The following is a 66,177-nucleotide window of genomic DNA, read 5'->3' on the forward strand; positions in this document are numbered from 1 at the left end:
TCTGAGTCAGAGAGGAGTTCTGGAGAAACCATGCGCATCCCCCTCAAGATGAACTCCAGTCAAGATCGGTCAGGTGCAGTGGCTTATGCCTGCCTGTAATCCCAGCTGAGGCAGGAGAATCGCTTGAGCCCAGGAGTTTGAGACCAGCCTAGGTAACACATTGAGACCTCGTCTCCACAAATAAAATAAAAATAAAAATAAATAAAAATTAGCAGGGTATGGTGGCATACACCTGTAGTCCCAGCTACTTGGGAGGCTGAGGTGGGAGGGTCGCTTGAAACCCAAGAGTTCAAGTCAGCAGTGAACTATGGATCGTATGGATCGTGCCACTACACTCCAGCCTGGGTGACAGAGCGAGACCCTGCCTCCAAAAAAAAAAGAAAAACAAAAACAAAAAAAGCTTCTCTGTATTTCCATTCCCAAACTTACCCCATTCCCATTGCAAACCCAACTGTCTCCCCTATCCTCGGGCTTTCTCCAACTTTCCAACCTACCTCCTACCTCTTCTCCCTTTAGATCCCCATCCCTCAAGCCAACCCCACCCCAAACCCTCATATCTTCAAGCCCACCTCCTACCACCCTCCCCATCTGTATTCCCCACCCTTAGCCTGATCCCCAACGTCTTCCTCATTTCAAAGCCCCCCAACCCCAATCCTGTGTGTATCCCCATCCCCAATACCAGCCTCTTCTCCATCAACAAGCCCCATCCTGTCTGTAAGCCTCCCCCATCCAAATGCCCTTTCCCCACCTGCAGCGATCAGGCTGAGCACCACCATCAGTTTCTTCATGGCTGCTCCTGGGAGAGGAAGCCACATGGTCCATCAGTCACTACCTCGACCCTCCCCACATCCCTCCGTCTGCGCCCTCCGCATCCTCTCCTTCCTCCCTGGCCTGCTACGCTCTCCTGCCTTGACCTCTGTCCTTCCCATCTAGCCTGCTGATTTCTTCTTCCCCAGCCCATGTCTTCCATCAGAGGAGCCCATGAAAACAGTGCCAAAGAGAATTCAGAACTCCGTCCACCTGTCCAGTGACTCATGGGGAGATTCTAATTACATCTTTCTACTTTCTTGCGCGTTGATTTGCCTTCCTGTAGACAGGACAGGGTTACCCTAGGGGGCCCTAGCGTTCTTCTTCTGTATAGGAGTTTTCCTCTGAGCCTGGCTCTGTGCTCAGCGGTCACCCACCCCGCCCACCCGGCAGGTTCTGTGATGCCTGTGATCTTACCTGCTGCAGGCCTCCAGGCCTCTGGGGATTCTTGAGTGCGGGGAAGGAACAGCTTTGAGATGAGGAGGCAGAAAGAGTTAGAAACGCGGGGAGCTGCGGGGAGAGAAGACATTCAGATGCAGTGGCACAGCTAAGCGGAGGATGCAGGGGCCGAGGAGCCCAGAGCTGCAGGGGCTGCCAGACACACACCCCCAGCTCCCAGGCCTCCCTGGAAGAGGCTGGTTCTGTCCCCAGATGCTTCTGGAACGTCCTTTTAACCCCTGTCTCTCAGGTCCCTGAGCCGGGAGACTGGCTACACCCTTTTCCTCCTTACCCAGCCCTCCCACACACATTCCTCCCGCCCCCATGCTCTGCTCCTGGTGACCCCTGACCAGGCCTCCAGGGAGGGGAGCACTGGTCTCTGAGTGCAGTGAGGGCCTGGACTCCTGGGTCTCAGGGAGAAGGGGCTGGGGGCCTGGACCCTTAGGTCTCAGGGAGGAGGAGCTGGGAGCCTGGACTCCTGGGTCTGAGGGGCTGAGGACTGGACTCCTGGGTCTGATGGAGGAGAGGCTGGGGGCCTGGACTCCTGGGTCTGAGGGAGGAGGCGGGAACTTGGACTCCTGGGTCTGAGGGAGGAGGGGCTGGGGGCCTAGACTCCTGGGCCTGTGGGGTTTGAGGGAGAAGGGGCTGGGGGCCTGGAATCCTGGGTCTAAGGGGCTGAGGCCTGGACTCCTGGGTCTGAGGGAGGAGGGGCTGGGACCTAAACTCCTGGGTCTGAGGGAGGAGGGGCTGGGGCCTGAATCTGAGGCAGAGAAAGTTCTAGTCGGCTCAGTCCTTAGACCTCCAGGTCTTGGAGAAAGCAAGTGTCTGAAGACAAATTCCAGCCTCTGGGGCAAGCAGATGGTACCCCAGGCCTCCCTGCACCCCCAGCACTCTGTGCCACCCGGGGACCTGCAGGCCCTCACTCCGGGCTCCAGAGCCCTCGGGCACTGGGAACCAGCTTGCCCAGGTTCAGTGGGGTTGGGGTGACTCACACACCTGCCCGTAGGTCCCTGTGTGTGCTGCCTGCCGACCTCCGTGTCCCCAGGAGAGAGCGAGCCAGCCCGGCAGGGAGACAGCATGTGTCACCACACTGGCCCCCGCCCCTGCCCCGGGCTGGGGAGCAGGCCAAGGCGCTATGGGGAAAGGGCCCAGGAACAATTGGGCTTTGTCCGCCCCCAGCACCCCAGTGCCATGCTCCCAGCAGCTCCGCGCCTCAACCTCTCTTCCGGCGGGCAGGCGGGAGGGCGGTTACATCAATGGCTTCCTTTTGTCCCTGTCTGACAGTCCTCCTTTGCAGTCTCTGACTGCCCACCCGGCCCTGACTGGAGATTTCGGCACTCTGCATCCTCCTGGTCCTGCTTCTCCAAGCCTGCCCACCCCTGAGGTCTCTCGCTCCATCTGTCTTGCTCGCCGTGGAGGGGAGGGGGCTTCCATCTCTCTCTCTCTGTCCCATCTCAGTCTCTGTATTTGTGTCTCTCTACTTTTTTTCTCCACTTTATTTTGTCCCTGTCTCTCTCTCTCTCTTTTTTTCTCTCCCTTCATCTCTCTTTCCTTCCTTCCTTCCTTTTTTTTTGATGGAGTCTTGCTCTGTTGCCCAGGCTGGAGTGCAGTGGTGTGATCTCGGCTCACTGCAGTCTCCACCTCCTGAGTTCAAGCAATTCTTCTGCCTCAGCCTCCCGATAGCTGGGATTACAGGCACCCACCACCATGCCTGGCTAAACGTTTTTTGTATTTTTAGTAGAGAAGAGGCTTTGCCATATTGGCCAGGCTGGTCTCAAACTCCTGACCTCAGGTGATCCACCCACCTTGGCCTCCCAAAGTGCTGGATTACAGGTGTGAGCCACTGTGCTTGGCCTCTCTCCCTTTCTTTCTCCTTGATTCTCTGACTCTCCATGTTTATCTTCTCCTGGGTCTCTTCTTAGATTTTCCCCTGGGGAAGCACTGTGTGTGCCCAGAAGGGAGTCAGGTTCCCCAGGAACTAGGGGGTATGATTCCCGAGCGATGAGGAAGCTAGCAGGATGCAGGAGGACTTGAGGACTTATTGATGAGATACAGACACACAGTGAGGAGCATGGAGCTTAGCGGAAATCGGAGAGCACTTGGGAACGACGTGGGGCTGTGATGAGATGGTGCCGCCGGGCAGTGGCAGAGGAATCTGGGAAGACTTAGGGAGGTGCCTTTGAACTTGGGCCTAGAAAGCTGAGCCAGGCGTAGGTCAGGAGGAGAGGCTGTGAAAATGCTGGCCTGGGTGCACATGGGAAAGCTCAGGCAGTGGTTGGGGTGGTTGGTATGGGCTGGAGGGTGAGGGCGTGTATGTGGCAGAGTGGAGGGAAATGAGGAGGGGGACGTCACTGGGTAATAAGGACAATGATAGGAATGAAGTCTGGCTCAGCATCTGCTTGGCCTGGGCATTACAGGTCACTTTTTTAAAAATTCTTTTTTCTTTTGAGACAAGGTCTTGTTCTGTTGCCCAGGCTGGAGTGCAGTGGCACGATCCTTGCTCGTGGCAGCCTCAACCCTCCTGGGCTCAAGCGACTCTCCCACCTCAGTCTCCCCAAGGGCTGGGACCACAGGCATGAGCCCCTGCTCCCAGCCAACCCTTCTATTTCTCTTGCATTGAATCTAATTGTCATCTTGCATTGCCCAGCCCCCATCACTCCAGGGAAGAAGACTACTTTGGTGTTCAGTATCCTCTCTGGGTGCTCCCTCTCACACTTGGTCCCCACTGACCTCAGCATCTTCTTCTCAGGACCTGCCATCCTCACAGACAGCAGGTCTGCTGTTGCACAGCCCAGTGGCCAGGCCCTATCCCTCTGCCTCCTCTCTCTGGGGCATCCCTTCCTCTCTGTCCCCACACCCCCAACCCCAACTCAGAGCTGCACCCTCTCCCTCCTGGACCAGGATCCCTCTGTTCTCTATATCCCTCGCCTGACCCCAGACAGGCCTTCCTGTGCCTTGTGCTGACCTTCCCCCTCCTCTCACAGCCCTGCCCTGGGTCCCCACCTTTCTTGGGACCAAGTCCCAGTCCCCCAGCCTGGCATTTGAGGACCTTTAGCATCCAGAGAAGCCTTGGCCGATGAAATGTGATGCCAAGCACGCATGCACATTTATGTTTTCTGATCACCACACTTTTTTTTTAAGTCAGAAGATTTTTTAAGTGTCCTTACCACAAAAACTAAGGGTATAAAATAATGCATATGTTAAATAGCTTGGTTTAGCCATTCCGCAATGTATACATACATATATCAAACATGATGTTATACACCAGAAATATATACAATTTTTACTTGTCGATTAAAAAATAAATTTAAGGCCAAGCATGGTGGCTCATGTCTGTAATCCCAGCACTTTAAGAGGCCAAGGTGGGTAGATAGCTTGAGTCCAGGAGTTCATGACCAGCCTGGGCAACATAGTGAGAAACCATCTCTGCAAAAAGCAAAAAAATTAGCCAGATGTGGTGGTGCACACTTGTAATCCCAGCTACTCAGGAGGCTGAGGTGGGAGAATTGTTGAACCTAGGAGGTCGAGGCTACAGTGAGCTGTGACTGTGCCACTGTGCCCCAGCCTGGGCAACAGAGCGAGACCCCTAACTCAATAATAATAATAGATAAATTTAAAAGAAAGTAAAAATTAAAAAGAAACAGGAGCAGCTAATTCTAATAGTTCGTGGAATTCAATATATCCAAAATATTATCATATTAAATAAAAATAAGAAAATTAGTAAAGGGATTATTTGCCCTTCTTCCTTTTTGGCACCCTGAGTGTTTGGAATCTGTTGTGTCATATATGTTTACAGATGTCTCAGTCGGAGCTCATTTTAAGCCATCAAGAGCCCTGGACACGGCTGGACAAGGTGGCTCATACCTGTAATCCAAGCACTTTGGGAAGCAGAGGTGGGAAGATCACTTGAGCCTAGGAGTTCAAGACCAGCCCGGGCATTATAGTGAGACCCTATCTCTCTAAAATAAATAAATAAATTACCTAGGTGGCACACATCTGTGGTACCAGCCATACAGGAGGCTGATGTGGGATAGTTCCTTGAGCCTAGAGGCCCAGGTTGCAGTAAGTCATAATCACGCCACTACACTCCAGTGTGACAGAGTCAAACCCTGTCAAAAAATTTTTTTGTATTTTTTTTTTTTAGTAGAGACGGCGTTTCACCGTGTTCGCCAGGATGGTCTCGATCTCTTGACCTTGTGATCCGCCCATCTCGGCCTCCCAAAGTGCTGGGATTACAGGCTTGAGCCACCGCGCCCGGCCCAAAAAATTTTTAAAAAGAGTCCTGAGTGGTGAGTGGCCCTCACACTGCATGACACAGCTATGCCTACATCTCCGTGTGGCTCCAGCTTTCTAGAACACATCAAGCTTCCCTGACCCGTGCCATGCCCTCTGGCTTCTGGCCCTTCACTGAATGCTATTCCCTCTTCTTCTTGAGATGGAGTCTCATTCTGTCGCCTAGGCTGGAGTGAAGTGGCATGATCTCTACTCACTGCAACCTTTGCCTCCTGGGTTCAGGCAATTCTCCTGCCTCAGCCTCCCAACCAGCTGGGATTACAGGCACATGCCACCATACCTATATTTTTAGTAGAGATGGGATTTCACCATGTTGGCCAGGCTGGTCATGAACTCCTGACCTCAAGTGATCTGCCCACCTCGGTCTCCCAAAGTGTTGAGATTACGGGCATGAGCCACTGCATCCGGCCTATTCTCTCTTCTTGGCATGTTTTTCCCACCTTTTCCTGGCAATAACCTGTCCTTCAAGTCTTTGCTTGGACATTACTTCCTCCAGGAAAACTTCCCTGAACACCACCCAACCTCCACCTACTCATTCTCTCACGTAGGTTCCCACAGCAGGTGTCTCCCTCAACTCACCCTGGACGGGGGCCACCTGGATTGACATTCGTCGTCTCTTCCACTGGACCATGAGCTCCTTGAGGGCATGTACGGGACTGACTCATCCCTGTGTCCCAAGCAACCACACAGGACCTGGCCCAGAATCAGCCTTAGGAAAGACTGATCAAATGACTAAATGACTTTATCACACCCACTCCCATTTTACAGATAAGAAAACTGAGGCTCAGAACAGGAAGTTCATTGCTCAACATCAAACATCCAGGAAATGGTGGAGCCTGAATGGGAACTCAACTTCCGACACGGCAGTGGATGTGGCCCATCCCTCGGTGGCCTGGCTGGGTCTATCTTATGACAGTACGAGGTGAGTGAACTTGGGAGGAATTGTTAAGAGCTGGGTGGGGAAAGAAGGGAGGTGTTAGGCTGTGGGGAGTGGAGGGACTTTGAAGAGAAAGAAATTCCTAACTTTACCACTTCTCTGGTGACCTTCATGGTTTGCCATCTCTGCATACTTTGAGTGCTTATTTACTGGATATTTTGCTCCAGATTGACTTGCTCTGCAAAAATCTTCAATACATAAATTCTTTTGTCTGGGTGCAGTGGTTCACACCTGTAATCCCAGCACTTTGGATGGCTGAAGTGGGAGGATTACTTGAGCTTAGGAATTAGAGACCAGCCTGGACAACATAGTGAGACCCCATCTCTACTAAAAAAAAAAAAAAATCAGCCAGGCGTGGTCCTAGCTACTCAAAAGGCTGAGGCAAAAGGATTGTTTGAGCCCAGGAGATTGAGGCTGCAGTGAGCTATGATCATGCCATCACACTCTAGCCTGGATGATACAGCAAGACCCTATATGAAAAAAAGAAAAATGTATAAGGAAACTTCATGAGACTGTAAGCAGAAAAAAGTGCCAGAAATCATAAACAATAAAAATCAATGCCTAGGCCAGGCGCGGTGGCTCACGCCTGTCATCCCAGCACTTCGGGAGGTCGAGGAGGGTGGATCACCTGAGGTCAGGAGTTTGAGACCAGTCTGACCAACACCGTGAAACCCCATCTCTACTAAAAATACAAAAATTAGCCGGGCATGATGGCAGTCGCCTGTAATACCAGCTACTTGGGAGGCTGAGGCAGGAGAATCACTTGAACCTGGGAGGCGGAGGTTGCAGTGAGCTGAGATCGCGCCATTGCACTCCAGCCTGGATAACAAGAGCAAGACTTTGTCTCAAAAACAAAACAAAACAAACAAAATGTCCAATGTCCAATGAAGGCTTACCCTGTGCCATAAAATGTTTGAGCGCTTTCTATATATTAACTTATTGAATCTCTGTAATAACCCTAGAAATAGGTGCTTTTTCTCCCACTTCAAGGATGAAGGAACAGGGACGGGGGAACTAATGAGCTTAAAGGAAAATAGCTTGTAGGGGCTAGAACTGGGATTCGAACCTAAGAAGCCAGGATTCGGAGCTAATCCCTTAACTACCACACTATACTCCTTACCCAAAGAAAAATGAATTACTTAAAAAAAAAAAATCAACATTAGTACCATCTCAATCATTGCAAACCAATCTACCTGTACCTTGCATATAGGAGAGCAGAGGGCCAGGGCCGGGGATCTCCGGGCTGACTTAGTGCAAATGCAATGTTTTGTTACTTTTAAAAATTCTAGATTGAATATTGGAGTGGTTTGCAGAAGAGAGAGAAAATGTTGATAAAACTTCAGGGGAATGAGTAGTTGAAAAATTTTGGCCGGGCGCGGTGGCTCAAGCCTGTAATCCCAGCACTTTGGGAGGCCGAGATGGGTGGATCACGAGGTCAGGAGATCGAGACCATCCTGGCAAACACGGTGAAACTCCGTGTCTACTAAAAAATACAAAAAACTAGCCGGGCGACGTGGCGGGCGCCTGTAGTCCCAGCTACTTGGGAGGCTGAGGCAGGAGAATGGCGTGAACCCGGGAGGTGAGCTTGCGGTGAGCTGAGATCCGGCCACTGCACTCCAGCCTGGGTGATAGCGAGACTCCGTCTCAAAAAAAAAAAAAAGAAAAGAAAAATTTTGACATTCTTTAAACTTGACAGGCCCTGAAACAGAAGGGGTTGGGGCCCTGGACTCCTGGGTCTGAGGGAGGAGAGGCTGGGGTCTGAACTCCTGGTCTGAGGGAGGAGGGGCTGGGGGATCTGGACTCCTGGGACCGAGGGAGGAGGGGCTGAAAGGGGACCTGGACCCCTGGGTCTGAGGGAGGAGGGGCTGGGGAGGAGGTCTGGACTCCTGGATCTGAGGGAGGAGGGGCTGAGAGGGGTCTGGACTCCTGGGTCTGAGGGAGGAGGGGCTGAGAGGGGACCTGGACTCGTGGGTCTGAGGGAGGAGGGGCTGGGGAGGAGGTTTGAACTCCTGGGTCTGAGGGAGGAGGGGCTGGGGGGCCTGGACTTCTGGGACTGAGGAGGAGGGACTGGGAAGGAGGTCTGGACTCCTGGGTCTGAGGAGGAGGGGCTGGGGAGGGGGTCTGGACTCCTGGATCTGAGGGAGGAGGGGCTGAGAGGGGCCTGGACTCCTGGGTCTGAGGGAGGAGGGGCTGAGAGGGGCCTGGACTCCTGGGTCTGAGGGAGGAGGGGCTGAGAGGGGACCTGGACTCCTGGGTCTGAGGGAGGAGGGGCTGTGGGGAGGAGGTTTGAACTCCTGGGTCTGAGGGAGGAGGGGCTGGGGGGCCTGGACTTCTGGGTCTGAGGGAGGAGGGGCTGAGAGGAGACTCAGACTCCTGGGTCTGAGGGAAGAGGGGCTGGTGGGAGTGTCTGGACTCCTGGGTCTGAGGGAGGAGGGGCTGGGATCCTGGACTCCTGTGTTTTGTGTGTTAGCCTCTTATATGGGAGAATCAGAATTAGTGACTGCAGAATTTCTGCAATATGACAGGGCTGGGGTGCCTGGGTTAGGAGAGACTCAGAGGAAGATGAGATAAGGAGAGGAAAGATCTGGAGGATGTTGGTGGGGACAGAATTCTGGGAGAGAAACAGGAAGAACAGGTAGGAGGGGCACGTCCTGGGCTAGAGTGGCTCCTCGGTCAGCAGTGTCTGAGGTGTGACCACACAGAGGATCTTTGATGTTAGAAGGCTGGAGGTGTGGCCAGGCTCTGAGTCACAGAGGACTCCTCCCTCATCCTACCCCCTTCCTGAGGTTCCTTTCCCTCCCTTCTTGGGGAGCAGGTGCCACTGTCTTCCTCCAGCACTGTTTGCTCACTTCTGGCAGACCCCTGTGGGACCCCTGTGTCCTGTCTACCACCATCCCAATCCCAGTGAAAACCGCCTGGCTCCCTCCTCACTCGTCACTCGTGAGATATTCAGAAACAATTTCAGACCCCTTCCCACACTGATGAAGTCCGCCTGTTCTCTCCTCCCTCTTCCCCTCCTTCTTCCTCTCTCCATCCTTTCTTCTCTCTCCCATTTTACAGGAAGGAAAAACTGAGATCTGAGAAACGGAACTATACCCTGGAACAGGGCGGGCAGGACCAGGACTCAAAACCAGTCACATTTTTCTTTCTAGACTCCCTTCCTGAAAGGTCTCCTCTCTCCAACCGCAGATCTTCAGACTTTTTTTCCCGCCTTTATTTTTCATGTTATAAGAGTGCACATTCAAGGAAAAGTACACAGAAGGAAGGAGACACCTCATGATGACCCCAGTATGCAGTCTGCGACATGTGTGTTCAGATTTGATTCTGTGAATATTTTATTTTTTATGGTTAAGTTCACATACGTATATATTTTTGTCTCTTCCTTTTGTCATTTAGCATCATATAGCCTAAACATTCTTGCATAATACTAACAATTCTGTCTAAGAATCATTTTTAATAGGTTTATAATATCATTGTGAGCTGGGCATGGTGGCTCACGCCTGTAATCCCAGCACTTTGGGAGGTCAAGGTGGGTGGGTCATCTGAGGTCAGGTGTTTGAGACCACGCTGACCAACATGGTGAAACCCTGTCTCTGGTAAAAATACACAAAAAAATTAGCCTGGTGTGGTGGTGCACACCTGTAGTCCCAGGTACTTGGGAGGCTGAGGCATGAGAATCACTTGAATCCAGGAGGCAGAGGTTGCAGTGAGTCAAGATTGCATCACTGCACTGCAGCCCGGGCAACAGAGTGAGACTCTGTCTCAAAGAAAAAAAAATCATTGTGCCAAGCCAGACTGTTATATAAGCCATCCAATACTTTTGGAACATGTTTGATGTTTTCACTTTATTTCTGTGATAAATAATATTATGATAAATTCAAGTCTTGTTCAACATTTTGGACTTTTTTTTTTTTTTTTTTAGTAGGTTCTTCCTAAGACTAGCGTTACTGGATCAAAGGTGGTGAATAAGGGTCTCGGTGTACGTTGACGAACTGTCTTCCATAAAGATTGTAGAACGTCCACTTCCAGTGTTTGGGAGTGCCCGTCTCACTGAGTCTTCTCCAGCACTGAGGGGTTTGTTTCCTTATTTGTTTTGGTTTTAGGTCTTTACCAATTTGATTGGTTTACAAACAGGGCCTGAGGTTTAAATATATCTCTGAGGAAAGGTAAAGTCAAATATGACTTTACAAGTCACCAGCGTCCTTACTTCTGTGCATTTTCTGTTCGAAGCACACAGTTATTTAACTCTTGGTGGGGTGTTAGCGATGCTTTTTCATGGTGTCATTTATCCACTTGGTGAACTTGCAGACTTGAGTGTAGACTCCTGGGTCGTTGGGTTGGCCACAAGGGAAAGTTCCCCAGGACACCAGACCTTGCAGGGTACCTCTGCACACCAATGGTCCCCCCGAGTCACCCTAGAGGGAATACAGCCGGAGATTAACTTTGGACTCAGATGAAAACCCAACTCATGGCCGGGCGCGGTGGCTCAAGCCTGTAATCCCAGCACTTTGGGAGGCCGAGACGGGTGGATCATGAGGTCAGGAGATCGAGACCATCCTGGTCTACACAGTGAAACCCCGTCTCTACTAAAAAATACAAAAAACTAGCCGGGCGAGATGGCGGGCGCCTGTAGTCCCAGCTACTCGGGAGGCTGAGGCAGGAGAATGGCGTAAACCTGGGAGGCGGAGCTTGCAGTGAGCCGAGATCGCACCACTGCACTCCAGCCTGGGCGACAGAGCGAGACTCCGTCTCAAAAAAAAAAAAAAAAAAAGAAAACCCAACTCATTATCATACATTCCTCAGTTATCGGTCTTTGTCTTGCAGATTATGGACTTCCACCACAGCCAATGAGAAGAGACTCATTGTCTCTGGGGACCAATGGGAGAGCTAGTACTAGGAACACACTAGGTCCTTTGAGGACACTGGTTTGACCCTTGGCCAATGAGATCAATTGCAGAGAAGGGGTGGGGCTTCCGGATCAGAGCACTCTTTATTTTCCAATGTTAAGGACCCTGCTCCAAGCCAGTGGGAGAAGAAACATCATCTCCAAAGGGTGGATGCATGCCGTCTTGCACAGGAAAGGGGGACACGATGGTCTTGGAGACCAGGGTCAAGACCAATTACATAATTTACAGGGCTTGGTGCAAAATGAAAACGCAGGGCTCTTTGTTCAAAAATTATTAAGAATTTCAAGACAACAACAGGAATGCATTAGACTAAGTTTGAGACCCTTCTGAGTGTGGGGCTCTGTGTCAGTGCAGAGCTTGCACATTCATGGAACTGGCCCTTACCAGGGGAGAAGGACCCTGTTCTCTAGGACAGTCATCTCTCTCCCATCACCTCTATCCCTAACACTCACCATCCCACATCCCCTGAGAGCTGAAGGTGCAGATGTGAGCAAGGAGGATGGGTGTGGAAAGACAGAGAGAGTTGGAGGTGGAGAAGGAAGAGGGAAAAGAGAGAGAGACAAAGAGAGATGGGGAAGAGGGAAAGGGTGTGGGGAGAGAGAGAGACAGACAGATGGGGGTGGAGAAGAAAGAGGGAGAAGAGAGAGACAGAGAAGGGGGAGGGGAGAAAGTATAGGGAGAGAGATGGGGTTGGGGTGGGGAGAGGAGAGACAGACTGGAAGAGAGGAGGAGAATAAAGAGAGAGAAAGAAAGACAGATGGGGGAGCAGGTGGGGAGGGGAGAGATAGAAGAGAGAGAGAGACGGAGTAGAAAGGAGGGGGCAAGGAGAGAAGAGGGAGAGAGATGAAGAGAGACAGAGAAGTGGGGGGGAGAGAGAGAGGAGAGGGCCAGAGAGGAGACAGAGAGACAGAAAAGAGAGGAGGGGGGCAGGGAGAGGAGAGAGAGGGAAGGGAGGGGAGAGAGAGAAGCGAGAGAAAGAGGGAGAAGAGAGAGAGCAGAGAGGAGTGCGTAGAGAGACAGCAAGGGAGAGAGAGCAAGCTAGCTCAACACAGAGAAAGAACAAAGAGGAAAAGGATGAAATGAAATTATGTCACAAAGAGAGATGCGGGAAGACTGTTCAGAAACAGAGAGGGGATGACAAAAGGCCAGGAAGAGGGAACAGGAAGGAGGTGGAGGGAAAGCGTGTTTTCCCGGGACCAGGGCCAGGGTCAGTCCAGTGAGTCATCAGCTTCAGGCACAAAATCTCAGTAACTGTAACACATAATACTTCAATGCAATATTTACCAAAATCAAATGTAATACATAAAACTGAATGATGGACATCATATCCACATTTGAAATGAAGACAGCGCCAGTACAGCGCTGTGCTGAGCCACGCTGGCCCCTACGGCGAGGGAAAATTCAGTAAGATTCACCTGCTCTTTATTTAAAATGGAAACATTTTATCCATCGTGGACTTCTGCGTTAATTTTATTTTTTATTTTTAAATATTGCATTATGATTTATCTCAATCACTGAGGTTTTCAGTGTCCCCTTAAGGTTTGGGCCTGGGACCAGCACCTCAATCTCCTTCCCTGGTCCCGCCCCCACTTTCTCACCTGTATTAGACTCTCTGTCCCATCCCCAGGGCCACATCAGCCCCTAAGTAAGCTCCCACCCCTGACCTAGGCAGAGAATGAGGTGAAAAAAGCTGAGGAGGCCAGGCCTCGGGGGAGGGCAAGGCCAGGCTTGGTGCCCAGTCACTTGGGTCAAGCTCTGCCCCTGGGACATGCAGACAGAGTACGCAGGACTGGGGAGGAATTGAGGGGGAGAGTCTCACATTGCAGGCGTTTTTCTTGGAGTTGGGGATGCCAGCGCACAGCATGGAATTTCCCAGCATGTCCTTATAAACCTTCGTGCAGTCCTGGGAGGAGATGAGCTTGACATCCACACACATGAGGTCAGAGGGAAAGGTCACTGCAGGGAGGGAAAGGTCACTGCAGAGGGCAGGGGGAGCTGTCAGTCAGAGAGGATGGGGGGTGATGATCCACGCACATGAGATCAGAGGGAAAGGTCACTGCAGGGGGCAGGGGGAGCTGTCAGTCAGAGAGGATGGGGTGAGGGCCAGAAAGGCTGTGGCCCAGGCTCCTGGGTCTGAGGGAGGAGGGGCTGGGGTCCTGGACTCCTGAGTCTGAGGGAGGAGGGGCTGGGGTCCTGGACTCCTGAGTCTGAGGGAGGAGGGGCTGGGGTCTGGACTCCTGGGTCTGAGGGAGGAGGGGCTGGGGTCTGGACTCCTGAGTCTGAGGGAGGAGGGGCTGGGGTCTGGACTCCTGGGTCTGAGGGAGGAGGGGCTGGGGTCTGGACTCCTGGGTCTGAGGGAGAGGGGCTGGGGGCCCAGGACTCCTGGGTCTGAGGGAGGAGGGGCTGGGGTCAGGACTCTTGGGTCTGAGGGAGGAGGGGACTGGGGTCAGGACTCCTGGGTCTGAGGGAGGAGGGGCTGGGGTCTGGACTCCTGGGTCACTGAGGCCACCTACCATCTGGGCTCGTGGTAGTGCCCCAGCCAGAGACAGTACAGGTGGTTCCAGGGGGTTCGCAGCGGGAGGGCAGCCTGACTTTCTTCACCGTGGATGACAGCCTGGCCCGGCTATTGAGCTTCACGAGCATGAGGTCATTAACATGGGTCTGTGTGGAGTAGCCAGGGTGGCGGAATGACCTCGAAGCCTTGATCCTCTGAGCTTTCCTGTCGCCCAGCGTATCGCTGCCCAGGTGCACGGTGTACTCACTGGGAGGAGAGAGTGACATTCAGAGATCCAGAAGAGACACTGTGACAGAGAGGGTGTGCAAAGACCCGGGGGTGGGGGGACAGAGACCCGGAGAGAGGAGGGGGGACAGAGACCAGAGAGAGGAGGGGGGACAGAGATCCAGAGAGGGGAGGGGGGACAGAGACCAGAGAGGGGAGGGGGGACAGAGACCCAGAGAGGGGAGGGGGGACAGAGACCAGAGAGGGGAGGGGGGACAGAGACCCAGAGAGGGGAGAGGGGACAGAGACCCAGAGAGGGGAGAGGGGACAGAGACCCAGAGAGGGGAGGGGGAACAGAGATCCAGAGAGAGGGGGATGGAGACCCAGAGAGAGAGAGGGACAGAGACCCAGAAAGATAGGGAGACAGAGACTCAGAGAGAGAGAGGGACAGAGACCCAGAGAGAGAGGGGGACAGGGACTCAGAGAGAGAGGGAGACAGAGACTCAGAGAGAGAGAGGGACAGAGACCCAGAAAGATAGGGAGACAGAGACTCAGAGAGAGAGAGGGACAGAGACCCAGAGAGAGAGGGGGACAGAGACTCAGAGAGAGATGGGGACAGAGACTCAGAGAGAGGGAGACAGAGCCAGGGAGAGAGGAGGACAGAGATCCAGGGATAGGGGGACAGAGACCCAGAGAGAGGAGGATAGAGCCGTAGGCACAGAAAGACAGCTGCCCCCGCCACCTCTCCATAGGGAGTTGGAGATGCTGGCGCACCTCCAGCAGAGCCTTGGGCGGCACCTACTTCATCTTGCAGTGGGCGGCAGTCAGCACCCAGCGCTCATTGACCAGGACGCCTCCGCAGTGCAGCTGATTGCCACTGAGCAGGGCCACCTGCCATGGGTGGGAGCCTCTTGCACATGGGGCACCATCAATAATCTTGTCACCCTGGGCTGGATGGAGACATGGAGGAGCATGTGGGTAGCCAGCCTCAGGGGAAGGCTGCAGCTGCACCTCCGGGATTCCCGGAGTCAGAGATGGAGAGAGACAGACGGAAACGCGTGGAGAAATACAGAGAAAGCAAGAGACAGGGATAGAGACAGACAGAAGGAGCCCACTCAGAAACCCAGGAGGTGCATCTCATTGGGGGAACCACAGAGAGACGCTGAGCGCAGGAGGCAGGGCCTGGAGGGGACAGAGACCCCTGAGGCAGCAGAAGCAGGAAGAGCGGGGGCTTCAGCCAGCCGACAGTCTGGTCCTCCCAGGATGGAAGCTGTTTGAGGAGGGAGGGGTTCTGACTCAGGGACTCCTTGGAGAGGGTCAGTGGGGGCCCCGAGGTGAGGTCAGGCTTCCCAGTCCAGCTTTCACCTTCTTCTCCGGCAGTTCCCAGGGCTAATGATAGCAGTAGGATCTGCAGGGGCAGGAGAAGGGATCCTGCCATGGTGCCCTGCTGAGCCGCTCAGGGGCTGCAAGGCCAGGAAGGGCCTCTCCTGCTGGAGCTGAGAAGGAGAAGGCATTCAGGCCCAGCCCCTCCTCCCTCAGACCCAGGGGTCCAGGCCCTAGCCCCTCCTCCCTCAGACTCAGGGGTCCAGGCCCTAGCCCCTCCTCCCTCAGACCCAGAAATTTCTCTGGCCTCTCCTTCCTTACACTCAGAAGTCCAGACCCTTAACCTCCTCCTCCCTCATACCCAGGAGTCCAGACTCTTGCACCCTCCTCCCTCAGACCCAGGGGTCCAGACGCTCATTGCCCTCCTCCCTCAGACCCAGGAGTCCAGGCCCCCAGCCCCTCCTCCCTCAGACCCAAAAGTCCTGTTCTTCAGACTCCTAGAGAGCCAGGAATCTAGGCTCCGATCTTGCCCCTCCCTATGGAACCCAAACTTCTGAGTCCCTAGTTCCTTTTTCCCTAAAAGGCCCCAAATTGCAGACTTCCAGGCCCCCACTGCTCAGGACCAGGAGTCCAGGCTGCAGGCCCTGCCTCTTGGGAGCAGAGTCAGGCTGGGAGCCAGCATCGCTCCCTCCCCTACAGGTACACCCTTGATGAAGCCTCTTCTCACCTCCAGAGGATCTGATGTGATCCAAGTTCGGACTTGAGCTGGCACACAGCTGGGCTCCAAGATCCCCAGCCCTCTGCTGGGCAGTCCTCTTATACCACCCTCCGCCCCACGCCCGGCCCCAGTGCCCTGGGGTGCAGGCAGAGCTGACTCTGGGACGCCCCCGACTGCTTTTGCAGTTCTGGCTATCTGGAACCCCTGACGCAGCCAGAGCAATTGGCACCACTGCAGTGTCTCCACCCTCCCTCCGAAGGACGGGCGGTGCCCAGCTCCTGCGCCCCCGCACTTTCCGGTCCCACAGTCCCTCCTGGTTGCTCTCAGGGGAGGGACCCGGTGCGCTGGGTCTGAGGGGCAGGGGCGGGATTCAAGAAGGGCTGAGCTCAGGGAATAGGCTCTGGCTGGGTCCTTCTTTGGGGCCTCTCCTGTCTAAGCGTCCCGAGTGATTGGATTCTCTCTTTCTCTCTTTCTCTCTCTTTCTCTCTTCTCTCTTTCTTTCTTTCTTTCTTTCTTTCTTTCTTTCTTTCTTTCTTTCTTCTTCTTTCTTTCTTTCTTTCTTTCCTTTCTTTCTTTCTTTCTTCTCTCTCTCTCTCTTCCTTCCTTCCTTCCTTCCTCCTTCCTTCCTCTTTCTTTCTCTCTCTCTCTTTCTTCCCTCCCTCCCTCCCTCCCTCCCTCCCTCCCTCCCTTCCTTCCTTCCTTCCTTCCTTCCTTCCTTCCTTCTCTTTCATTTTTTTGGACGGAGTCTCTATCGCCAGGCTGGAGTGCTGTGGTATGATTTCGGCAACCTCTGTCTCCTGGGTTCAAGTGATTCTTCTGCCTCAGCCTCCCGAGTAGCTGGGATTACAGGCATGCACCACTACTCTCAGATTTTTTGTATTTTTAGTAGAGACAGGGTTTCACCATGTTGGCCAGGATGGTCTCGATCTCCCGACCTCATGATCCGCCCACCTCGGCCCCCCAAAGTGCTGGGATTACAGGTGTGAGCCACCGTGCCCGGCTTCTGGGGTTGTTTTCTTGCCCTCACCCCCTCTCAGGGGTGGCCTAGACCCTGCATCCTAATTCTGACCCGCCTGTGGGAACTTGTCCAAGCTGATCCCAATCGTGCCTGTAAGCCTGAACCCATACCCAACTCTAATAGAGAGGTGTAAGTTAAAAACAACGCTTTCCCTAACTCCACCCCACTAATATTTGCCCTCTTTAGGATCTATGTTCTCATGGTCATTTTAATCATGTTATACATAGATTTCTTTGTATATTATTTATTTATAACATAAATGTCTGTACTAAACTTTGTCTAATAGAACCTTTTTTTAGGGCTTCATTTATGAATTTATTAAGCAAATATTTCTTTTTCTTTTTTTTAACTTTTCTTTTAAGTTCGGGGGTACGTGGGCAGGATGTGCCGGTTTGTTGCCTAGGTAAACATGCATCATGGGGTTTTGTTATACAAATTATTTAATCACCCAGGTATTAAGCCTAGTACCCATTAGTTATTTTTTTCTGATCCTCTCCTTCCTCCCACCCTCCACCCTCTCATAGGCCCCAGTGTGTGTACCTAAAGGAGTATAAATCATCCTGTTTAAAAACACATGCACACGTATGTTCATTGTAGCACTATTCACAATAGCAAAGACATGGAATCAACCTAAATGTTCATCAGTAATAAACTGGATTAAGAAAATGTGGTACATAGACACCATGGAATACTATGTAGCCATAAAAAAGAACAAGATCATGTCCTTTGCAGGGACATGGATGGAGCTGGAGGCCATTACCCTTACAAACCAATGCAGGAACAGAAAACCAAATATGGCAACTTGCTGCTTACAAGTGGGAGCTAAATGATGAGACTACATGGACACATACATAGAGGAGAAGAACCTTTCTTCTTTTTTTTTTAAGATGGAGTATGGCTCTGTCACCCAGGCTGGAGTGCAATGGCATGATCTTGGCTCACTGCAACCTCTGCTTCCCGGGTTCAAGGGATTCTCCTGCCTCAGTGTCCCGAGTAGCTGGGATTACAGGTGTGCACCACCATGCCCAACTAATTTTTATATTTTTAGTAGAGATGGAATTTCACCATGTTGGTCAGGCTGCTCTCCAACTCCTAACCTCAGGTGATCCACCGGCCTCGGCCTCCCAAAGTGCTGGGATTACAGGCCTGAGCCACCGTGCCCAGCCGAGGATTTTTGCTAAATGAGTAGATTATAGCTGCTCTTGCCACAGGGGAAGAAAATGGGTAACTATGTGAGATGATGGATATGTTAATTTGTTCAGTTATAGTAATCATTGTACTATGTATATACATCACATTCAATCATATTGTACACTTTATATATACACAATAACATTTATTTTTTAAAAAGAGGAAAACTTTTCCCTCTTAGTACATTTAGATTACTTTTCCTTCCTTTATAATGGTTGTGTAATATTCCATACTATGCTTGTATCGTGGTGCATGTCATCTGCCTCAAATTGAAATACACTTGGATAGTTTTAATTATAATAATGCCAAGATGAACTTCTTTGTACATTCATCTTTGTTCATTGTATTCATTCAAACAACATCCACTGAGCATCTACTCTGTGCCAGAAACTATTCAGGCTCTCGGAGACACAGCAGTGATAAAACAGATAAGAAAATTCCTGTTTTCATAGAGGCTCTTGTTTTGTACTGTCAGGTCAGTACAAAAATAAGCATATAAAATGTAGAGTTTGTTAGGTGGTTGTAAGTGCTACGAGGGAAAATCCAAGAGAGGAAGAGGGTTGGGGAGTTACTGATTCCCTCTACCCTCAAGGATCCCTGAGGTTCTAATATCAGGAAGGTTGGTTGGAAAGACCCCATGTGAAGGTGGTATTGAACAAAATCTTGAAGGAGATGGTGGAGGGATCCAGGTGGCTGCTTGAAGATAGTGAGTTCCAGGCAAAGCGAGCAGGCCAGTGTGTTAGCCAGGGAGCATATCTGAAGTGCTCCAGCAGACAAACCACTGTGACCAGAACAGAGTGACCAAAGGAGATAGGGGCAGGTGATGAGGCCAGAAATAGAACAGGACTCTGATGACATGGGGTCTGAAAGGTCTTTGGCTTTTGTTTTGAGTAAGACAGGAACGATTGTTGGACACACTCCTAAAGTTAGAATTGACCTCAACCTCTAAATTAGATCCCTAAAATGGGATTTTATTTCTCTACCCTGGACCTAAACCTTATCTCAATGATGACCCCTAACTCAAATCTTTCTTTTTTTTCTTTTGAGATGGAGTTTTGGTCTTATTGCCCAGGCTGGAGTGCAATGGCGCGATCTCGGCTTACTGCAACCTCTGCCTCCCAGGTTCAAGCAATTCTCCTGACTCAGCCTCCCGAGTAGCTAGAATTACAGGCATGTACCACCACACTCGGCTAATTTTTTTTTTCTTTTAGTAGAGATGGAGTTTCTCCATGTTGGTCAGGCTGGTCTGGAACTCCTGACCTCAGGTGATCCGCCCACCTCGGCCTCCCAAAGTGCTGGGATTATAGGTGTGAACCACCGCGCCTGGCACTCCAACTCAATTCTACATTTGATCCATAATAGTAGACATTTTTGTTGTGTACCCAAGCATTCACTCCTTCTGTCTTTCTATCAGAGGCTCCATTTTGTTTGGATAATACTTTATCTTCATCAGGACTATAAGCCTCAATGAACCAAGCATCAAAGCCATATTTTGTTTGCTTGATTGGTTTGAAAATGGACATGTGCTGCTCTTCTGGCCCATGAGGAGGAGGGGAAGACCACTGGGGCACTTCTAGGAAAGACTTTCTCATTTTTTAAAAGAGGCACTGAAAGGGGTCTTTTTTCTTCTGCTAGATGGTGTCTTTTCTGGATGCAAATTCTGGAACTGTGCCAGCACTCCAGGGACCACAGAGGGAAGTGACCAGAGGACCAAGTCAAAACACTGCAGGTAGCCCACCAGAGAGGTAAGGATTAGCTGGGTCTTTGATGAAGTCACTGAGCTGGTGAATTAACCAACGATGGAGACTCTTCATGTCAAAACTTTTTCAGATTCCCTTTCTTGGTTAGAGTTGCTCAGTCCTTGTAGCCAAAATCATCTTTATAAAACCTCAATGTTGAAACAGATTCTTGACTCAGATCCCAAATCTGATTCCAAGCCATAAATCCAAATCCAATTCTAACTTGATTCCATATCTTGAAGTCACATAAATCAACAAACTCAACCATGCCTCCAGTCTTACCTCTCTTCCCAGCCCTCATCCCCGTATCCCATTTCAGCCCATATCCCATCTTGGCCATTGTTAATGTGAAGATGGCCAATTTAATTTTTAGATTAATAGTCTTTTAAAAAAATAGTAATTTTGATCATATACCTGACTACCTCTCATCTAAATTTACTTTTTTCTTAGTTTTTCTTCTATACTGTGCATTTCTTGTTTTTTTAATGAAAAGTTGTTAATTGTTTATGCAATATTTTAACACCAATCCTTTATATATTTAACAAATATGTATTGGGTGGTAGCAATGAGGATATAATGGTGTACAAATCTAGATAGGGTCTCTTCCCTCAAGGAGCTGATAGTCTCATATAAAAGAAAGACAGTCAAATAATTAATAAACAAGTATAAAATTACAACAACAAGGCATGCTCTGAAAGAAAGGTGCAAGGTATTATTAAGGCACTTCCGGAGGGTTTTGACCCAGGAATTGACTATGAGCTGCGATTTGAAAGAACAGTAAACTAGAAGAAATCTTCTAGTAACTAGAAGTAGACTAGAATAAATTTTCTAGTAACTAGAAATAGTAAACTAGAAGAAAATTTCTTCTGGTAACTAGAAGAAAATTTCTTCCGGTAACTAGAAGAAAATGGGAGGAGAATGGGGAGTGTGTTGTGTAGAGAAAACAGCACGTGCAAAGGCCCAAGATAGAAGGCATTATGGCTGGAGCTCAGAGGCCAGAAGTTAACTGGGATCACATAATGACAAGCTCTGCATGTCATTCTGAGTCTTGCTTTATCCTATGGAAAATGAAGAACCATTTGAACCTTAGTCAGGGAAATAACATAACAAGATTTGTATTTTCAAAACATCAACCTGGCAGCTGTGTGAAAGCTGGCTTTGGGTGGGATGTGAAGATACTGGGCAACCATAGGGGGAAGTCATTGTTGTTGTCTAGATGAGGGAAGATAGTGACTTGGATACAGGTGGTTGAAAGGTGGAGACGATGTTAAGTACCTGGATTCAAAATGCACTTAGGAGAGAGAACCAACAGGCCTTGGTGATAGACAGAATGAAGGTTGTGTTGAGGTAGTGGGAGATGTTAAGATTTCAAAGTCTCTTGCTGGATGGACAGTGACGCCATTCATTGAGAAGACATGGGAGATATGGTCAAATGGTTCTGATATGGCAAGAATAGACCTCAGACCCTGACTTCAAGCAGAACTCTAACTCCAACCTTTACTTTGACACAACTCTGAACATGTATTTTGACATAAGCCCCAGTCTTTTTGTTTGTTTCAGTAGCTTTTGGGGTGTGAGTGGCTTTTAGTTACATGGATGTATTGTATAGTGGTGAAGTCTGAAATTTTAGTGCACCCGTCACCCAAGTAGTATACATTGTACCCAATGTTTATAGTGTTTTATCCCTTATTCTCTTCATACCCTCCCCCTTCTGAGTCTCCAATGTCCATTATACCACCTGGTATGCTTTTGTGTACCCACTGCTTAGCTCCCACTTATACGTGAGAACGTAAGGCATTTGGTTTTCCATTCCTGAGTTACTTCACTTAGAATAATGGCCTCCAACTCCATCCAAGTTGCTTCAAAAGACATTATTTGATAATTTTTATGGTTGAGTAGTATTCCATGGTGCATATACATCACATTTTCTTTATCCACTCATCAGTTGATGGGCACTTAATTTAGTTTAGTTCCATATCTTTGCAATTGTGAATTGTGCTGCAATAAACATATGTGTGTATGTGTCTTTTTGATATAGTGACTTCTTTTCCTTTGGGTAGATACCCAGTAGTGGGATTTCTGGATTGAATTGTAGATCTACTTGTAGTTCTTTGAGAAATAGCCATACTGTTTTCCATAGAGGTTGTGCTACTTTACATTCCCGCCAGCAGTGTAGAAGTGTTCCCTTTTCATCACATCCATGCCAACATCTATTGTTTTTTTGACTTTTTAGTAAGCTCCAGTCTTAACCCCAAACCTTAATCTGTACCCAATCCTGAACCTCAAATTCTGCCTTATCCTTGATCAACCCCAATTTGTATCTCAACCAATAACCTAAACCTTGACTGAGTTCTTGACTGCAAATATCAACTCAGGCTAGGATCCAGACCTCAACCAACCTTAACCCTCCTGACCTGAATCCTGAACCTTTTAGCCATAAGCCAAATTCAACCTTGACCTGAGCAGTGAATGTCGCCATAGCCTGAGCATCAAACCTGCCCCAGGATAATTCAGACACTAGTCTCCATTCCCATCATATTCTAGGAAGCCCACATCCATATCCTCCCCCATGAACCCATCCCCTCACATCCAACACCAGTTCTAACACTCTCACCCCAGTCCCACCCCTATTCTCATCCTCAACCCAATTGCTACCTAACATCCCATTCTCATTTCCATCCCCAATTCTTTTCACAATTCTGTTTTTATTTCTCCAGCTCCCCACACAACTTTGACCCTTCATTTTGCAAACACTCTAAAATAAAGTCTGCCAACGAATACCTTGCTAACATTGATGCTATAATACCCAACTCAAGCCGAGTCCCAAAATCTTCTGAGACATTTACTCTCATCAAATCCAAAATTAGATCCCAGAACTTGGACATCTAGCCCTGTCCATTCCACAGTAGGACTCTGATCGTGAAGGGTGTCAACATTCCTGACCTGGGCTCCCAAATCAAGGAGAAGCAGACTCCAGCCCAGTTGGCCTCACAGCTCCATGACTCAGCAATCTGTATCTTTCCTTCCCAGCTTCTCAAAGAGAGAAATGGTAGCAAGACTTCTAGTGTATTATCTACTGCCTGCATCTTCATCCTTAGATTCTCTACTCCCTCAGTCCTCTGCCTCCTCAGCACCTGTTAGGAAGAGGAAGGAGCTGGGCTACTCTAGAGCCCTGCTATTCACTCCTAAGTCACCAAAACGTCTATCCTCTGCTTTTCATCATCTATCATTCTGTAAATTATATTCCTAATTATTTAACCAGATTTTGTTGCCAAACACTGGTCATCACAAGCAGAGGAAATATGTGTGGGGTTCTTTTTTTTTTTTTTTTCCCAGCACCCCGCCCTGACCGGAGAACACAGGAGGTACTTAAATAAATACTAGTCTGCAAACCTCTGGCATCTATCTACAGGTCCACAGGCCTTAGATTCAGTCCCGCCTTGATCCCTGAGCCATTCCACCATGTGGTGTGACAGAAAGAACTAGAAAGAACTTGGACCTTCAACCCAAATTTGAATCCTGGTTGCCCACCCTGTGACTTCAGGTAAGTGACTTCATTTTTCTGAGTCTGACTTTGCCCCTCTCCAAAATGGAAGAGAGCAAAACCTATTTATCGAGGCAAATGGGAGGATTAAATAAAATTATGAATGGAAAATTGATGGGCACGCAACAGGTACTGAATTAACAAGAGTTCCCTCGGCCCATCACCCACAGAATGAAGCAATAGCTCCCATTTTTATTTTCCCCCTATATTTAGTGTGGTGTGTCAGGTGCTTCACAGACCTCATCTGTTTTCCTCACATCGGTCCAGGTGAGGATTGTTATCTCCATTTCACTTTTATTTTTTGCCCCTTGCCCCATCACCCCCATTTTATAGATGAGAAAATGGAGATTTTAAAAAAGGCTAGATCACTTGAGCAAAGTCACAGAGCTAAGGAGTCAGAAGTGTCAGAATTCAGCCGGGCGCGGTGGCTCAAGCCTGTAATGCCAACACTTTGGAAGGCCGAGGTGGGTGGATCACTTGAGGTCAGGAGTTCGAGACCAGCCTAGCCAACATGGTGAAATCCCATCTCTAGTAAAAATACAAAAAATTAGCCAGATGTGGTGACATGTGCCTATACTCCCAGCTACTCAGGAGGCTGAGACAGGAGAATCACTTGAGCCCAGGAAGCAGAGGTTACAGTAAGCCAAGATTGCACCACTGCTCTCCAGCCTGGGTGACAGGGCAAGACTCCATCTCAGAAAAAAAAAGAAAAAAAAAAAAAAAAAAGAGAAAACTCAGAATTTGAACATTGGGATTCAAAGGCCCATGGTATCACTGCTGCACAAATCCATACTCTGAGAAGGAAATTTCCCTGTTACATCCACATGTACCCTCTGAGTCTCATTTGGTTCAAAACAGACTTGGATCACCCTTGGTCTATTAATGATGCATATCCCCACGTCAGAGAGAGGCCCAAATCCAGGCCCCCTGTGCCCTTTGCATTTAGTCCCAGCACCTGTTGCTAAGTCTCACCCAGACACCCAGCCCCATATCTCCCTCGCCCTCAGACCTATGTCCTGAGCCTTTGTTAAATGACTCATCTTCCAGCTCATGATCACACCTGAGAACTGGCATCTGCCAATCTTGCCAGCTGTGCCCTTCCCTGAGGGATTCTGAACACTGTGACCCTCGTGCCTCCTGACTCAGCCCATTGGGTTCTGATGGCCCATTGTTTCATACTTCGCGGATTCTCTTCCTCCTTTTATCTTTTCTTTCTTTCTTTCTTTCTTTTTTTTTGAGACAGTCTCACTCTGTCACCCAGGCTGGAGTGCAGTGGTGCGACCTCGGCTCACTGCAACCTCCGCCTCCCGGCAGAACCCCATTTCTTTTGGGAGAAATGCTGCCTTATTTCTTATAGTCGCGGTGAAACTGTCAATCATAGTTCTCCAACTCCACCCACCCACTGAGGTGGAGAAATGACCCAGGCCAAGCCAACAAGATTAGTGTTTTCTCTCTGGCAACAATGACAGATTCAAGGGGTTGGCCCAGTTCAAATTGGACCAATTAGAGTTCCTCCCTGGGATTAATATCAAGATGCCAAGAGAAAGGAGATTTTTGTTTCTGTTAGTAGCTGCTATGTTCCCTCCATGCCCCTCCTTGGTACCTAAGATTGAATAAATCAGTCACCAAGTATTTTCAGGCTTATATTCCATTGGAGACATTAAAGTTCTCCTCGACCAGCCTGGGCAACATGGTAGAGTCCTAGCTCTACCGAAAAAAAGAAAAAAAACAAACAACAATAGCTGGGCGTGGTGGCACATGCCTGTGGTCTCAGCTACTCAGGAGGCTGAGGTGGGAGGATGGCTGAAACCCAGGAGGTAGAAACTGCCTTAGGCATTGTTTGTGCAATGCTCACTGTACTCTAACCTGCGCAACAGAGTAAGACCTTGTCTCAAAATAGAAAAAAAATCTCCTGATACTAAGAAAGTATCAACTGTGTAAGGTATGATAATGTAAGTTGGTTATGTTTAAAACGAGTCTCTTTTGGAACAAGGATTGGCAAATTTTTAAAATAAAGGGCCAGACACTGAATACTTTAGCCTATGTGGACTAAGACAGAAAAATGGAAGCTATTATGTAGATATTTAATAGCAAGAGAGAAAAAAATTCACAATTTTTAATTGATGAAATTCAAAATGTAGTAATGATAATTTAATACAAATTTTTTTATTACTATTCCTTATCAAGCTCATGCCTGTAATCCCAGCACTTTGGGATGCCGAGGTGGCTGGATCACCTGAGGTCGGGAGTTCAAGACCAGCCTGACCAGCTAGAGAAACCCTGTCTCTACTAAAAATACAAAAAATTTTAGCTGGGCATGATGGTGCATGCTTGTAATCCCAGCTACTCAGGAGGTTGAGGCAGGAGAATTGCTTGAGTCCAGGAGGCAGAGGTTGAGGTGAGCTGAGATCATGCCATTGCACTCTAGCCTGGGCAACGAGAGCGAAACTCCATCTCAAAAAATAAAAAAAGTATGTTTAGATTGGGGAATTGGTCCAACAGCTGTAATTTGCCATCCCCTGTGTTAAAAATGCATACTAAAATATTTAAGAATGAGATGATGTGATGACTGAGATTTGCTTCAAAATATTCTGGCATTAGGGAAGTGTGTGGTGGGAGTATAGGTGAAACAAGAATTGGTTTTGCATTAACTCTTTTTTTTTTTTTTTTTTGAGACAGGGTCTCACTCCATTACCCAAGCTGGAGTGCAGTGGCACAATCATAGCTCATTGCAGTCTCAACCTCTCAGGCTCAAGTGATCCTCCCACCTCAGCCTCCTGAGTAGCTGGGACCACAGATGCATGCCACCATGCACGGCTAATTTTTTAATCTTTTGTAGAGACCAGAGTCTCCCTATGTTGCCCAGGCTGGTCTTGAACTCCTGGGCTCAAGTAATCCTGGTGGCTCGGCCTTTCAAAGTGCTGGGATTGCAGGCATGAGCCACTGCACCAGACCTTGCATTCATTATCGAAGCTGGATGGTGGTATATGAAGACACATTATGTTATTCTATTTTGCGTATGTTTGAAATTTTCCAGAATAAAAATTATAAAACAATTCTTTGAGTTGAGATGTCCGCCCAGAAATGCATCCCTGGCATCAGAAGTTTAATGCCATGCTTGAAAGACTTCCTCAGAATTTCTGCTATGGGGGAACTGTCATAAAGCATCAGGGAGATTGATGAATGCAAGGTATCTCACACACCCAGGCCCCTTGTGGGACACTGCCTTCCCATAGCACTAAGTGGCCATGTTTCATATCACATGACTCCAAGTGGCCACTGATTGGCTAACATTTGGTCACCTGACTGGGATGCGATCAAATGATTGGCCATTCAGTGACCAATGATATGGCTGAAGAAGAAAAGGTGAGCTAGACGGATCAGATTCTCTTTCATGAGACTATTATCTGAGAGATCCTAGTGAAATGGAGGCAGGGTTTGACTCTGGACTAGATTGAAGACTGCTGGAACAGGGAAAAGGCACCAAAAGCACCTCTCCAGAAGATGTGCCCACCAGCACCATAACAGTTTACCATTGCCATGACAACACCCAGAATTTACCAGCCCTTTTCTAGAAATTTCTGAATAATCCACCCCTTAAATTGCATGTAATTGAAAATGGGACTAAATGTGACTACAGAACTGGCCCTGAGCTGCTACTTTGTGCTCAATGCCTATGTGGTAGCCCTGCTCTGCAAGGAGCAGTGCCTCTGCTACTGTGCAGTACTGTTTCAAGAAAAGTCACTAACATCACTGGGTTGCCCTTGAATTATTTCCTGGGCAAAGCCAGGAACCCTCCCTGGCTGAGCTCCAGTTTTGGGCTCACCTGACCTGCACCACTAGGAGAGTGACTATTTATATCCTTGTAATAACTACTTCCTCCACACTCATCGTTCCCTAAAACAAGTTATGTTAAGCCTTTGCTTTAATGAAAACTTCCCAAAATGCCCTTTCAATTTGCACAAACCACTCATTTCCTTCTACCACAGCAGACACCACCAGATGGCTCTAGGCTATGAGAAAGAGTTCTGTCTGGACTTTTAGGAGCTCTCAAGATTTTTGACCCGAGTGGTGGTTTCATGGTTGTTCATTTGTGAATATTTAAGCTCTTCATATATTTTCTGCACTCTTTTCTATGCATATCTCACAATTTTTTCTCTTTCCTTTTTTGTTGTTATTATTTTTTAAATAAAATAGAGGTGAGGACTTATATTGTTGCCCGGGCTGGTCTTGAACTCCTGGGCTCAAGTGATCCTCCCACCTCAGCCTGTGAAAGTACTGGGATTACAAGCATGAGCCACCATAGCTGGCACTATTATTATTAATATTATTATTAGTATTATTATTATTATTTTGAGACCGAGTCTCGCTCTTGTCACCCAGTCTGGGGTACAGTGGCGCAATCCCCAGCCCACTGCAACCTATGCCTCCTGGGTTCAAGCGATTCTTCTGCCTCAGCCTCCTGAATTAGCTGGGTTTACAGACGCCCACCACCAAACCTGGCTAATTTTTGTATTTTTAGTAGAGATGGGGTTTCGCCATGTTGGCCAGGCTGGTCTCGATCTCCTAACCTCAGGTGATCCACCCGCCTTGGCCTCCCAAAGTGTTGGAATTACAGACTTGAGCCACCGCGCCTGGCCAATTATTTTTTAAAACGTGGAAAATTTTACCTCCAAAGCTTGTGAACACTTTGCTCAGGAAAACGAAACACAAACTCTTTCAAAACGGTCTTTCACATACCAACCCACTGAACGTTTGAAAACCTGTGTGTTTTCTCCCGTGAAATAAAGCTCTTACCCAAGTTCTTCCAGGAAAATAAGGGATCACTTTAGGCAGTGGTGATGGCCAAAGTGACCATGAGAACTTGGTCTCTGCAGATCCCCACCTAGCCTGCCAGCAGGAACAACCCCAGATCCCCATCCAGCCCTCCCGGCAGGGCCAAAACACAGATAGGCGAGGAACCAGAGATGGCTGCGAGTTTATTAAGGGAGATCTAGTGCTTATCCTAGAATCAACCCTTGCTGCCTATGGTCTTCTTGATCCAATCCAGGTAGCGGCAGATGTTGGTATAGACACCAGGTCTGTCGGACCTCCCACAGGGGTCTGAGCCCCAGGATGTGATGCCCTGGAGTGCACCATTACACACCAGGGGGCCTCCAGAATCGCCCTAGACAGGGAGAATGAGAACAGGGTTGCATCTGAGATGTCCACAATGTCCCTTTTCCTGCTGTGCCAGCGTTTTACCAGTTCTTTAGCATGACTGGTCCCCTGTAGCCAATGGGGGTAAAAGCATTGTCCCCTGAGACCAGTCAGGACAGGGCTTGGGGCTTCCATGTACAGACAGACATGGTGTCTAAGGGTAGTGGTCAAAACACTGACAGAAGAGGGGAAAGAATGAAATCCCAACCAGGCTTGGTGGCTCACGCTTGCAATCCCAGCATTTTGGGAGGCCGAGGCAGGCTGATCACTTGAAATCAAGAGTTCCAGACCAGCCTGGCCAACATGGTGAAACCCTGTCTCTACTAAAAATACAAAAATTAGCTGGGCATGGTGGTGCACGCCTGTAATCACAGCTACTCGGGAGGCTGAGGTGGGAGAATTGCTTGAACCCGGGAGGCAGAGGCTGCAGTAAGCCAAGATTGTGCCACTGCACTCCAGCTTGGGGGGACAGAGCGAGACACTGTCTCAAAAAAAAAAAAGGTCTCGAGGGTCCAATCCAGGGAGAAGACAGTAGGGATTACATGTAGAGGACTGAGCTTAAGTTTCCTCCATTCCTGGTCAATAGTGAAGGCATCATTGATTGCAGTTGCCAAACACAGGAGAAAGGATCGAGATTCTTGTGAACACACACACACACACACACACACACACACACACACACCCCATATCCCCAAGGGACAATGGCTGAAATCTTTGTGGAAGAGACCACTGTCTCTATAGAAAAATCCAGAGAGACTGGCTGTCATGGCAGTATCGCTGATGGAAATGACTCCATTCTTGGCCAATGGGGAAGAAAGCATTGTTTTTAGGGACCAATCATTGGCAAAGGCGGTGGGGCTTCCAGGAAGGGGACAAAGCCGGCGTAAGTGCTAGGAACAACAAAGCTGCAGTTAGAAGAGAGAGTTATATCTATAATCAATCCCAAGAGAAAGGGATGGGAGCTCATTGAGGAGGCACTGAAATCAATGGCACCATTTCCCCCAGCCAACTGGGAAGACACCATTGTCTCCCAAGGAACCAATCACAGAAGGGAACCAGCCTTGGGATTCTAGCCCGGTCTCAAAGAAAAGTGGCTGATCACCTGGCCAGTGGTAAAGTCGACACAAATTCCATGATGTAATGCTGGGAACAATAGCAGGGAACTCGCCTAACCTCTAGCCTCAGACTCTTTCCTTCCTGGACATCTACCCCACCCTCTATAGCCCCCAACTCTGCACCCTGTCCTGTAGGTAAGGGTTTGAAAGAAAACAGTAGTAATTAAATGCTCCTAACCCCTACGCGGTGTGACTTTCAGAGAAAGTTTGGCCTTCTCCGAACCTGGCTCCCACTCCGTAGAGATAGGGGCGACCACTCCGGGTGCTAAGTCTTTGGGGTCACTCCCCTTACCACCCCCACCCCCATCCAAGCCTTAAACCTCTAGAGGGCAATGAGGGATGAGTGAGGAGGAGGATCTCAGAAATCGCTCACCTGGCACGTGTCTGCCCCTTTGCTGCTGCCTGCACAGACCATGCCGTCTGTAATCTGCCCTGGGTAGGCATCCTCACACTTCTTCTGGGGAAAGATTTTTACTTCTGCACAGTTGAGAGTGTCAGGAAAATTCTCTGAGGGGGAAGAGGTTGTAAGATTCCCTGAGAGAGCAGCCATTTGCCTTCATCCCTGACTGAATCTAACCCCTTTCTTTCCAGGATGTAATGGGGGAGTTTTCCAGCTGCATGGGGGCATTTTCTGACACTCTGCACAAGGGACACCACTTCTTACCACATTAAACAAAGCTGTACTCGCTGCTATTGGGCTTTCTCCATCTAGAGAGGAGCCCCCGGATCTCACATGTTTTTTCTTGCCCTGAGCCAATTTCAAATCAAGGGGCAGGGGGGTTACTTGGAGGTGCCCTTTATGATACCTCTGAGCCTCTCTTGCCAGTCTTCCTGCCGTCAGACAGCCAGGTCCTCAATCTGTGCTAAATTCTGCTCCTTCCAAATGTCACCTCCTCCTGGAAGCCTTCCCTGATCACTCGGATTAAAAAATACCATCCCTGCATTACTCCCTATCCTTTTACGCTCCACAATATTTCCTTACAGCACTTAACTCTACCTAATATTTTATGTGTATTTGTTTATTGTCTGTTTCTCCTACCTAGCTTGCAACTCTATAACTACAAGAACTTTGTACAGTTTGCTCATGGCTGTATATCCAGTGCTTGCAACAGCCCCTGGGGCATAATAGGTGCTCAATAAACAAGAGTTGAATTAATGATTGAAAGTGGAATTGATCTTTTTTATTAACCTCTTTTGAGGAATAGACTTCTTCAAAGCCTCTCTGAGGGGGAAAAACTTCCATCTGGCATCTCTACATGCCAAAAGCAATATGCTCATAATCTCATTTAGTCCTCCCAACAGCGCTTTGAAGGAGGGATGCATTCATTCATTTCATTATTTATTGATCCAGCCATTCATTCCACAAATATTTATTGAGCATCTACCATGTAGCAGGCACCATTCTGAGCACTAGAATACAATGAAGAAAACTGATGGAACCTGAACCCTCACGTAGCTAAAAAAATCTATTGGTTAGTGAGTCCCATTTTGCCGATGAGGAAAGTGAGGCTCAGAGATGGAAAGGAATTTGCCCAGGGAGAAGGGGCAGAGCCATGGTTTGCACTGATTTACTTGATTTGCAAGCATGTGTGTTTCTACAGCAGCAAACTGTCTCATCCAAAGCATTCAGAGCTGGAGCGAGGCAGGCAGGGACCTGAATGCCGATCTTGCCACTTCCTGGAGAAGCTCCTTGACTCTCTGAGCTGAGTCCTAAAGTTTTCACTGTGAAGGAAGATGAGGGGCTGTCTGGATTCTGGAGTCCCAAAGGGACAGCTTCATTGGAGGTCCAGACTCCGGGGTCCAGATTCAAGAGGGAGCTAGGACTGCTAGATCCTGGGAGGAGAAGGGCCTAGACTCCCGGTTCTGAGGGAAGAGGGGACCAGGGACCAGGTTTCCTGGGTTCAAGAAGGAGAAAAAGGCCAGGGGCAGTGGCTCATGCTTGTAATCCCAGCACTTTGGGAGGCTGAGGCAGACGGATCACTTGAGGTCAGGAGTTTGAGACCAACCTGGCCAACATGGTGAAACCCTGTCTCTATAGCAAATACAAAAATTAGCTGGGCTTGGTGGCGAGTGCCTGTAATCCCAGCTACTCGGGAGGCTGAGGCACGAGAATCACTTGAACCTGGGAGGCAGAGATTGTAGTGAGCTGAGATCATGCCACTGCACTCCAGCCTGGGCAATTGAGTGAAACTGTCTCCCCCAGCAAAAAAAAAAAAAAAAAAAAAAGGAGGGAGGTGGGGGGGAAGGTGCTTAGGAGCCTGTTTTCCTGGGCCTCTGAGAAGTCCAAATATCCCAACTGTGTTAAGATTATATAAAATCCTATACAACCAAAGGTTCCCTTTCTCTCACCACTCTTAGTAGTCTGGTCTTCGAGGCTTCTAATATGACTCCCGCTTGTGAATCTCAACATCATGATCACTTTCCCTTCTTTGTCTCCCTCTGGGGGACCAAGCTTTGCCAATAGCTTGGGGTCCACTGAGCCAACCAGATCCTCCTCTCCCTCCCATTAGTGGACAAGCCCACTACCTCGGGGACTGGTGACAGTGCCCCAGCCCGAGATGATGCACGTCTGGCCAGGCTGGGTGCAATGATCTGCCAGGTTGATGGGCTTCACTTTGGGCCCCAGGGATGCCTGGTCACGCAGCTGAAGAAGCATCAGGTCATGGTTATGGTCTTCCACATCGCTGCTGTTGTAGCAGGGGTGTGGGATGGACTGAACCACAGGTATTTCTTGCTCTGGGCCATCTTTATTGTGTAGGCTGTGTTCTCCCAGGCGTACTGTGTATTTCCTGTAATGGTGGGAATAGTTTGGGACCCAGGCAGTGGTATTGAACCCGGCCCCCTCCTCCTTCAGACCCAGGAGTACAGTCCTCAGCTCTCTTCTTCCTGAGTCGAAACCCCAACCCCCTCTTTCCTTTTAGCCCCAGCTGACCTCAGGCCCCGTCATCCACTCACGGTTTTTTACAGTGGGCAGCCGTAAGGATCCAGTTGCCACCTATAAGGACACCGCCACAGAGTAGTTGCTTGCCCTGGAACAAGGCTGCCTGCCAAGGCTGCGAATGGGGTCGGCACTCCTGACCCCCCAGCACCTTGTCCTCCTGTGCCCTGGAGTGTCCTGCAGCAGGAGGGAGAGGGTTGGATCGCCACCCTCTGGGGCAGTGCCAGGGCTGGGAAGGCCACTGTAGGTTCAAATGGACACACGGCAAGTTCTCCGTGTACAACTTAGTGAGGGAGGTCCAGGCGCCCACACGCTGCCACACGGGCACACTCATTTCAGCCCGTGTGTCATCATACAAGAGTCACACACCCCAGAATGCCCCCACATGCTTCCACTTGAGTCTACATGCCCCCAAGCAAGCAGCCCCCTACAGGCTGTAGGTATTCAGACAATTTACAGCATCACCCAACCTCCTCCTACCTGCTGCTACCTGTTTCTTGCCTCTATCCACCCTGAAGAAAGCCCACAGAGGGTCCTGCATCATATCACACTCTTCACATTCGTGCACACGCACCCACATAACCACCGCGGCATTCCCATAGACTCCCCAGCACCGCTGCTGCCTTCAGACCCCTGCCCTCCGGAGGCCTCCGCAACCCTCCTCACCTGCCCAGGCTTCCCCCAGCAAGAGCAGGAACATCCACGTCTTGACTGCACGAGGTCGGAGGCGTCCCATGGTGAGGTCTGGTAAATGGAGAGGGCGGGGCCGGTAGACAGGAAGGAGGAGCCTGAAATCCCAGTTCTGGATTTGGGGACAGGGGAGGGAGCCGAGAATATCTGGGGCTGTTCTGGGCTTCTCTGGAGGAAGGGGGAGGCTGGGGGACTGGATTCCCACATTCCAAGGGAGGAGGGAGTCCTGGATGTCTGGGTCTGAGGGGACAGGGAGCTGGGAGCAGGGACTCCTAAATTTGGGAGAGGAGGAAGCCGGGGTCCAGACTGCTGGGTCTCCAGAGAGAAGGGCCTCTGAGGCTGGGGTCCTGGAATCTGGAGAAGGAGGGTCCGGGGCCTGATGTCTGTGTCTGAGCACCTCTCTCTGCACCTCACCTTCCAGAATCCAGGGGCGGGGTCACCTACTGATTCGGACCCAGTGGAGAGGCCCCAGTACTTCAGTTCTTGCTGCCTGGTACACGATTCTGGAGGCTTTTAGCTCGATTTTGGAGACTTTTAACTGGGAATCTCCGCCTCCTGCTCCTCCTCCTCCTGCACTAGAGCCTGGGGAGCTTCTGGGAACTGGAACACTGGGTGTGAGTGAGAAGGGGCGGAGGGGGCTGAATGTGAAATCTTGAGGGAGGAGGGGCTGGAATCTCAGACTTCTGAGGCCAGAGAGAGGAAGGACTCGGTGCTGAGACTCTAGGATCTGAAACGTAAAGGGCTGGGGGCCAAGACTTTAGTTCTGAGAGGGGAGGAGGCTGGGGACCTGGATTCCTGGGTCTGAGGGAGGAGAGGCTGGGGACCTGGACTCCTAAATCTAAGGGAGGAGGGGCTGGGACCTGGGCTTTTAGGTCTAAGCGAGGAGGGGCTGGAGGCCCAGACTCCTGGGTCTGAGGGGGGAGGGGGCTGCTAGGGGCCAGGACTCCTGGGTCTGAGGGAGGAGGGGCTGGGGGCCTGGATTCCTGGGTGTGAGGGAGGAGGAAGCTGGGGGCTAAATTCTAAGTACTTTTAAAAGGAGCAGCTTGGAGCTTGATCTTTTGTGGGAGGAGGGGCTGCTGCCAGTAACCCGGAACCGAAGAAAGGCAGGTTTTCCTGGGTCGGAAACCAGAGGGTGGATCAGGCCCCGCCCGCTGCCCCCTGAGAGGTCCGGGATCTGGGAGGGCAGGTTTGGGAGGCACTGTGACCTGGTTTCCCCTTCCCCTGGAGGCGGCAAGACCAACCCAAGCAGAACCCAGGAGTTTTGCTGCAATAGGGCTGATGGAGAGAGGCTTTAGGCAGGACTTACTAGGGGTTTAAGGAGGAGTTGCAAGGCGCTACCGGTGCCCTCATCTGCCCTTCATCGCCCACCCGTTTGCCCTCCACGCGTCTCACAGCTCAGGCAGAAAGAAGGTGCGGTTTCCCGCGTTTACTGTAAAATCATCCATTGGCTGTAAAGGTATCCAGACCCTTCCTCAATTTCCCCCCAAGTCCCCGCCAGGATTCAAACCCAGGACACGCCCAGGACGGGGCCACGAGGGGCTGAGCTCAACACTGCCCGAGCTCCACGTGGGCGGAGCTACTGCGCCCCTGACATCACGAAGGAGAGCTCTGGTGAAGGAGGCGGGGCCACAAGGGGTGGAGTCCCGAGGGGAAGTCCCATTGGGCAAAGTTCCGAAGGGCGGAGCTATTCTGTGTAAGTGGTTCCTTGGGGCGGAGCCACCGGCTGCGCTGTTCCAAGAGGGAGGTGATGGCTGTCGGTGACGTCATAGAGACGGGCTCTGAAGGGCGTGTCCCTGCTCCGTTCCGAGGGGGCGCGACTGTGTCTTGCTTGACCTCGTGACGGGGCGGAGCCTCAGTGGCGGAGTCTCAGCGTCCAGAGGGGAGTCTCAGGGCAGCTGGCGGTCAACGGCGGGAACCATTGAGGCTGGAACCCTGCGGGAACCCCCTACCCCGTGCCCTTCGGCCTCTCTTGGTTTTCCAAGGTGCCCCTGTGGCTCGCAGGCTCAGTTCTCCATGATTTCTTGGATCCAGTCAAGGTAGTGGCATACGCTGGTGTAGACTGCTGGGCGCCGGGGTCTGGAGCAGGGCTCAGCACCCCCGGACACCACACCTGCCAAGGTTCCATTGCAAACCAGGGGGCCCCCAGAGTCACCCTGTACGCGAGAGAAGGGCAGAGGAACTGTTAGGCCACCCTGCTCATGACAATTACACAGGCCACTTCCTCCTTCCCAGAAAGGCCCCAGCCCTTCTTCCTCCAACATCCGAGAGTCCCCCATCTCCAGCCTCTCCTCCCTCAGACCCAGGAGTAAAAGCTCAGAGCCCCCACCTGCCCGCAGGACCTAACCTCCTCCTCCCCCAGGACTCAGACTCTGGACGCCCAGCCCACTCCTGTAGATCCAGAAGTCTGGACCTCCAGACCTCTTCTCTTTTACACTAAGGAGTCCAGGCCCTGGTCCCCTCCTCTCCCAGGAACCAGGTATCCCAGTCTCCTTCTCATTTTGACCCAGGAAGGCTGGGGGCCAACCCCTCTGCTCCCCTAAATCCTAGAAAGCTTGGCAGGACAGCCTCATTTCCCCCAGAATAAGGTCTCACCTGGCAGGAACCTCGGCCCCCCTCCCACAGGCCCGCACAGAGCATGCTGTCCGAGATGTGGCCGGGGTATGCCCAGTGACAGAGTTTGTTCTCCAGGATGCTGATGTTGGCACACTGCAGTGTGACTGGAAACAGCGCTGTCAGGGAAGAGAACTGTCAAGAATCCGCAACTGTCTCCAACACACTGAGCACCCCACTGCCCTGAGTCCTCCCTGCAGCTTTTCCAAAGGACCCATGGAGCCACATTTAGGACTCTCAAAGATAGAGACAAGAGACGGTGACAAAGAGACAGTCATAGCATGCAAGAGAAACAAATGGAGACAAGGAGGAAGAGGGCCAAGAAGAGAGAGCGGCTGGCCGGGCACCGTGGTTCACACCTGTAATCCCAACATTTTGGAGGCCAAGGCCAGCAGATTGCTTGAGGTCAGGAGTTTGGGACCAGCCCAGCCAACATAGTGAAACCCTGTCTCTACTAAATATACAAAAATTAGCCTGGCATGATGGCAGGTGCCTGTAATCCCAGCTACTTGGGAGGCTGAGGCACGAGAATCACTTGAACCTGGAAGGTGGAGGTTGCAGTGAGCCGAGACTGGTCACTGCACTCCAGCCTGGGAGACAGAGCGAGACTCCATCTCAAAAAAAAAAAGAAAAAAAAAGAAGAAGAAAGGAGGAGAAACAGAAAGATGCATGCAGAGAGCCAAGAGACAAGAGGAGATGCATATATAACTCCCCAGCACTTTGGAAGGCTGAGGCGGGTGGATCACAAGGTCAAGAGATTGAGACCATCCTGGCCAACATGGTGAAACCCCATCTCTACTAAAAATACAAAAAATTAGCTGGGCGTGCTGTTGCACACCTGTAGTCCCAGCTACCCTGGAGGCTGAGGTAGGAGGATTGCTTAAAACCCAGGAGGTGGAGGTTGCAGTGAGCTGAGATCACACCACTGCACTCCAGCCTGGGCAACAAGAGTGAGACTCCGTCTCTTAAAAAAAAAAAGAAAAAAAAAAAGAGGAAGAAATAGAGAAAGACCCAGAGACCTCAAGGGGTGGAAGGAAGGCAGTGAGATAAAGGTAAAGAGATTCACAGGAAGATGGTCACTGATGGAGACAGAGACTTAGACAGAAATACCAGATACAGTGTAGTCAGTATAGATGTGGATATGGATATATAATACATATGTGCATCTATATAAGACATGAGTGCAGTCTCAGATGCATCAAGGGACATGATAAACAGAATTGGTAAACAGAAGTTGGGGATGGGGGCTGTGCAGGGACACAGGAGCCATTGGGGTCCATTGGAGTGGATCAGATAACTTATCTTCGCTGAAGGGGGCAGCCTCCATTGACTCAGCCCAGTGCTTGCTATTTTGGGAATGTGAGTTCTTCAAACTTTTTCAAGTGAATCCAGAGACCTGGCTTTTGTATAAAACCTTCCAAGTTTTAGATATTGGCAGCAACACATTCAGACTGTTTTTGCAATCCACTGACCCAATTTGGCTAACGGGTCAGTGATCCGTGACTCTGAGAGACATGGCTTTATTCCCATTCTAAGATGAATGTATTTTCACATTTAAACATCTCTGGGCCAGGAACAATGGCTCACACCTGTAATCCCAGCACTTTGGGAGGCCAGGAGTTTGAGACCAGCCTGGACAACATAGCAAGACCTCATCTTTGCTAAAAATTAAAAAATGACCCAGGTGTGGGATGTGGTGGCATGTCTGTAATCCCAGCTACTTGGGAGGTTGAAGAGAGAGGATTGCTTGAGCCCAGGAGTTCAAAGCTGCAGTGAGCTGTGATTACACCGCTGCACTCCAGCCTGAGCAACAAAGCGAGACCCTGTCTCAAAAACAAACAAACAAGCGAACAAGCAAAAAAAACTCTGAAATTAGAATGTGTCTTCCAGAAAATGATGTTATATAATCAAGGGGATCTTTCCTCCTCCCCCTCCTCCTCCTCCTCCTCTTCTTCTCCTCCTCCTCCTTCTCCCTTTTCTCCTTCTTTGCAGTTCATAAAATAATGGCACAACTTAAAAATTCTAGCATCGGTGAGGCACGGTGGCTCATGCCTGTAATCCCAGCACTTTGGGAGGCAGAGGCGGGTGGATCATGAGGTCAGGAGATCGAGACCATCCTGGCTAACACGGTGAAACCCCGTCTCTACTAAAGATACAAAAAATTAGCGGGCGTGGTGGTGGGCACCTGTAATCCCAGCTACTCAGGAGGCTGAGGCAGGAGAATGGCGTGAACCTGGGAGGCGGAGCTTGCAGTGAGCTGAGATCCGGCCACTGCACTCCAGCCTGGGTGACAGAGCGAGACTCCGTCTCAAAAAAAAAAAAAAAAAATTATAGCATCTTAGATTTGATTAAATATATCGATTGGCAGATAGATAGACTGACAGAGAGAGAGAGGAGAGAGAAAGGAAGAAGATAGAGATGAAAAGGCAGAGACAGAGAGCTGAGGGAGCCAGATGCCGGGCAAGAGGTTTCAGAGAGAGGTCTGGGCCAGGTCATACCCTTGGGGCTGGACACGGCCCCCCAGCCTGATATGAGACATTGTGTGCCTGGGGAGACACAGGTCTGGCTGAGATTGAGGGGCTGCACAGCAGGACTCAGATGTGCCTGCCTGGGCAGGCGGATCAGCATGATGTCATCATTGTGGTCATTGGCACTGAGGTCCTTGTTGAAGCCAGGGTGGGGGAAGAAGTCTGTGACCCGGAACAGCTGCTCTGGACCCTCCCATTTCCAGAGGTGGTGCTCTCCAAGGCGGACCCACAGATACCTGCTGGGACAGGCCTCAGAGGTCAAGCCGGGTGAAGGTAAAGGTCCTTTCAGTCCCAGCCCTCTTTTCCTGTCCATCAGGGTGCTGTGTGACCCTCCGGAAGCCACACACCCTCTCTGGGCCCTCATCATCTATGTCTAGCCCAGGATACTGTTATATTAAGCAAGGCACACACCTCCTCTTGTGTCCCTGGTCCTCACTCTGATGTTTTGTGTGCCCCCACCTTTGTAGATGTCCCCACAAAGCACCCCCTCCTAGTCCCAGGCTGAGTGAGCCACCTTCCTCCCTACTCACCTGGAGCCTTGATGGTGACTTGGGTCCCCAGGAACGGTGTGGGCACGGGGGGCCCCACCTACCACATAACAACAGCCCAACCCTGCCCCCACAGGTCTGGTGGCTTCTGTGGGAGTGGCTCTGTATGTCTGAGTGGTGTGTGTGCATATGTGTGAAAGGGGATGGGATATGGAAAATCCCCAACTTGGGGGTCATCTCTGGCCTTAGCTTTTCCTGTCTATCATATCCTTCACCCTTCAATGCATGTCTTCCTGGTGTCTAACCTTAAGCCCTTACCACAGTTCCAGCCCACTTGTTCCCCTTCTAGCCCATGCCCTAGACAGCTGGGATCCTTTTGGGGTCGACAAGTCTATTCCCCAGTCTCTGACCTCTGACATTAGGCAGCAAGCTAATGACTGTAAATTCATGGTTGGGGAACCAGAGACATCTGTCTCTGTCTCTCTGTCATTCTTGCTGTCTTGGCTCTGGATCTGGGAAAATAGTCCTCAACCCTATATCCCCTCATCCCCCTACCCTTCCCCTGCCTCTGACTCTCTTCCACCTTCATATCTCTGCATTTCTCCTGTTTGACTTTCGGCTGAAACCTGAACATTGTTGTCCCAGCCTGATGTACAGGACTAAGTTAAAAGAGGCCCATCATGGAGCAATGCGTGATGGGAAATTCCCACACAGCATCTCTTACCAGCATCAGTGCTTTATTCCTGGAGGGAAGAAAATGGGAACAGTTTGGATGGTCACTTTTCAGAGGCAATGGAGAGAGGATTCCTGCATCAGGTAGCTTCCAGGATTCTATTAGAATGCCCAGAATCTAAGATTCTTGAATTCTCAGATTCTGACACCCTATTATTCATGATTCTACAATCTTGAGGCTCAAGGTTTAGAGTTTTATGAATCCAAGATCCTAATATTCCAGATTCCCCTGGATCAAAAAGCTCCAGGATTCTAACATTATCTGAATTAAATCTAAGACTTGAACCTAGAATTTTAATATTCTGGGACAAAAAGACTAGAATTTTGGCCGGACGCGGTGGCTCATGCCTGTAATCCCAGCACTTTGGGAGGCCAAGTTGGGCAGATCACAAGGTGAGGAGTTTGAGACCAGCCTGGCCAATATGGTGAAACCCCCGTCTTTACTAAAAATACAAAAAAAAAAAAAAAAAAATTAGCCTGGCGTGGTGGCGCACGCCTGTAATCCCAGCTACTCAGGAGGCTGAGGCAGGAGAATTGCTTGAACTCAGGAGGCGGAGGTTGCAGTGAGCCAAGATCGTGCCACTGTACTGCAGCCTGGGCAACAGAGGAAGACTCTGTCTCAAAAAAAAAAAAAAAAGACTAGAATTTCATAATTCTGTAAATCTATAACCTTAGAAATTTAAGAGTCTGGGATTCAAATAGTTTAAGACTCCAGAATTCTCTGAAACTCAATATTCTAGGATACTGTGTATCAAAGATTCTAGTACTGTGAGTTTCAATATTCAGTGAATCTAGAAAGCTCTGAATTTAAGATTGTAGGATCACACTAGCCATTATGGCTATTGAACACTTGAAATGTGGCTAGTCCATTTTGTAACAGGCTATATGTGTAAAATACAGAACAGATTTCAAAGGCTTAGTACCACAACAAAAGTAAACTGTATCATTCATACTTATTTAAACATTGATTACATGTCAAAATAAGTTTTTGAGTGTGTCAATTTAAATCTATTAGAATTAATTTTACTCATTCCTTATTTTTTAAATGTGTCCACCAGAAATTTAAACTTACGCACGTGACTGGCACCATAATTCCTCGGGGCAGTGCTGACCCAGACTGCTAAGATTCTAATAGTCTGCGAATCTATGATTCTAGAATTTGTGGAGGCTATTGCAGAATTTCATAAATTCAAGATTTTAGGATTCTACGATTCTGGATTTCTCTGGGTCAATCTAGGATTCGAAAAGCCTAAGTTTCGAATCTTACACTCCTCAAACGAGATATTGTCGGACTCTAGAATTTTAGGATTTGGGAGGCTACCCTTCCTAATTCTAAGAGTTGAACTTTTGGTATCAGAAGTGGAGGCTCTACACTTCCAGCCTATAGCACCCCTCACTCTCTCCTGACCCCCAGCTCCCTCCCCAGCGTGGCCAGCCTGGGTCACTCACGGCTTGCGGCAGTGGGCAGCTGTGAGCAGCCAGCGGTCACTGATGAGGGTCGCCCCACAGAAGAGCCGGGTGAGGTGGAAGAGGCCAGCCTGCCAAGGCTGGGAGTTGGGGCGACATTCCTCGGCCCCGATGGCGCGGGTGTCTGCCCAGCCATGCCCTGGGGTGGGGACGACGGACAAAGGGGTCAGTGAGGAGCAGGCTGGGAGGGCAGGGAGAGGATGCTGAGAAGCCTAGGGGGCAGGAGGCAGAAGCCGGGGACAGGAGGGAAGAGCAAGATGACCTTAGTACAGCCGTGAAGGGGCAGCCAGCCTGGAGCCTCACCTGCCAGCAGAGAGAGCAGAGCACAGAGGAGTCCCAGCTTCATGACCCCTGGGCACCTGGATCCTAGAACGTGCACCCGGCGCCCAGTGCTTCTTTATGGTAAGCCATGCCATCTCCTTCCTCCTTCGTGGGGCCGCCCCTGTGATTAATCGGGATTGGGAAATGTCCTTGGGGGAGGGGGAAGCCCTGGGGCTGTGACAGGGGCCTTGGGAGAGGAGATAAGTGCAGGGGGACCCCCTTTCGGGATGAACTGGTGGCTTGCTGGGCCAGAGCTTGACTGAATGGAGGAGTGCTGGGGGTGTGGAGAGGTTGTGAGCACCTCCTCTGGGGTCTTCAGAGTGGGAACCCTTATTCCTCATCACCTTGGGCTACAAGATACAGAGTCTTTTGTGTCCTGGAAAAGCAGGAAGATCCTTGAGGCCTAAGGTCCTGGGGTGCAGCAGGTTCATTTTGGATAGGGCAGGCTGGAGGGATGTGCAGGAAGACCACCAGAAAGCAGGCTGGGGTGGGAGACAGAGTCAGGACTCAGACACAAGAGCAAAAGATACAAAGAGAGGAAGGTACAGGCACAGAAGGATGCCAGGTGAGAGGAGGAGCGGGAGGAGGAGAGAGAACACAAGAAAAATTGAGGGAAACCCAGGTGGAGAGAGGCAGAGACCACAGGCAGCTGCACAGGTTTACATACCTCGCAGAACCTTCCCTGCCCTGGGGATTTGGGCCTCTTCCCACAAGGACAAGGCCCTCTCCTAGAATGTTGAGAAATCTGGTTCCGTCTGGATTAACCCACTCTTGTCATAACCTGCCCCCTTCCCCACAGCTCCACCACCCAAGGACCCAGCTGCCCAACCCTCCAGGAAGCAAGTGCCTTGTGCTCTCTCTTAGTACACCCTGATCTTTGCCAAATTCTGAGAACATTTGCTTTATATTTTTTTCATCCATCTCCCTGCCTCCCACCCCATTGCCCTTTCCATCACCTCATCCTCCCTGCCTGTCTTCTCATCATTCCTTCTCACCAGGTGGACAGCTTCTGGAGGGCTGGGCTCACGTCTGAATCATCTCTGTGTCCCAGCATCACCCAGTTCCAGGCGGAACAGGACTTACAGAAGTCCTCAGGAGATGTTCATTGAATGAGTGAATGTCTTTCTCCATATCCTTCTTTTCCTAGTGAACTCCTACTCACCCTTCAACACCCAACCTCAATGCTCCCTCCTCCAGGAAATCTCTGGTTTCCTCAGGCAGAGTCCATCTTTGCCTTCCCTGGGCACTTACAACTTTCTCCTGCCCACAGGCCTGGTTATGAAGCTGGGTCTGGGCTCCCCTTGAATGTTCTCTCACTATGTTATCATGGTTTGGAACACGGACTCTGGAACTGAACCACATGTGTCCAAATCTCAATGATTAGGTGTGATTAGTGATGAGGTATGTGACTTTGGGCAAGTCACCAGACCTCTCTCAGTTGCTCCATCTGTTTTTTTTTTGTTTTGTTTTGTTTTGTTTTGTTTTTTTTGTTTGTTTTCCAAAATGGGGCATTGCTCTGTCACCCAGGCTGGAGTACAGTGGCACCATCTTGGCTCATTGCAACCTCCGCCTCCTGGGTTCAAGCAATTCTCCTGCCTCAGCCTCCCAAGCAGCTGGGACTACAGGCGTGTGCCACGATGCCCAGCTAATTTCTGTATTTTTAGTAGAGATAGGGTTTCACCATGTTGGCCAGGCTGGTCTCGAACTCTTAGACTTCGTGATCTGCCCGCCTCAGCCTCCCAAAGTGCTGGGATTACAGGAGTGAGCCACCACGCCCGGCCTGCTCCATCTGTTAAGTAGCAGTAATAACGAGGGTTGTTGGGGGGATTAAGCAAATTTACACACATGGAGCACAACGGTGTCTGAGACATGGTAAGCCTTCAACGTCTATCCATCCCCTGCAGAAACCTGCGGTGCCTTTATCATAGCACATTTCACCCTTGCCTGCAGTTGTCCCACTCCTTTTCCAGATGGGGAAGCCCTTGAGATTGGGGACCAGGTATCCACTATGTGCTAAGTGCCACCTTAACTACTATTAAGAGCATTTTAGACCAGGTGCGGTGGCTCATGCGGGGCACGGTGGCTCACGCCTGTAATCTCAGCACTTTGCGGGGGCCGAGGCGGGTGGATCACTTGAAGTCGGGAGTTCAAGATCAGCCTCGCCAGTATGGTGAAACCCTGTCTCCATTAAAAACACAAAAATTAACCAGGTATGGTGGCAGGTGCCTGTAATCCCAGCTACTCAGGAGACTGAGGCAGGAGAATTGCTTGAACTTGGGAGGCGGAGATTGCAGTGAGCCTAGATTGTGCCACTGCATTCCAGCCTGGGCAACAGAGCAAGACTCTCAAAAAAAAAAAAAAAGAAAAGAAAAGAAAAGAAAGAAAAAACAAGGAACATTTTAATAGCTACCTTTATCAACTGTGTTATCAGTGCCTGGTGTTAGGTAAACTTTGCATGTATATTATCTCATTTAATTATTATTATTATTTTTTTGACACAGGGTCTCTGTTGCCAAGGCTGGAGTGCAGTGGCATGATCATAGTTCACTGCAGCCTCAATCTCCTGGACTCAAGTAATCCTCCTGCCTCAGCCTCCTGAGTAGCTAGGACTACAAGGTGTGCACCACCATGCAGGGCTATTTTTCTTTCTTTTTTTTTTTTTAGTAGAGACGAGGTTTCACTATGTTGCTCAGGCTGATCTTAAACTCATGAGCTCAAGCATTCCACCTGCCTCAGCTTCCTAATGTTCTGGGATTACAGGTGTGAGCCACTGCGCCCAGCCTATCTCATTTAACTCTCACGAGCGTCTAATTAAGCAGGTGTCTCCATTTCACAGAGTGAAAACTGAGGAAGACAGAGCATTCAAGTAATTTGCTCAAAGTCATACAGCAAAGTGATTCTCTACCTGGTGAACTCCTACTTATCCTTTAAACCCCTAAACAAATGTCCCCTCATTGAGAAGCCTTTCCTGACTCCTTCAGGCACAGCCTGTGGACTTGATGTGGTGTACCCCATACCCCCTTCTGTTACAGCACTGATCTATTTGTGCTGTGTTCACATAGCAATGGGGGTGACTTCTGTGTGCCGGGCACAACACAGGTGCTTAGAAAATCACAATGAACAAATATCTGCATCACTGCCCTCACAGAATTTGTGGGGAAGGGTGACATAGACCTTTATCAAGTAAACATAAATGAGATAATTTCAGATATAATAGGTGCTATAAAAAAATAAACAGAGCATCAGGACTGGGTGACCAAAAGTGGACTCCTCTAGCCTGGGCAATTCAGGAAGGCCTCCTGGAGGAGGTGACTTTTGAGTGGACACCTGAATGACAGGAATGTAAGGCTGGCCTGTCTCCCTGACCTAACTAGCAACTCTTTGAGGGTAGTGCCTGGTCTGATTCATCTTTGAGGCCTGGCATAAGACGTGGCTCAATAAACATTGTGGAGTTACTAAAGGGATGGGTGAGTTGCCTTTAAAAATGAATCGAGTTTTCAAGTTTGCACTGACCTCGCTTCTGGTCCTTGGATGACAAACCCAGCTGATATGACTGACTGACATTTCCTGGGTGTGCTAATGGGGGCAGAATGGGAAAGAGGCCACGGAAGGGAGCTATGTACCAGACTCTGTGCTCAGACCTTGTACATCAGTCTCCTGTGGGCTTTGCGGCGGGAGGGACCTTGTGATCACCCCTATGTATGTCCGCAGCACCCAGCACTGGGCCTGGCACATACTAGATGCTCCATAAATTGGTTACTGAAAGGACAAACCAGTGCTTAATGGGAAATTCTATTGTGCCTATATTCAGCTAGCTTATGTTACTGCTTCAAAGTTCAGGATAAGCTGAGACACTCAAACTTCTTTTGTTGAGATGGAGTTTCGCTCTTTCGTCCAGGCTGGAGTGCAATGGCGCAATCTCGGCCCCCTGCAACCTCTGCCCCCTGGGTTCAAGTGATTCTCCTGCCTCAGCCTCTCAAGTAGATGGGATTATATGCCCGGCTAATTTTTATATTTTCTGTACAGATGGGATTTCGCCATTTTGGCTAGGCTGGTCTTGAACTCCTGACCTCAGATGATCCACTTTCCTCGGCCTCCCAAAGTGCTAGAATTACAGGCGTGAGCCACCGCACCTGGTAGACACTCCAACTTCTATTAGCTTTACCTGGACTCTGTGTATTAACTCCCCTCCCCTCCCCTAATTTCAGGGAGAGTCAAAAAATTCCTCCTCCTAAGTTTTCAGGACGAAAATCTCACAGCCAATTAATAACAGACAAACCAAAGATTTTTCCCCTAAATGTCAGAGGGAGGTTTCTTGGCACAAACTTGGCAGTTGAGGTGGCAAGAGTTCCCCAATCTTCACTATCCCCTTGGTCCTCTGGTCTTAGAGGCTAGGATGGAAGCAAGGTGAGGTCCCTTGAGTTCCAGTGGCCCCCATGAAGGCAGAGAAGGTGCTATATGACTCACGGCCAGCCTAGTTCCTACCAAGTCAGGAGGAACTGGTGTTGGGTGGAACCAGAAGTGGGAAACAGTGGGAGATGAGAAGGAAGTGGTTAAAAGGTGATTCCTGGGACTTGGAACTAGGGTGGGGAAAATGATTCTTGCATCATCCCTAAGGGATGGGGATGCAGGGTTGGGATTGGGGGCTACCCGTGCACTTCTTCCCTGGACATGCTGTCACTGGGATGTGGTCAGATCATTAACACAGGTAACCTTTAGTCAGAGCTCCCCATCCACTGTGTTAAGCCTTACATGACAATCACCATGAAGATTTACATACACATGTTATATCATAGTCTCCTCCCAACATGGCTAAGAGGTAGGCACGTCATTGTTCCCATTTTGCAGAGGAAATCGAGGTTCAGAAAGGGCACTTGGCTTGCCCAAAGTCACACAGCAGGGAGTGGCAGAGGAAGTCAGGTTGGGTGACCCCAATAACTCCTCTCAGAGAGGGCGATGACTGGCTTCCCTGCTTCTCTAGAATAATGCTTCTCTGCATCTCAGCTTCAGTGCAGTCAGAGAATGGGGATGGGTGGGGGAATGAGGTGAGAGGAGAGATGTTTAGAGGTGTGGAGGGCAGCAGAGGTTTGAGCAGTGCAGATGAGGGGAGAGTTCAGCCGACTGGTGAGGAAGAGGATGGACGACGGAGCCTCTGGGCATCTGGATCAGTTGGAGCGTATGACTTTATTGATCCAGGACATGTATTTGCAGATCTGGGTGTAGACAGCTGGATGCTGGGCAGAGCCACAGGGGTAAACACCCCATGACAGGATGCCTTGGAGGGTCTCGTCACAGACCAGGGGACCTCCTGAGTCACTCTGGGGGTGGCAGGAAGGAGAGATCAAATAAATGTGCCAACGTGAGAACTGTCACTTTGGGATCTGGGGCAGTGGTGGGGAAGGAAGGGGTTGGGTTGGGATAAAGACGAGGTTGGGATGGGGTTGGAATTAGGTATGAGGCTGGAGGGTGAGAATGGAGGTTGACTTCAGGTTATGGAGGGTTGACTGGGGGACGGGAATGAAGATGCAGTGAGACGGGTTAGGATTGTAGCTCATGGAAGGTGAGGGGATGGAGACGGGCTTGGAAATGGGGATGGGGTGAGGTTAGGATGGAAATGGGATTGAGGATAGGGATGAGGAGGGGATTAGGACTGGGAAAGAGTTGGGGTCAAGGATGGGTTTGGGAATGGAGTTGGGGAGCGGGGACAGGATCTGCTCTTTTCCCATAACCTCCCTGTCCTCCCCTCCCAGGAGTCAGAGACTCTCCTTGTTCAGACCCTACCTGGCAAGGGTCCTGGCCGCGGTCCAGGCCGGCACATATCATATTGTTGGTGACCACGCCAGGGTAGAAGACCTCACACTCTTTAGGGCTCAGAATAGTGACGCTGGAGCAGGTCAGGCCTTTGTTGTACTTCACTAAAGGGAGAATATGCCAGTAATCCCTGGGTCCAGCCCCCAATCCTTGGGGAGCCAGGAATCCAGATACAAGACTGTATCTATTCCAGGCCCCAGCTCCTCCTCCTTCAGACTCAAGAATCCTGGCCCCAGCCCCTCCCCACCTAGACCCAGGAGTCCAGGTCCCCAGCCCCTCCTTCCCTCAGACCCACAGACCCAGGCATCCAGGACCCCAGTCCCTCCTCCCTCAGACCCAGGAGTCCAGTCCCCAGCCCGTCCTTCCTCAGACCCGGGGTTCAGGCCCCCAGCCCCCTCCTCCTGAGATTCCAGCCTCAGGGCCCCAGCTCTTGCCTCTCCGGGCGGCCGTGGTGCCCCAGCCAGCGACCTGGCACTGGTCTCCAGGCTGGGCACAGTGGTAGGGAAGCTGCAGGGCCCGGACACGGGGCCCCGGCACTACAGGCCTGGCCAGCTTCAGCAACATGAGGTCGTGCTCATCCGTTCGCCTTGGCAGGATGGGGCCTGAGCCCTGGTGGTACTTGGGATGGACAACAGAGCGAGTGGTCCGGCGGAGCTGCTCGCCCTGAAGAAGCAGCAGGTGGTCATCCCCGACTCGAGCCCACAGTGGCCTGGGGGGAGGAAGAGGCATGTGAAGGCAAACCTTTCATAGGGACTGGGAAAGCGGGCGCGGGCAGTGGGGTGAGGGCAGATACCAGGGCCCGGAGATAGGAGGGGTCTGAGGGAAGAGGGTCTTGGGGGAGAATCGGACCTCAGTGGACATGGGGGGGAGAAATCAGGTATTTGAGCTCCGAGGATCTGCAGGAATTGAGGAGGGCTGGGGGCCTGGACACCTAGGTAAGCCTTCCACATTTTCTTTTATTTGTTGAGACAGAGTTTTGCTCTTGTCACCCAGGCTAGAATGCAATGACTTGATCTCGGCTCACTGCAACCTTCACCTCTCAGGTTCAAGCAATTCTCCTGCCTCAGCCTCCTGAATATCTGGGATTACAGGCGCCCGCCACCACGCCCAGCTATTTTTTTGGTGGTGTTGTTTTCTGTATTTTTAGTTGAGACGGGGTTTCACCATGTTGGCCAGGCTGGTCTTGAACTCCTGACCTCAGGTGATCCACCCGCCTCGGCCTCCCAAAGTGCTGGGATTACAGGCGTGAGTCACGGACCCCGGACCTACTCCATATTTTCTCTGTGATAATACCCAGCCCTTCCTCCTTCAGTGCGGACTCACGGAGTGAACCTTTTCCTTTAGTTCTAAATTCCCGACCACACCGGACCCTGGCTTCAATGTGTTGCAGGCAATCGCCTCCTCCTAAAGCTCAAGGAGAATCAGCGGGACAGGAGCGCCGGGCCCAGAAATGCGGAGGACCACAGCGCCCCCTGGCGGCCACAGCGCAAGCCCGGTCTCTCCTCCTGCTGGAAGGACACCAGGGACCGCACCTCCAGCTGTGGGAGTTCCAAGTGCCCCGGCCCTGCCCGCTCCTCCCTGGAGGCCGCCTCCACAGCCCCCCGTGGCGTCCTCGGGGATGGATCTCTTCCTACTTGTTCCCGCAGTGCGCGGCCGTCAGCACCCAACTCTGGTCCACCAGGACACCCGCGCAGTGGAACGAGAGGCCGTTGAAGAGCGAGACCTGCCAGGGCTGCGAGCCTCGCGCGCACGGGGCGCCGTAGGCTGCGGGGTCCAAGCGCGTGTCGTTTTCGGGGAGCAGCACCGCCTCCGCGGCTGGAGAAAGAAAAGAGATGGGATCAGAGCACGGAGGGCAAGGGCTGGGTTTGGGGTCGGAGCTGGGCTGTGGGACTGGACTGCGTTCGGGGACAGAGGACGCAGCCAGAACGGGAGGGTGGTAGGGAAATATTGGGGGTTTCGCGTGCACCGAAGGGAATGGGAGGAGAAGAAGTGCGTGAAAGTTGAAGGAAGCTGGGATGGGGTAGCGTGGAGTAATGAGACAGAGTAGGGTGGGTCTGGAGGGCAGGGAATGAACGCAGCGTGCCTAGAGAGCTGGCTAGAACGCCGCAGATTCTAGATAGAGGGGCGGGGATCGAACGCGGCGGGGAGGTGAGGGAGAGGGGACAGAACTCGGGGAGCGGGGAGGAGAAGGGGTGGGAATAACAAAACGGGATTGAAAACCGGGAGAGGGGTGGGGCGCAGTGGTTTACGCCTATAACACCAGCACTTTGGGAAATCGAGGCAGTTGGACCGCTTGAGCCCGGGAGTTCAAGACCAGCCTGGGCAACACAGTGAGACCCAGTCTCTACACACACACACACACACACACACAAACACACACACCAGTCAGTCGCGGACCCATGCGCCTGTAGTCACAGCTACCTGGGAGGCTGAGGTGGGAGAATCGCTTGAGCCCAGGAGGTGGAGGTTGCAATGAGCCGAGATTGGGCCACTGCACTCCAATCTGGGCGACAGAGTGAGACCCCGTCTCAAAAAAAAAAAAAACCCAGGTGTGGTGGTGCATGCCTGTGGTACCAGCTGCTTGGGAGGCTGAGCATGCTTGACCCCCAGGAGGTCGAGGCTGCAGTGAACTCTGGTTGGGCCACTGTACTGCAGCCGTGGAAACAGAGCACGCCTGTCTCAAAAAAAAAAAAAAAAAAAAAAGAGAGAGAGAAAGAAAGAAAGGAGAGAGAAAGAAAAAGAGAAAGAAAGAAGAGAAAGTAAAACAAGAAAGAAGAAATAAAAGGAAGGGAAGAACGAACGGAAGAGAAAAAAGGAAGAAAGAAAAGAAAAGAAAAAAGAAGGAAAAAAGTGAGGAGAGAGGGCAAAAAAGCGGTAAGGCAAGACTCAGGATAAAACACGGTGGTGCAAAATGGGGCGGGGCCGGGATGGGGCGGTGTAAGAGGAGGAGAAAGAACTCGGCGAAGTCCACGGAAGAGCGAGGATCCAGGTGGCAGAAATCGGACGGGGCCTGAGTGGGGCGGGACAGCCGGTGGCCAAGCCAGAGGGCCCAGCTGACTTGGGGGCGGGCCCTGTTCCAGAGCGCTGGGTGGGTGCTGCGGTCCCGGGGGAGAAGAGGTGCGCAGGGCTTGGTGACAGGAGCACACTCTCCTCCCGCCAGCGCCTCCCACCCGCGCCTCTCGCGGCCCTCTGTCCCCCACCTCACCCCAGAGTTGCGCCATCAGCAGCGGCAGCAGCTTCGCCAGAGCCCGGGCGCCAGAGGCGGCGGAGAGGTGGAGGTGCGGGAGTCTCATGGCCAGGATCTGCTAGGGTGTGTGTGTGGGTGGGTGGCGGGGGGGGCGGGTTAAAATAGATGCTCCGTTAGAGACCCCCACCTCGCCGTGCTCATTCGCCCAGCCTGCGCCACCCCAGCCCGCGAGCACCCTTTTGACCTGCAGCCGATAACCCCAGGGGCGGACAGATGGGAGATTCGGGCTGGAACAGCGGTAATGAGCGCAATTACCCTAATGACGCCCCTCGCAGCATCTCCCCCTCCTCCCTGTGCCGGAGGGGAGCGCTCTCCGCGCCCGGGCTGCCCCGGCTGCAGCCACGCCGCGCCCGGGGTTTCCCCCTCCTTCACGCGAGGGGTGGGGATCCGAGGCTCGGAGCCAGTGGGAGCCTCTTTCTCAACCTTACAGCGGGGGGACTTCCGCGTCCCGCAGGTGGAGAAACCGAGGCTCCCTGTGGCCCGGGGGTCCCCACCCATCCTCTCGCAATCCACCCCAACCCGGGTGAGGTGCAACTAGCTTTACCTGGGAGTCGCCGATAGGAAGGAGGGAGGGGACCCAGACGTGCCTCTGCCCTGCCTGTGGTCCGCCGCTGGTATCCTCTGCCCGGGGACCCCTGGCCGGACCTTCCCTTTTAACCCTGAGGAGTCCGGAAGCATCTCCGCCCTCCCCTACCCCCACCCCCGGGCTCCCTCCCTCCCTTTCCCTCGCGTCTAATTATACCGTGGGTGAGGCTGGCACTCCTGGGTCCCAGATTCCTGCTCTGGGAGGGGCCCTGGAATACAGGCTTTTCCCAGTGCCCGAAACACCCCTTTTTCATCCCTTTTGGAACTGGTTTCCGTGGGGATTCCCCGGATCCGGGTTCCAAGAAGGCTTCCCAGGTGCGGGGAGAGGGTTCATGTCCCCAGGAAGGCTGGGGGTGGCGGGATGAGAGGCCACTGAGAAAGAGAAAATCAACGGGAAGTGCATACCTAGAGTGACAATGTGAGAAGCCAGACTGTGGAAGAGGAAGAAGGAAGGCCCGGAGATAAAGCAGGTTGAGTAGGAGGGACAGAGGCTGGCTTGGAAAGGGAGATTGTAACAAACCAAGGCTAAAGGAGCCAGAGAGACAGAGAGAGGGAGGGAGGGAGGCACCCGGGCTAAGAAAAACAGAAACAAGGAAAGAGGGAAACCCATGCCTGCCCTGTGGCCATGAGCTCTGTGTGTGTCCCCGTGACTAGCCCGTGTGTGTATTGGGGGGCTGTGGCTTTGCCTCATACCCGTGTGTGGCCATCTCACATCCTCCCTGCCATCTGTGTGCCACCAGGTGCCACACAGGCCCCTGAATCACAGGACGTCAAAGCTGCGAGGGGCATCAGCATCACCTCAGCCAACTCTCTCATCTCAGGTGAGGAGTGAGAGGCTCAGAGAGGGCAGACTCACACGAGGTCACACAGCAAGTCCACTTAACAACCAGAAGGCCCTGGTTCCACTCTGGGCTCCTACTGCTCATGCCAGCCACCTGTCCTGCGAGGTGAGCCGACCGTCCCAAAAGATCCTGAGTTGGCCAGGAGTGGTGGCTCACGCCTATAATCCCAGTGCTTTGGGTGGCCGAGGCGGGCCGATCATGAGGTCAGGAGTTCAAGACCAGCCTGGCCAACATAGTGAAACTCCATCTCTACTGAAAATACGCAAAAATTAGCTGGGGATGTTGGCACGGACCTGCAGTCCCAGCTATTAGGGAGGCTGAGGCAGGAGAATCGCTTGAACCTGGAAGGCGAACTTGTCGTGAGCCGAGATCGCACCACTGCACTCCAGCCTGCATGACACAGCAAGACTCCGTCTCAAAGAAAAAAAAAAAAAGATCGTGAGTTCTGGATTCTCTCTGTGGGACATCCTCTTCAGAGGCCATCGTTAGTGTTGCCCAGCTGAACTTTCTGCAGTGATGTTTTATATGCACTAGCTAATCCAGACACCACCAGCCACGTGTGGCTATCCAGCCTTGGAAATATCGCAAGTGAGACAGAGGAGTTAAATTTCTGGCTTTATGTAATTTTAATTGGAAGATTAAAATTAGTGGCTACCATATTGGCCAGCAGAGGTCTCCACTACCTAATTACCTATCACGGAAGTTGGAGAAAAACAATGATAAACTCCTTTGGTTAGGTCTTAATATGTGCAAGCTAACTGACTTCTTTACTTACTGTGTTATACTTTTGCATGCACAGTTATACAGGAAAGGAAACAAACAGAGCCTTACTCCAGGCACATCACTTGGTAGTTAAGAGATCACCTCAGGTTGGGTGTGGTGGCTCGCGCCTGTAATCCCAGCAGTTTGGGAGGCCGAGGCGGGCGGATCACCAGGTCAGGAGATCGAGACCATCCTGGCTAACACGGTGAAACCCCGTTTCTACTAAAAATACAAAAACTTAGCCGGGCGTGGTGGCAGGCACCTGTAGTCCCAGCTACTCGGGAGGCTGAGGCAGGAGAATGGCGTGAACCCGGGAGGTGGAGCTTGCAGTAAGTCGAGATGGCGCCACTGCACTCCAGCCTGAGCGACGACAGAGCGAGACTCCATGTCAAAAGAAAAAAAAGAAAAGAGATCGCCTTGCTTTCTTCATCTATAAAATAGGTATGAAAACAGTACCGATCTCATAGGGTTTTATGAGGATTGAGTTAGTTGATACATTTAAAAGTGCTTGGAGGCCAGGCACAGCGACTCATGCCTGTAATCCCAGCACTTTCGGAGGCTGAGGAGGGCAGATTCCTTGAGCCCGGGAGTTTGAGACTAGCTGGGGCAGCATACTGAGACCTCTGTCTACGAAAAATAAAAATATTAGCTGGACTTCATGGCATGTGCCTGTAGTCCCAGCTACTCTGGAGACTGAGGCTGGACAATCACTTTAGCCCAGGAAACTGAGATTGCCATGAGCTGTGATTGTTACTGCACTCCAGCATGGGCAACAGAGCAAGACTGTCTTATAAATAGATTAATTAATTTAATTTAATTAATAAAAGCTGGGGGGCGCGGTGGCTCATGTCTGTAATCCCAAGAGTTTGGGAGGCCAAGGCGGGCAGATCACCTGAGGTCAGGAGTTCGAGACCAGCCTGGCCAACATGGCAAAGCCCCATCTCTACTTAAAAGTACAAAACTTAGCCGGATGTGGTGGTAGGCACCTGTAATCCCAGCTACTCAGAAGGCTGAGGCAGGAGAATTGCTTGAACCCAGGAGGTGGAGGTTGCAGTGAGCAGAGATAGCGCCACCATACTCCAACCTGGGCAACAGAGCGAGACTCTGTCTTAAGATAAGATAAAATAAAATGAAATAAAAGCCAGTGGATCAGGGTCTAGCACATAGTAAGCACTCAGTAGATTCACTCATTTAGCAAGTGTTTATTGAAATTTTGATATATGGCTAGGAGCTGTCTTTGGGGTTGGGGATACAACAGAGAACAAACCGGATGTTATCATTCCCAGAGTCACAATAGTTCAAGGCAGAATTTGAATCCAGGTCTCACTGATTTCAAACCCCAGGTTGATTATTAAGTGACGGTATCTCCTGTAGTCCAGGAGGCCCAAAGAATGTTCGTAGAGGGTCTTGGCTTAGGGTTTCTTATTAACAGAGTGAACAGGAACCAATCACCAAGTGGAAATGGAGGGTGTTGGGCTGTGGTGTGTGGGTCCACTCTAATTGTTCTTCATCGTCTCCTGGATCCAGTCCACGTATTTGCAGACTTTCGTGTAGACACCAGGCTTTCGGGTGATCGCACACGGATCCTGGCCCCAGGAAATAATGCCTTGAAGAGAGTGGTTACAGACCAGAGGGCCCCCGGAGTCACCCTGGGCACAGGGAGAGAGAACATCGGTGAGAGAAAGCGTTGAGCACGGTGTTCGCCAGGGAGGAGGTGGGGACGGTGCTTAGGAGTGGGGCCTAAGAATGACTGAGACTGAGGATGGAGAGGCACCGGGAATGGTGATAGGTTTGGCGATAAGGCTGGGATTATGGGTGGGATAAAGGATGGGGTTAGTCTCAAAAACGAGTTTGAGGAACGTTGGAGCTGGAAACAGGGATGGAGCTGAAGTTTGTGCTGAGGTCAGAAATGGGAATAGGGGAAGAGATGGATTGGGAGTTGCAGGGGGAGGCGGGTTGAGGTTGGTGATGAAATTGTGGATGTCGGTAAAGATGTCATTGAAGCTGGGGATGGGATGGGGGTGTGGTTGGAAACCCAGGCCCTGCCCGCTGACCTGGCAGGAGTCCTTGCCCCCTTCCTGAACGCTGGCGCACACCATGGTGTCTGTGATGTTGTTGGGGTAGGCGTTCTCACACTTTTGGTGCTCAATGATGGTGATGTTGGCGCATCGCAAGCTGTGAGGCAGGCGTACTGTGGAAACAGCGGGAGGGGCTGTGGGAATGAGCCCCCTGCCACCACCCCTAATGCAGTGCTTGCTGTGACCCAGCCCCTGGGTGAATCCCTGTCCTTAGACCCAGCCAACTCACCTCTCTTCTTGTAACAATAGCAACAGCAATGCTATCCAGCTTTTTTTTTTTTTTTTTTTTTTTTTGAGACAGAGTTGCTCTGTCACCCAGGCTGGAGTACAGTGGCGTGATCTTGGCTCACTGCAACCTCCATCTCCTGGGTTTAAGCGATTCTCCTGCCTCAGCCTCCTGATTAGCTGGGGTTACACAACCACACCCAGCTAATTTTTGTATTTTTAGTAGAGACAGGATTTCACCATGTTGGCCAGGCTGGTATCAAAGTCCCGACCTCAGGTGATCTGCCCACCTGGGCCTCCCAAAGTGCTGGGATTACAGGCGTCAGCCACTGTGCCCAGCCTGCTATCCAATAAATGATTTATGCCAGTTGCTTGATATACATTATCTCTAATTCAATTCTGACAGGTGGGTATAATTATTCTCATTTTATAGAGAAGAAAATCAAGATTCAGAGAGGTGAAGCCGCTTGCCTAAGGTCCTGCAACCAGGAGATTATGGATGTATGATTGCATATCCCGTCTGTCTGATTCCAAGGCCCCAACTTCGGTACCCACCCTCCCCTGTCCTGACGTTTTCCACTCATCCTCTCAACTTATACCACCATCGTCACTGCGAACCGCATCTCTGATCCCCCGAACCCTTCCACAATCATGACCACACCCTCCCCACCACCCCTTGCCGGGTTGCCCTCTGGAGCTCCTACACTGGGGGCTGGACGTGCTGCCCCAGCCGGAAATGAGGCAGCTGGTGCCAGCGGTGACACAGCGTGAGGAGAGGGTGAGGGGTCGCACAGCCCAGGTGACGACGGCTGGCGACGCCATCTTCACCAGCATGATGTCATTGCGGTGGTCTTTGTTGGGGAGGCTGTTGTTGAAGCCGGGGTGGGGGAAGGACTCAGTGGCTGTCCGGGTCTGCTCACAGCCATCCTGCTTCTGGAGGTTGTGTTCCCCCAGGTGAACTATGTAGCGGCTGAGGTGGGTGGGAGAGACGGTAGTTGGAGGAGGAAAGGTCGGGGGAGACATGGTTGGGAGAGGTGAGTGACACCTTTGAGGGTGAAGAAACATCACTCCGCTTCCAACCTCTTCCACGTCTCCCACCGAAGCCCCCTTCCCAGTCATAGCCCCATCCTAACCCCATTCATCCCCCTATCTTCAATCCCAACTCAAGCCCATCAACCTTGCTGACACTACCCGTCCCCATTTCTAATCCCCTTTCCCGCATCGCTATCCCCGAGCTTCTCTCCATCCATCTCCCCATTCCCAGCCCCCTCCCGGCCCCGCCCCAGCCCCCGCACCCACGGCTTGCGGCAGTGGGCTGCTGTCAGGAGCCAGCTGGGGGCAATGAGGGTGGCCCCACAGAGCAACCGCGTCTTCTCGAACAGGGCTGCCTGCCAGGGCTGGGAGTGAGGCTTGCACTCGAACCCCTTGATGATCCTGGTCTCTCCCCCTACGAGCCCTGGAGGGAGTGAGAGCAAAAGGAGGGGCTCAGGAAGGAGAGGTGGTAGACCAGGAGGGCTCCCAGAAATGGGGGTGGGGAGGAGAGAAAGAGGGTGGGTGGTCTGGGCCCTGGTCTGGTGTCCCTCTGGGTTGCGCTGGATGCTGGGGCCGGGTATTAAAGGATGAAAATACTCCCATAGGATCGGGTGCAAATGCCTGTAATCCCAGCACTTTGAGAGGCTAAGGTGGGAGGATTGCTTGAGCCCAGGAGTTCAAGACCAACCTAGGCAAACATAGTGAGAACCCCCACCCCCGCCTCCATCTCTACAAAAAAATCAAACAATTAGCCTCGCTTGGTGGCAGGTGCCTGTGGTCCCAGCTACCGGGGAGGCTGAGATGGCTTAAGGATCACTTAAGCCCGGGAAGTTAAGACTGCAGTGAGCCATGATGGCACCACTGCACTCCAGCCTGGACAATAGAGCGAGACCTTGCCTCTGGGGGAAAAAAAAAAAGGAAATACTTCCATACTGGTTGGTAGCCCCTGTCCTGTGCGCTTTGAGTGACCGCTCCCCCAACTCCAGCTTCCCTGGCCCCTTTCCGGGACCCTTTAGGACCCCCTTGACCTCTCCTCCTTTGGCATTTAAAGGGATTATCTGGAAGGGCATCCAGGCCCTCATGACGGCTGCTCCCAGGTCAGACGCCTTATGGGTTGTTCCGTAATTTGGAATCAGCCCTGTCACTGTCCGGACACAGAGGGTTAGGGGATCCCAGAGATGCGAGAGGGAGGCTCCTGCCCTGCCCCCATCCCCTGCCGTACCTGTCGCCAGAGCAAGCATGATTAACTGCAGAATCCTCATGGCCTGGAGGGGGGAGGGGCGGGCCCCAGGTTCTTCTGGGAACAAGGAGGGACATGGGGCCGCATCACTTTACAGGGAAGTCGGGGGCTGCCTCATGCCCTCTCCTCTCTCCCTCACCTGCTCCTGCTCCCCACTTGAGAGAAACAAGGTTGGGGAAATCCCCTGTTTCTCACAGCACTCGGATCTCCAAACACTTAAAATATATCTTAGGTGTCGAGGGTGGCCTTGGAGAGGGCCTGGTCACAGCTAGAAGCTTCCAAGATACCAAGAACCATGTGGAAGTTGTTGGGAGGGGCTTTGACCGGCAAGTCACGGGCCGGCCCTGCTCAAGTCAGCCATGGGACCTCCTCGGCACATGTCAGAGGATGTTGTCCTTCTTGCCTTGAGAGCTGGCCAGGCCCCAGCCACTTGGAGTGGAAGGACAAGGGGAACCAGACCCCGTTCCGTAGCCACCCCTTTTTCATTGTCTTCACAGCAGAGCGATATGGAGCCTTTGAGGTCTGCTGGGGGAGAGTGGGGGCTCAGCCCCAGAAAATATCTGGGCCCCCCGTCACCCAGCTTGCTGAACCCCTGCCTGCCAAACCCCTGACCTTTTGAAGGACAGCCAAGCAGAGTTGGGCGGGGCTGGTCAAGGGGAGGGCCAGTGCCCTCAGCTGCCCTGACCAGCGGGGGTGGGAGGAAGGGCCAGCTCAGCAGCTGAAGCCATGGAGATCAGAGGTAACTGAGGCTGGGAACAGCCATTGGAGGTGAGAGGTGCAGAGAGAGGCCAGGAACCCCCACCCAAGCAGAGAAGGACAGAGCAGAGGGAGAAATGGGTGCCCAAGCGGGACAGGTGTCCTTGGGGAGGGCTGACACCTGGACCTGGATCGGGAGGGATGGCTTCCCTTTCCTCCTGGACTCACAGGCTCTGGGGCTGGGGCTCTGGGGGCCCAGTGGCGGCAGAGGCGGCAGCGGCGGCTACAGCAGGTAGGCTGGGTTGGAGCGCCAGGTGCCAGGCACCAGGCAGGCGGGCAGGCGGGGACACGGCCCCAGGCGGGCCCAGGATGACTGGCCTCCAAGCCCTGCCTTAATGCCCCAGGGCGGGGTGTGGGGGGGGCCCTCCCCGTAGACCTCAGAGGCACTGGCTGCCTGCCTGTGCCACCTCTCCAAGAGGCCTCTTCTCCCTGTGTCTCAGCCTCCCTCTGTCTGTCTGTCTGCAGCCTTCCTTTCCCTACCGAGTCTCTGAATCTGTGTCTTGCTCTCTGTGTCATTCCCTGTCATTCAGTAATTCTGACTTTGTGTGATTTTTCTCTTTCCGTCCCTACGTGTCTGTCTGCCTTTCTCTGTCCTCATCCCCGTCTCCATCTCCAGTCTTCTCTCTCCATCTGGCTCTGTGTGGCCCTTTCTCTAATTCCTTCTATCTTTGTGTCTCAGTCTATCTATCTCAGTGAGTCTCTCTGACTGCATCTCTGGCAATTTGTCTCGAAATCCCTCTCCTTCCATCTAATCTCTGTCTCTCTTTTTCCTCCTGTCCCAGTCACTCCCTTTCCACAGCCCCAGCCCAGGTGGGTCCCTGGCCTCCCCTAGGCCGCTCCCTTCTCCTTTGCAAGGAGGGGGGTGCTGGGGTGTCACAGAGGTGGGGCAGGACCGGAGGGTGGGGGAGGCAGGTCAGGGCCTGTGGAAGCTGAGTCCAGGAAAGGGAACAGAGCCCTTGGCTGCGCTCCACCCCAGGGCTCCTCTGGGGCCTTGCTTCTCTGCTGACCCTTCCCTTGCCCACTTCTCCCTGCCTCCCAGGCAGCCCGACTCCAGCGGTTCACTTACTGGCTGCTGCGAGACCTCTGCCCGATGACTTCCAGTCCTGCAGCCACCTCAACCTCTGCATCTGCAGAACCTGAGCGCGGATTCCTGCTTCACCCAACTTGTTTGTTTTCAGCTAGGTGCCTTCCCTTGGCTTTCCTCCCCTCTCTCCCCTAACCAGATGTGGAGCAAGGCAGGGGAGGGCCTAGGTTCTGACAACAGCCAGCCCTGGCCTCAAAGCTAGGTGCTTCCTCTTCCTACCACTATGACTACCCTTATGACGTGGGGACAAGGGACTCCACCCCTGCGAGGCTCAGTTTCTTCATCTGAGAGATGGGGGTGACAGACCTGCTTGCAGGGAAGGTTGGGATCAGGCCTCCAGGAGGGTCCATTTGGAAAGAGCAGACTGCAGAGGGGCTCAGCAAATATGCCTCCGCTGTTATGATCACCCCACACTCCCTCCCTCCTCCAATTCCCCTTCAGTGCATTTAGAGAGATGTTCTCCCCTCACCTCCTGAGTCCCAGTGGAGACAGAATCCAAGGGGTAGGCAGGAGAATTTTAAGACATAGGCCGAGCCCTCCTGCTTTCCAAGGCTGCACTCCACCCTCCATCATTGCATACATATTAGAACAAAGCCACGTCCCACATTAAAGAAACAATGTATGCTTGATTACAAGAAAGTAAACTGCAGTTGAGTAGTGGAAAGAATGTTATGCTTTATGGACACTGGATTAAATGGTCATAAATGTTGACTTTGCAGCTTTCGTCTGGTATTTTGGAGCTAACAATTTTCTTTTTCCTTCTCAGGTCTTTTGTGGACTCTTGAAAAGCTTATAAGCTCTGGGCACTGTTTCTATTGTTCTGGATGAAGAAACATGGCTCTTATTTATATTGTTGGATTTTTGCTTTTGAGACAAGGTCTCACTTTATTGCCCAGCCTGGAGTGCAGTGGTGTGATCTCGGCTCATTGCAGCTGCCACCTCTCTGGCTCGGGTGATCCTCCCACCTCAGCTTCCCAAGTAGCCAGGACTACAGGTTTGCGCTACCACACCCAGCTAATTTTTTGTATTTTTGTAGTGACGAGGTTTCACCATGTTGCCAGGCTGATCTCGAACTCCTCAGCTCAAGCCATCCTCCCATCTCAGCCTCCCAAAGTGCTGGGATTACAGGCGTGGGCCACTGTACCCAGCCTGTATTATTATAGGTAATTTTTTCTATTACATTTCTGAGTAACTACTCAGGGAAGACCCTCATCCTATTTGAGCCTTGTTTTTTTGGGTTTTGTTTGTTTGTTTTTCTTTCTTGCTTGCTTGCTTTCTTTCTTTTTTTTTTTTGAGATGAAGTCTCATTCTGTCACCCAGGCTGGAGTACAATGGTTTGATCTCGGCTCACTGCAGCCTCTGCCTCATGGGTTCATGCAATTCTCCTGTCTCAGCCTCCAGAGTAGCTGGGATTATAGGCGTGCGCCATCATGCCCGGCTAATTTTTGTATTTTTAGTAGAGATAGGGTTTCATCATGTTGACCAGGCTGGTCTTGAACTCTTGACCTCAGGTGATCCACCCGCCTCAGCCTCCCAAAGTGCTGGGATTACAGGCATATGCCACCATGCCCAGCTAAATTTTTTTTTTTTTTTGGTATTTTTGAAGAGACGGGGTTCACCATGTTGGCCAGGCTGGTCTCGAACTCCTGACCTCAAGTCATCCACCCGCCTCAGCCTCCCAAAGTGCTGGGATTACAGGCGTGGGCCACTGTACCCAGCCTGTATTATTATAGGTAATTTTTTCTATTACATTTCTGAGTAACTACTCAGGGAAGACCCTCATCCTATTGAGCCTTGTTTTTTTGGGTTTTGTTTGTTTGTTTTTCTTTCTTGCTTGCTTGCTTTCTTTCTTTTTTTTTTTTGAGATGAAGTCTCATTCTGTCACCCAGGCTGGAGTACAATGGTTTGATCTCGGCTCACTGCAGCCTCTGCCTCATGGGTTCATGCAATTCTCCTGTCTCAGCCTCCAGAGTAGCTGGGATTATAGGCGTGCGCCATCATGCCCGGCTAATTTTTGTATTTTTAGTAGAGATAGGGTTCATCATGTTGACCAGGCTGGTCTTGAACTCTTGACCTCAGGTGATCCACCCGCCTCAGCCTCCCAAAGTGCTGGGATTACAGGCATATGCCACCATGCCCAGCTAAATTTTTTTTTTTTTTTTTGGTATTTTTGAAGAGACGGGGTTTCACCATGTTGGCCAGGCTGGTCTCGAACTCCTGACCTCAAGTCATCCACCCGCCTCAGCCTCCCAAAGTGCTGGGATTACAGGTGTGAGTCACTGCGCCTGGCCTTATTTGAGCTCTGTTTCTACTTGTATGAGCTAGGGAAACTATTGAGTCCTTCTTCCAGTCTCAACCAGCATGGGGACTTCAAATGGACAGACATGGCCCCTCCTTCATTTATATTTATTCCAGACCATTGCACACTTCTCTCCATCCTGCTCATGGGTCTTAGAAGGGCTGGCAGGAGTTAAAGTTCCAAAAAGTTCCCAGGCCAACAAGAGTGGAGCCAGGAAAAGTGATGGAGGAGGTATTGGTGCTCTGAGGGTCAGAGTGGTACCCAAGCTAAGGGGTGGAGGTGGAGGAAACAGGTTAGTTGCTCCTCATGATCATCCGGATCCAGTCCACATACTTGCAAACATAGGTGTAGACTCCAGGGATGCCATCTTGTCCACAAGGCCCCACAGACCCCCAGGACACCAGACCTTGAAGGACTCCCCCACACACCAGGGGGCCCCCGGAATCACCCTGGAAAGGAAGAGAAATACTGTCTGAACAAGGGAGACATCTTATTTCCGTTTTCCTCTCCAACCCTCCAACCCAGTCCTGGGCCTTGGGGAGGGCTCCAAGTCTGGTCAAAAGAGGAAAGAGTATAATCACTTTCCCAGAGGACAATGGTAATGGCTAATCAAAAGAGAAGAGCCACTGTCTCTAGGGGCCAATCCCAGGGAAGAAGGGTGGAACTCCATAAAGGACAGAGGTTCTCTCAAGGACAATGGCTGGGGCCCTGAACAACGAGGAGAGAGAGCACAATCATCAATGACCAATCCCAGGGGAGGCTGTCAAGACAACATAAAGAGTAGAGCATTCTCTCAAGGACAATGGCTGGGGCCCTGACCAATGAGGAGAGAGAACACTATTACCAATGACCAATCCCAGGGGAGGAGGGTGGGACTCCATAAAGGGTAGAGGTTCTCTCAAGGACAATGGCTGGGGTTCTGACCAATGAGGGGAGAGAGTGTCATCACTAATGACCAATCCCAGGGAAGGTGGGCAGGACTCCATCAGGAGCACAGAGTTCTCTCAAGGACAATGGCTGGGGCCCTGACCAATGAAGGGAGAGGCCACCATCCTCAAATCTCTCTCGGTCTGGGACAGCACCAACTGGAGAATGGTGTGGGAAAGACTTACAGCCCCAGAAATAGCTGATTCCCTGTCTGGGCTCCCAGTTCTCTCTGTCTGTTTTACTGCCTTTCCCTCTGCCCCCCACCCCATCTTTCCTTCTCTGTTCCCTTCCTCCCTCTTCTCTCCCTGCCCCTCCCCCTCCTCCATTCCCTGATCCTCCCTCATACTCCCTGTCTCTCTCCCTCCCTTATCCTGGGCCTCTCCTCCATTATTATTATTATTACTATTATTATTATTATTTTGTTTAGAGACAGAGTCTGGCTCTGTCGCCCAGGCTGGAGTGCAGTGGCGCGATCTCAGTTCACTGCAACCTCCGCCTCCCGGGATCAAGCGATTTTCCTGCCTCAGCCTTCCGAGTAGCTGGGACCACAGACTTGCACCACCACCCCCAGCTAATTTTGGTATTTTTAGTAGATTCAGGGTTTCACCATGTTGGCCAGGCTTGTCTTGAACTCCTGACCTCAAGTGATCTGCCCGCCTTGGCCTCCCAAAGTGCTGGGATTACAGGTGTGAGCCACGGCACCCAGCCTCTGCCTTCCTTTTTGACCCCATCTCTCTCCAGCATCCCCTTTCCCTGATTCATCCTCCATCAGTTCCTCTCCTGCTTCCAGCCCCTCCCCTTCCCTTTCTGTCCTGGTGACCTACGCACGCTCACCTGGCAGGCATCCTGCCCTGGGACGCCGCCTGCACACACCATGTTGCTCGTGATTCTCCCGGGATACACCTCACGGCAGGTGGCATGGGAGACGATGGAGAGGTTGAGGCACTGGAGCAGATCTGGGAATGGGTCTGGAGAGGGAACATGCGTGCTGCAGGGTCCCCTAAATCTTCCCACTTTGAGGTCACATCCCTCTTCCCTCGATGTGGCCCATCTGAGTCAATATCCCAGCCCCTCACCAACCTGTACTACAATCCTGAAACCTCCAAGTTACATATTTATGGCTTAATTTCATATGAATCATGACCCCAGATGATTGACAGTCTCTTTGGTCTTTGACATTTGACTTTGAGTGGCATAACTCAAGACCTTTCTTGTCTCTCCAGCCTCAGAGAAAACGAGTCCAGACCTCACCCTCTTCAGTGCCTGCTACTGTGATCTTTGACCTTCTATCTTATTACCTTATGATCCCAGCTTGATCTCATATCTTGTCTCCTGACCCCATGTCCCTGTCTTTACCTTAACCTCCAACCTCAGCTCCGCATCTTGCAAACCTCACTGCTTCCAATGCCAGTGACCCCTGATCCTAGTTTATTCGGCCCCAGCCTCCACGACCTGAAATCTTGGACCTCACACCCCAAACGCTATGACCTCCAATCTCAGATATGTGATTTCGGATAGAATCCCAATGTCCATCCTCAGATTCTAACTAGATTGTACAACCTCTGGATCCCATGACCTTAATTCTACAGTGACCTCTAACCCCAGACCCATGACCCATAAGGCCCATATCCTATTTACATATATATATATATATACTATGCCTTTTGCTTCAGTGTGATGAACCCTGACACACTCTGACCTCTGACCATGTCTCTGACCTCGGATCCCTGACTTCATACCTAGTCCCTTAACCCCTTTGACTCCCAAGACCCCAATCCACCATAATCTCTGACCCCACAACATGATCCTGATGTCCCATCCCACATCCTGACCCTTTACCCATCCTTCCTCTAAGGTGTCGTGATGTGACCTCTCGCCCTGTATCCCAGACTTGTACCCATCCTGACCCCTGACCCCTGACCCCTGGCCCCGGGCCCCTTACTCCATGGGTGGTTGGTGATGCCCCAGCCTGAGACGTGGCACTCGGTGCCAGCAGTTGCACAATCACTGGGCAGGGGCAGGGGTCGAACGCTGCTGGTTATGCGGACGGGCAGGCGCAGCCGCAGAAGCCGGAGGTCGTGCTCATGGCTCGTGGAGGCTCCCAGGTAGCCGGGGTGGGTCGCGGAGAAGCCGCTGTGCCGGATCTGCTCGGTCCAGTCGAGATGGCTCAGGCTGTGTTCCCCCAGGCGCACCCAGTACCTGTTGCCGGTGGCGACAGCTGAGCAGGTGGCAGACAGGCAGTCCCCCACCTTGCACCCCTCCACGGACACTCCCAGGCCCTGCTGCCACTCCCCGCTGCTCTGCCTCTCACTGTCTGTCTTCTCCCCCGCGCCTCTCATTCTCCAAGTCTCTCTTGCAGGCTCTTATTCCCGACCTCCATCACTCTCTTTCCATCTTGGGTGTTCACTGTTTCTCCTCCCATGTCCCTGCATCTGTGTCTCTCTCTCTCCTCCCCCTTTTTTTTTCAAGACAGAGTCTCGCTCTGTCACCCAGGCTGGAGTGCAGTGGCACCATCTTGGCTCACTGCAACCTCCGACTCCCGGGTTCAAGCAATTTCCCTGCCTCAGCCTCCTGAGTAGCTGGGATTATAGGTGCCCGCCACCACGCCCGGCTAATTTTTGTATTTTTAGTGTGTGGGTCACCATGTGGGTCAGGCTGGTCTCAAACTCCTGACCTCAAGTGATCTGCCCACCTCAGCCTCCCAAAGTGCTGGGATTATAGGTGTGAGCCACTGCGCCGGGCCTCTCTGTCTGATTGTCTCGGCCAGTGAAGCCCACGAAGACAGGGACATCAGTGGGCCTTGTTCACCGCCTTATTCCCACTGCCTGGCACAGAGCATGTGCCATCCACGCTGCTGACTGAATGAACGAGTGGGTTGGTGAATGGCGTCTCTGCTGGCCCTCTCTCTCTCTCCTGAGTCTCTATTTCTTTGCATCTGAGCTCCCCTTTCACAAAAAAGTTCCAGGCCAGGAGCAGTGGCTCACGCCTATAATCTCAGCATTTAGGGAGGTCAAGGCAGGAAGATCGCTTGAGCTGAGGAGTTTGAGACCAGCCTGGGTAACATAGCGAAACCCTGTCTCTACAAAACAATTTAAAACTTAGCCGGATGTGGTGGTGCAGGCCTGTGGTCTCAGCTCCTTGGGAGGCTGAGGTGTGAGGATCACTTGAGCCCAGGAGGTTGAGGCTGTAGTGAGCCAAGATAGCATCACTGCACTCCAGCCTGGGTGACAGAAAGAGCAAGACTCTGTCTCCAAGGAAAAAAAAAAAAAAGAAAAGAAGAAGAAGGAAGGAAGGAAGGAAGAGAGAGAAAGAAAGAAGGAAAGATTCCAGAGCATCAGTCCACTGAGGCCCAGAGAGGTGCCAGGCATAGTCTCTGAGGTTACACAAAGAGTTTGGGTCATGTTGGCCAGATGCAGTGGCTCACACCTGTAATCCCAGCACTTTCGGAGGCCAAGGTGGGCAGGTCGTTTGAGGCCAGGAGTTCAAGACCAGCCCAGTCAACATGACAAAACTCCGTCTCTACAAAAAATACAAAAATTAGCTGGGCATGGTGGCAGGTGCCTGTAA

General features: G+C 51.4%; 7 protein-coding genes across 16 annotated transcripts in view; all 7 read right to left on the reverse strand.

The window, feature by feature from the left end:
• The window catches only part of KLK6 (kallikrein related peptidase 6), a 10,911-nt gene extending 8,497 nt beyond the window's left edge, over positions 1 to 2,414 (reverse strand). The window contains exons 1-3 of one of the 3 annotated variants that reach the window (XM_033224261.1): positions 2,242 to 2,414; positions 1,225 to 1,276; positions 749 to 796 (exon numbers count right to left, since the gene is read on the reverse strand). In XM_033224261.1, coding sequence (XP_033080152.1) covers positions 749 to 788 — 40 coding nt within the window. In that variant the 5' untranslated portion in view covers positions 789 to 796; positions 1,225 to 1,276; positions 2,242 to 2,414. Of the gene's footprint in view, positions 1 to 748; positions 797 to 1,224; positions 1,658 to 2,241 lie in introns of those variants that run through there. The other 2 variants (XR_004440495.1, XM_033224260.1) reach the window with 2 other exon arrangements.
• Positions 2,415 to 9,786: 7,372 nt separating this feature from the next.
• Positions 9,787 to 16,361, reverse strand: KLK7 (kallikrein related peptidase 7). Of its 2 annotated transcripts, XM_033224262.1 has the most exons (6): positions 16,152 to 16,361; positions 15,467 to 15,597; positions 14,904 to 15,051; positions 13,896 to 14,143; positions 13,202 to 13,338; positions 9,787 to 10,890 (listed from the first exon to the last, which is right to left on the reverse strand). In XM_033224262.1, exons 2-6 carry the CDS (start codon positions 15,537 to 15,539, stop codon positions 10,735 to 10,737), a joined length of 762 nt encoding a protein of 253 aa, XP_033080153.1. In that variant the 5' UTR covers positions 15,540 to 15,597; positions 16,152 to 16,361; the 3' UTR covers positions 9,787 to 10,734. The 2 variants fall into 2 exon arrangements, with proteins under 2 accessions (XP_033080153.1, XP_033080154.1); XM_033224263.1 differs by lacking the exon at positions 15,467 to 15,597 and having other exon boundaries at positions 16,152 to 16,350.
• A 12,232-nt stretch (positions 16,362 to 28,593) lies between these two features.
• On the reverse strand, positions 28,594 to 34,172 carry KLK8 (kallikrein related peptidase 8). Of its 2 annotated transcripts, none has more exons than XM_033224264.1 (6): positions 33,991 to 34,172; positions 33,553 to 33,630; positions 32,904 to 33,063; positions 32,475 to 32,737; positions 30,322 to 30,455; positions 28,594 to 28,801 (listed from the first exon to the last, which is right to left on the reverse strand). In XM_033224264.1, the coding sequence occupies exons 2-6, from the start codon at positions 33,620 to 33,622 to the stop codon at positions 28,646 to 28,648; spliced, it is 783 nt and encodes a 260-aa protein (XP_033080155.1). In that variant the 5' UTR covers positions 33,623 to 33,630; positions 33,991 to 34,172; the 3' UTR covers positions 28,594 to 28,645. The 2 variants fall into 2 exon arrangements, with proteins under 2 accessions (XP_033080155.1, XP_033080156.1); XM_033224265.1 differs by having other exon boundaries at positions 33,553 to 33,688; positions 33,991 to 34,160.
• Positions 34,173 to 34,976: 804 nt separating this feature from the next.
• On the reverse strand, positions 34,977 to 41,882 carry KLK9 (kallikrein related peptidase 9). Its single transcript, XM_033224266.1, has 5 exons — positions 41,705 to 41,882; positions 41,384 to 41,540; positions 38,685 to 38,950; positions 36,169 to 36,305; positions 34,977 to 35,729 (listed from the first exon to the last, which is right to left on the reverse strand). The coding sequence occupies exons 1-5, from the start codon at positions 41,745 to 41,747 to the stop codon at positions 35,580 to 35,582; spliced, it is 753 nt and encodes a 250-aa protein (XP_033080157.1). The 5' UTR covers positions 41,748 to 41,882; the 3' UTR covers positions 34,977 to 35,579.
• A 2,969-nt stretch (positions 41,883 to 44,851) lies between these two features.
• On the reverse strand, positions 44,852 to 51,481 carry KLK10 (kallikrein related peptidase 10). 2 transcript variants are annotated; one of them, XM_033224268.1, is made up of 6 exons: positions 51,325 to 51,481; positions 50,739 to 50,835; positions 49,168 to 49,348; positions 47,968 to 48,242; positions 47,504 to 47,637; positions 44,852 to 47,040 (listed from the first exon to the last, which is right to left on the reverse strand). In XM_033224268.1, exons 2-6 carry the CDS (start codon positions 50,824 to 50,826, stop codon positions 46,888 to 46,890), a joined length of 831 nt encoding a protein of 276 aa, XP_033080159.1. In that variant the 5' UTR covers positions 50,827 to 50,835; positions 51,325 to 51,481; the 3' UTR covers positions 44,852 to 46,887. The 2 variants fall into 2 exon arrangements, with proteins under 2 accessions (XP_033080159.1, XP_033080158.1); XM_033224267.1 differs by having other exon boundaries at positions 50,739 to 50,838; positions 51,325 to 51,480.
• Positions 51,482 to 54,151: 2,670 nt separating this feature from the next.
• Positions 54,152 to 59,824, reverse strand: KLK11 (kallikrein related peptidase 11). Of its 3 annotated transcripts, XM_033224269.1 has the most exons (7): positions 59,691 to 59,824; positions 59,367 to 59,436; positions 57,527 to 57,601; positions 56,572 to 56,728; positions 55,977 to 56,242; positions 55,024 to 55,160; positions 54,152 to 54,618 (listed from the first exon to the last, which is right to left on the reverse strand). In XM_033224269.1, the coding sequence occupies exons 2-7, from the start codon at positions 59,425 to 59,427 to the stop codon at positions 54,466 to 54,468; spliced, it is 849 nt and encodes a 282-aa protein (XP_033080160.1). In that variant the 5' UTR covers positions 59,428 to 59,436; positions 59,691 to 59,824; the 3' UTR covers positions 54,152 to 54,465. The 3 variants fall into 3 exon arrangements, with proteins under 3 accessions (XP_033080160.1, XP_033080162.1, XP_033080161.1); XM_033224271.1 differs by lacking the exons at positions 59,367 to 59,436; positions 59,691 to 59,824 and adding an exon at positions 58,469 to 58,618; XM_033224270.1 differs by lacking the exons at positions 57,527 to 57,601; positions 59,691 to 59,824 and having other exon boundaries at positions 54,157 to 54,618; positions 59,367 to 59,669.
• A 1,949-nt stretch (positions 59,825 to 61,773) lies between these two features.
• KLK12 (kallikrein related peptidase 12) overlaps positions 61,774 to 66,177 on the reverse strand; it is a 5,975-nt gene continuing 1,571 nt past the window's right edge. For 2 of the 3 annotated variants that reach the window (XM_033224273.1, XM_033224272.1), the window contains exons 4-6: positions 64,553 to 64,809; positions 63,445 to 63,578; positions 61,774 to 62,132 (exon numbers count right to left, since the gene is read on the reverse strand). In XM_033224273.1, the coding sequence (XP_033080164.1) occupies positions 61,977 to 62,132; positions 63,445 to 63,578; positions 64,553 to 64,809 (547 nt within the window). In that variant the 3' untranslated portion in view covers positions 61,774 to 61,976. The remainder of the gene's footprint in view (positions 62,133 to 63,444; positions 63,579 to 64,552; positions 64,810 to 66,177) is intronic. The other variant, XM_033224274.1, reaches the window with a different exon arrangement.

This window comes from Trachypithecus francoisi, unplaced genomic scaffold (assembly GCF_009764315.1).
Source record: "Trachypithecus francoisi isolate TF-2019V2 unplaced genomic scaffold, Tfra_2.0 Lachesis_group12, whole genome shotgun sequence".
Lineage (NCBI taxonomy): Eukaryota > Metazoa > Chordata > Mammalia > Primates > Cercopithecidae > Trachypithecus > Trachypithecus francoisi.

What these genes read in the sequence shown, in the direction of transcription:
- KLK8 (XM_033224264.1), bottom strand. Translation starts at nt 33,622, where the DNA reads ATGGGACGCCTCCGACCTCGTGCAGTCAAGACGTGGATGTTCCTGCTC. An exon ending in GCTGGGGGAAGCCTGGGCAG is followed by an intron (nt 33,064 to 33,552) that starts GTGAGGAGGGTT and finishes CTCCTGCTGCAG; the next exon opens with GACACTCCAGGGCACAGGAG. An exon ending in GCTGCCCACTGTAAAAAACC is followed by an intron (nt 32,738 to 32,903) that starts GTGAGTGGATGA and finishes CCACCATTACAG; the next exon opens with GAAATACACAGTACGCCTGG.
- KLK11 (XM_033224269.1), bottom strand. Translation starts at nt 59,427, where the DNA reads ATGCAGAGGTTGAGGTGGCTGCAGGACTGGAAGTCATCGGGCAGAGGT. An exon ending in CATGCTTGCTCTGGCGACAG is followed by an intron (nt 56,729 to 57,526) that starts GTACGGCAGGGG and finishes CACTCCCTCCAG; the next exon opens with GGCTCGTAGGGGGAGAGACC. An exon ending in GCAGCCCACTGCCGCAAGCC is followed by an intron (nt 56,243 to 56,571) that starts GTGGGTGCGGGG and finishes CACCCACCTCAG; the next exon opens with CCGCTACATAGTTCACCTGG.
- KLK9 (XM_033224266.1), bottom strand. Translation starts at nt 41,747, where the DNA reads ATGAAGCTGGGACTCCTCTGTGCTCTGCTCTCTCTGCTGGCAG. An exon ending in GCTGCCCACTGCCGCAAGCC is followed by an intron (nt 38,951 to 41,383) that starts GTGAGTGACCCA and finishes CTGTCCCAGCAG; the next exon opens with GTATCTGTGGGTCCGCCTTG. An exon ending in GGGGCCGAGGTTCCTGCCAG is followed by an intron (nt 35,730 to 36,168) that starts GTGAGACCTTAT and finishes TCTCGCGTACAG; the next exon opens with GGTGACTCTGGGGGCCCCCT.
- KLK7 (XM_033224262.1), bottom strand. Translation starts at nt 15,539, where the DNA reads ATGGCAGGATCCCTTCTCCTGCCCCTGCAGATCCTACTGCTATCATTA. An exon ending in CACTACCACGAGCCCAGATG is followed by an intron (nt 13,339 to 13,895) that starts GTAGGTGGCCTC and finishes CCCTCCCTGCAG; the next exon opens with TGACCTTTCCCTCTGACCTC. An exon ending in CCAAGAAAAACGCCTGCAAT is followed by an intron (nt 10,891 to 13,201) that starts GTGAGACTCTCC and finishes TATTCCCTCTAG; the next exon opens with GGTGACTCGGGGGGACCATT.
- KLK10 (XM_033224268.1), bottom strand. Translation starts at nt 50,826, where the DNA reads ATGAGACTCCCGCACCTCCACCTCTCCGCCGCCTCTGGCGCCCGGGCT. An exon ending in GCTGATGGCGCAACTCTGGG is followed by an intron (nt 49,349 to 50,738) that starts GTGAGGTGGGGG and finishes TTCTTTCTCCAG; the next exon opens with CCGCGGAGGCGGTGCTGCTC. An exon ending in CACCACGGCCGCCCGGAGAG is followed by an intron (nt 47,638 to 47,967) that starts GCAAGAGCTGGG and finishes TTCTCCCTTTAG; the next exon opens with TGAAGTACAACAAAGGCCTG.